Source organism: Pristiophorus japonicus, chromosome 1 (genome assembly GCF_044704955.1).
Source record: "Pristiophorus japonicus isolate sPriJap1 chromosome 1, sPriJap1.hap1, whole genome shotgun sequence".
Lineage (NCBI taxonomy): Eukaryota > Metazoa > Chordata > Chondrichthyes > Pristiophoridae > Pristiophorus > Pristiophorus japonicus.
The window spans coordinates 321,525,393-321,597,481 of record NC_091977.1 but is presented as its reverse complement, the minus strand read 5'-3'; the positions used below and the strand labels follow the sequence as shown (position 1 = coordinate 321,597,481).

The 72,089-nt window shown below is 44.4% G+C and overlaps 1 protein-coding gene across 1 annotated transcript; it reads right to left on the bottom strand.

The window, feature by feature from the left end:
• Nucleotides 1-16,313: 16,313 nt before the first annotated feature.
• Nucleotides 16,314-45,218, bottom strand: anxa13l (annexin A13, like). The gene is made up of 10 exons (XM_070880688.1): nt 45,128-45,218; nt 38,204-38,298; nt 36,965-37,135; nt 32,034-32,067; nt 27,335-27,414; nt 24,415-24,483; nt 24,221-24,322; nt 22,601-22,676; nt 19,913-20,025; nt 16,314-16,433 (listed from the first exon to the last, which is right to left on the bottom strand). Exons 1-10 carry the CDS (start codon nt 45,216-45,218, stop codon nt 16,314-16,316), a joined length of 951 nt encoding a protein of 316 aa, XP_070736789.1.
• Nucleotides 45,219-72,089: the final 26,871 nt, after the last annotated feature.

The following is a 72,089-nucleotide window of genomic DNA, read 5'->3' as shown; positions in this document are numbered from 1 at the left end:
GAGGCCAATTCACTAAATATATTCAAAAAGGAGTTAGATGTAGTCCTTACTACTAGGGGGATCAAGGGGTATGGCGAGAAAGCAGGAATGGGGTACTGAAGTTGCATGTTCAGCCATGAACTCATTGAATGGCGGTGCAGGCTAGAAGGGCCGAATGGCCTACTCCTGCACCTATTTTCTATGTTTCTATGTTTCTATGTTTCTAAGAAATTCCTCCTCATCTCAGTTTTAAATGGGCAGCCCCTTATTCTAAGATTATGCCCTCTTGTTCTAGTCTCCCCCATCAGTGGAAACATCCTCTCTGCATCCACCCTGTCGAGCCCCCTCATAATCTTATATGTTTCGATAAGATCACCTCTCATTCTTCTGAATTCCAATGAGTAGAGGCCCAACCTTCTCAACCTTTCCCCATATATCAACCCCCTCATCTCCGGAATCAACCTAGTGAACCTTCTCTGAACTGAATCCAAAGCAAGTATATCCGTTTGTAAATATGGAAACCAAAACTGTACGCAATATTCCAGGTGTGGCCTCACCAATACCCTGTATAACTGTAGCAAGACTTCTCTGCTTTTATACCCCATCCCCTTTGTAATAAAGGCCAAGATTCCATTGGACTTCCTGATCACTTGCTGTACATGCAGACTAACCTTTTGTGTTTCATGCATTGTTCCCTTTACTAATTTAATTCAAGGAATGTCGGTAACTGTGGCCTAACAATGCTAAGAAATTAAATGTAGTCTAACAAGGCCCAATATTATAAACTAATTAAATAGGTTATAAATTGGACAAAGGCATAAGAATTCTATAGTACATGTGGCTCAACTGGGGAGATAAATACCGAGGGCTAGAATTTCCTATCAGCCCACCAGCACCCGATCTACACATACAGGGACAACTAAAACCGAAAGAAAGCATCCTCACAGCCAGGCACCGGTTCTACACTTACCGACGACCTGAGGGCCAGGAAATAGCTAAGTATGCTGTACACTTAAGAAGACTAGCTGCACTGTGTGAGTTTGGTGACCACCTTAATGAAGCACTAAGGGACATATTTGTTGTCGGAATCGGCCACGAAGGCCTCCTACACAAATTGCTCTCGGCTGACATTACGGTCAACCTACAGAAAGCAGTTCAAGTGAGCCAGGCCTACATGGTTTCGGCCAGCGACTCCAGGCGAATACTGACCCAGGACTCTAAACCGGCGACCGCAGTGCACCGCATGGACACTTCTAAAGGCAGAAATGCTGCCCCGAGTCCCGCAACCCTGAGTCCGCCACATGTGGCAAACCGGATGGCCCGTGCTGGCGCTGTGGAGGAAACCACAGGGACCACCAGTGCCACTACAAAGACGATGCATGCAAAGGCTGCAAAGAAAAAGGGCACCTTCAGAGAATGTGCAGAAAAGGCTGTACTCACTGTGTCTCTGATGAGTTGGCTAATCACGGGGGCTCCAACACAGATGAAGATGTAACTGTTCTAACCCTGGGAGAGGAGTATGGAATCTTTACCTGCTCCACTGGAAGTTCTCCGTGGATGACAGAAGTGGACATCGACGGGGTCCCAGTCTCCATGGAGATTGACACAGGGGCGTGCCAGTCTGTGATGAGCCAAAAGACCTTCGAAAAAATTTGGAGGAATCCTGCCACTCGACCAAAACTGTCTCCTGTCCAGGCAAAGCTGCTCACCTACACCAGAGGTAAAATCCAAACCATTGGCAGTGTAGACGTCCAGGTCTCCCAGGGCAGCGTGTTGCACAAACTCCCCCTGTGGATTGTAGCCGGCGACGGTCCCACGCTGCTGGGCAGGAATTGGATGAACCGGGTCCACATCAGGCGAAGTGGTGCTGTGGAAGAAAAGAGCACCACAGCCTGCCTGCAGCAAGACCACAAAATGGCTGCAGCACCTCAAGAACGTGGAAGAATGGAGCATCACAAAATGGCTGCTGCTTAGTGAGCAGCAGACCTGCATTCAAAATGTGAGTCAACATGGAGGAGCATCATGTGACATCGAGCGGCCAATCGGATTTGAAAGCTCCGTTAAAGGAGATCGGTAACCAAAAAAATTTAAAGGGGAAGTTCCAACTATTTGAGTACATGGACTTTAAAGCTAAAGATGCAATTAAAGGGTGCAAGTATGAAAATGTATGCAATGTAGCCATGAATTGTGATGCTGGTTTAACTAATGTGACTAATGAGATGAATGCAGGTGTCAGTAATGTTAAGAACACGTTTATTATGCTTAACAATAATGATAGAGATTATTAAATGCCTAATGTAACCATGTCTGTTGAAATCAGGACACCCAAAAGTGATACAAGTGCTAGAATGTATAATGCAGGCTCGACTATGTGTGATCAGAGCCAAGGTGTCATGTATACCGGTAGGACACTGCCAAAGGACATTGGGTCCTACGGGGACCATGCTAATGCCAATGGAATCCGCCTGTGGGAGACCCCCAGGTCCAGCAGACTACCTGACCATGTAGCCTGGACCTTTGGAACGAATGTGATGCCCCTTGCAGGACACACACATAGGCAGTGGGAGCAGACCCACTACAGGGAGAGTGGTCAATGGGCAGCCCAGACACCACCAATGGCAATCTGCACCAGCCCAGCCCGACAGCCCCTGGCCACCAGGGCCAACACCAGAAGCATGAGGCCAATACCTTCCAGCTTCCCTGGCAAACCCTGGGATGACCTGACCCTCATCCCAATTGGTGGACAAGGAGCCCACCCAGTCTTGTGGCTCTGCCCACCACCCCACAACTACCCACATCACAGTGTATACACACCACCCACTGCTGCCGTGGCTACCTCCCCGAGGGATCCCACAACAGTGACACCTACTTGGTCTGTGTGTGAGGGAAGGGAAACATACAAGGCCAGTCTCAAGCACAGGGGTCACACCTGGCAACCACACAACCCTCACCACAACCTCCCATAGCCCACCACTGATCACCTCCCCTGGTCATGACAACTAGGATATGAAAAATGCTCAGGGGAGAATATTGTTGTGTATGCATGCCTGTTTACTGTGTGATGTCTGTAACACTGTATGTAATATTGAATGTACCCTTATACTGTACACACCTTACAGGTACACTAGAGGGTGCTGTTGCTGGAGACCCAAGGAACACACAGCTGTTGTTGGCACTCAGGAGCTTGTAATAAAGGACTGCAAGTCTGCAGAGTTTAAGCACCATACCCTGCCTCGTGGAGTCATTACTAAAGGTACCTGCATACATTACAGGCATGATGCCGGAGGACTGGAGGATTGCGAATGTGGAATGAGGATTGTGTAAGAAGGGAGAAAGGGATAGGCCGAGTAATTACAGGCCTGTCAGCCTAACCTCAGTGGTGGGAAATTAATGGAAAAAATCCTGAAAGACAGGATAAATCTACATTTGGAAAGGTAAGGATTAATTAGGGACAGTCAGCATGGATTTGTTAAGGGAAGATCATGTTTGGCTAACTTGATTGAATTTTTTAAGGAGGTAACCAAGAGGGCCGATGAGAGTAGTGCGTACGATGTAGTGTATATAGACTTTAGCAAAGCCTTTGATAAGGTCCCACATGGTAGACTGGTCGTGAAGGTTAAAGCCCATGGGATCCTGGGCAAAGTGGCAAGTTGGATCCAAAATTGGCTTCGAGGTAGGAAGCAAAGGGTAATGGTTGATGGATGTTTTTGTGACTGGAAGGATGTTTCCAGTGGGGTTGCGCAGGGCTCAGTACTAGGTCTCTTGCTTTTTGTGGTAGATATCAATGATTTAGATTTGAATATAGAAAGTATGATTAAGAAGTTTGCAGATGACACTGTGTAGTTGATAATGACGAGGAAAGTCATGGACTGCAGGAGGATATTAATCTACTGGTCAGGTGGGCAGAGCAGTGGCAAATGGAATTTAATTCGGAGAAGTCTGAGATAATGCACTTGGGGAGGGCTAATAAGGAAAGGGTATACACATTAACTCCGTTTCAACAGACCCGGGAAGGCATCGGAAAAGTCGGTTTTCAATGCATACTACGCATGCGCTGAAAACCGGCTTTTCCGATCTGTCAAGCTGGAGATCCTCCGCATGGGGTACTTGTGCATGAAACACAAAAGGATAGTTTGCAGGTACAGCAAGTGATCAGGAAGGCCAATGGTATATCGGCCTTTATTGCAAAGGGGATGGAGTATAAAAGCAGGGAAGTCTTGCCACAGCTATACAGGGTATTGGTGAAGCTACACCTGGAATACTGTGTGCAATTTTGGTTTCCATATTTACGAAAGGATATACTTGTTTTGGAGGCAGTTCAGAGAAGGTTCACTAGGTTGATTCCGGAGATGAGGGGATTGGCTTATGAGGAAAGGTTGAGCAGGTTGGGCCTCTACTCAATGGAATTCAGAAGTATGAGAGGTGGTCTTATCGGAACGTATAAGATTATGAAGGGGCTTGACAAGGTGGATGCAGAGAGGATGTTTCCACTGATGGGGGAGACAAGAACTAGAGGGCATGATCTTAGAATAAGGGGCCGCCCATTTAAAACTGAGCTGAGGAGAAATGTTGTCATAGAAGGTTGTAAATCTGTGGAATTCACTGCCTCAGAGAGCTGTGGAAGCTGGGACATTGAATAAATTGAAGACAGAAATAGACAGTTTCTTAAACGATAAGGGGATAAGGGGTTATGGGGAGCGGGCGAGGATTTGGAGCTGAGTCAATGATCAGATCAGCCATGATCTTATTGAATGGCGGAGCAGGCTCGAGGGGCTGTATGGCCTACTCCTGTTCCTATTTCTTATGTTCTTATGTTCTGATTATCTTGGGAGCGACGACATTTGCAAGGGCAAGATTGTGTATTTACCCATACCTTACCCAGCAAATGTCCTCAAAACTCTTGCGCCTGATAAAAGAAGACACAGAGCCTACTTTTACAGGTGTGAGTTTTAAAACACAAAAAAAAATTAAAATAAAATTTTTAACACATTATTGTTAAAAACCCTCTGTACTATGGTAAGTTTATTTTAAACCATAATGAAAAAAACTTTTTAAAAAATCAGAAAAATATATATTTTTAAAATACATAAATAACTTTAATTTAAATTAATAAAAATATCGTGCATTTTTTTCTAACTTTTATTATTGGTTATGTCTGTTTTGGGGGCTATTTCTCTTTCATAATAATGGCAACTCCAACTTATGGAGTTCCTATTATTATGAATGAGAATATAGTATACCTGATTGGCAACACAGAGCCATGTGACTTCAGTTCCAGGCCTGCGCACATTCCGACGTGCACATGCTGCGACGTGCAGTCAGGAGAGTCCTCCGGACCGGGATCTTGCGTGGGTGCAGCAGCTTCAGGTAGATGCGCTTCATTTTTCCAGAATCCAGTCGAACGGTTGAGGGAAGGAGGAACTGGAACTTCTGGGCCAATAGTGTAGATGAACAAAGGGACCTTGGAGTGCTTGGCCACAGATCCCTGAAAGTAGCAGGCCAGGTGGATAAGGTGGTTAGGAAGGCATACGGAATGCTTGCTTTTATTGGCTGAGGCTAATACAAGAGCAGGGAGGTTATGCTTAAATTGTAAAATACTCTGGTTAGGCCACAGCTGGAATACTGTGTGCAGTTCTGGTCGCCGTATTGTAGGAAGGATGTGATTGCACTAGAGAGGGTTCAGAGAAGATTTACTAGGATGCTGCCTGGAATGGAGAATCTTCAATAAGGTGCCATATAAAAGGTTACTGCACAAGATATGAGCTCACGACATTGGGGATAATATATGAGCATGGATAGAGAATTGGCTAACTAACAGAAAACAGAAAGTCGGGATAAATGGGCCATTTTCAGATTGGTAAGCTGTAACTAATGGGGTGCCGCAGGGATCAATGCTGAAGCCTCAACTATTTACAATCTATATTCATGATTTGGATGAAGGGACCGCGTGTAATGTAGCCAAATTTGCTGATGATACAAAGATGGATGGGAAAGCGCGTTGTGAAGAGGACACAAATAATCTGCAAAGGGATATAGACAGGTTAAGTGAGTGGGCAAAAATTTGGCAGATGGAATATAATGTGGGAAAATGTGAGGTTAACCACTTTGGTAGGAAGAATAAAAAAACAAATTATTATTTAAATGAAGAGAGACTACAAAATGCTGCAGTACAGTGGGACCTGGGGGTCTTTGTCCATAAAACACAAAAAATAAGCATGTAGGTACAGCAAGTAATTTGGACGTCAAATGGAATGTTGGCCTTTATTGTAAGAGGAATGGAGTATAAAAGTAGGGAAGTCTTGCTACAACTGTGCAGGGCATTGGTGAGACCACACCTGGAGTACTGCGTACAGTTTTGGTCTCTTTATTTAAGGTTGGATATACTTGCATTGGAGGCAGTTCAGTGAAGGTTCACCAGGTTGATTCCTGAGATTAAGGCGTTGTCTTATGAAGAAAGGTTGAGCAGGTTGGGCCTTTACTCATTGGCATTTAGAGGAATGAGAGGAGATCTTATTGAAACGTATAAGATTCTGAAGGTCCTTGACAAGGTAGATGCAGAGGATGTTTTCCCTCATGGGGGAATCTAGAACTAGGGGGCATAGTTTCATAATAAGGGGTCGCCTATTTAAAACGGAGATGAGGAGGAATTTTTTTCTCTCAGAGGGTCGTGAATCTTTGGAATTCTCTACCCCAGAGAGCTGTGGAGGCTGGGTCATTAAATATATTTAAGGTGGAGATAGATTTTTGAATGACACAGTGTCGAGGGTTATGGGGAGCGGGCAGGAAAGTGGAGTTGAGGCCAAGATCAGATCAGCCATGATCTTATTGAATAGCTGAGCAGGCTCGAGGGGCCAAATGGCCTACTCTTACTCTTATTTCTTATGTTCATATGTCTTAGAGGAGGAAAGGGAGGTAGAGAAGTTTGGGCAGGGAATTCCAGAGCTTAGGATCTTGGCAGCTGAAGGCACAGCAGCTAATGGTGCAGCGACTAAAATAGGGGATGCTCAAGAGTCCAGAATTAGAGGAGCGCAGAGATCTCGGAGGGTTGTGCCTGGAGGAGATTACAGAGATTACAGAGATAGGGAGGGGCAAGGCTGCGGAGGGTCAAGACTCAATGTTGGGTATTCCTACATCTGCAATTCTCAGAGGGACCTCCCGTAGGATCAACAAAGTTTGCCTTTAGCTGGTGGAAGTGAGGCCTGCCTGGTCAGGTTTTTAAAAAACTTGTTTTAAAGTGGTCCTTTATTCAGGGTCAGCATCAAGCACTCACAGGTCAAGTCTAGCATGGTCTAGATGAAGATCAAGGCTCCCTCGGTTCTGCTCCAGTTTTTATAAATTAATTCACGTGATGTGGGCATCGCAGAGAAGTCCAGCATTTGTTTCCCATCCGTAATTGCCCTTGAGAAGATGGTGTGAACCGTTGCAGTCCAAGTGGTGAAGGTACTCCCACAGTGCTGTTAGGGAAGGAGTTTCAAGATTTTGATCCAGTGACGATGAAGTCAGGAAGGTGTGTGACTTGGAGGGGAACTTGGACGTGGTGGTATTCCCATGCACCTGCTGCCCTTGTCCTTCTAGGCAGTAGAGGTCGTGGATTTAGGAAGTGCTATTGAAGAAGCCTCAGAGAGCACTGTACTTTAATCCTAAGCCAATTTTCCCTTGTGATTTGCGGCGTTTTTTTGGCGCGTGCCGCTTTTTTTTGGCGTAAGTTAAAAAAATGTAAGTTTCCCCAAGGAATGTGCGCCAGTGTAACTCAGTTACGATTTTTTTAGGCTAGTTTTTTTTTGCGTAACCTGATGTCTGCGCCAGTTTTTGTCAATTATGTAAGTTTGTCCAAAAACAATTTCTCCTAGGTCGGCGTTTGTGGCCACTCCGGAGAAACCTTCTGGTTAGTTAAGAAAAAGCGGCACACATTGAAAAATCGGCGCAGAAAGACACCGTTTTTTTTCAGCGAAGTTTTGTAGGGAGTCAAGAACACTTAAATATGCATAATAAAGATGAATTTCTTTTAACTTTTAACGCAGTAAATGAAAGTTTGATGGAATTCTGTAAGTTTTCATTTTTTTTCAACTGACACGCCATCACCGAACATCTACAAACAGGGCTGGAGGGTCGGAGCAGAATCGATCCCGCGCCCGGACACAGGGTCTCGGGGCTCAGCTGCAAAAGAAGCCCGGGTAGGGGATGGGGGGGAGGGCTGTAAAAGCCTGCACTACCCATCAAATCAAGTCCGGGTGGGTGGGGGGCTGTGGAAGGCATCAGGAAGGCATCAGAAGCCTGCACTATGCATCAAATGTAGCCTGGGGGTTTTGGGGGGTGGGGGGTGGGGTTCCCGATAACTGTGTCTGCTCAGGCCTGAGTGTGGTCCATACAGACCTTGTGGGGTGAGAGAACAAAGAACCTTGTCCTGCCTGCCTGCCGTTTTGAGCTTCTTGCAAAGGTAAAATTTAAGCATGGAGTCAATACTGACAATGCCATACTTTGTGCAAGTCTTTTGTATGATGGTGCTGCGGAGGAGACAATTGATTCGATGTCATCACATGAGGAACCTCAGAGCTCGTAGGGTAATGAGCAGGAGGCCTTACCCATGTGGGGTATATCAAGACAGGCATTCGTATCTGCACCTGAGTTGTCATCTATGTACTTTTGAGATCACAGGCCACTAGATGGCGGCACTGTTGGAGGCCATTGGGCTGCACGCATTTGGCGATGAGGCAACAAGAACCTTTGCATGCAAAAATGAGCACAATTGGATTGTTGGAGCGATTTGTCGAAGGAGAACATTGGGCAGACTTTGTGAGCCGTTTGAGCCAGTTCTTCATGGCCAACAAAATGGAGGAGATCGGCGACACAGAGCGGCGCCGGGCGGTGTTCCTCACGGTTTGCGGTCAAAAAATTTATGGTCTGATAAAGAATCTACTCTTACCTGTGAGTCCAACAGAGAAAACATATGAAGAATTGTGTACACTGGTACAGGACCACCTTAAGCCAGGTGAAGGCATCATCATCTTGAGATACAGATTTTACATGCACGTTTGTTCAGAGGGCCAGAATGCGTCGGAATTCGTTGCTGACCTGAGATATCTAGCGGGACCGTGTAAGTTCGAGGCTGTGTTGGCAGGCATGCTGTGGGACTTCTTTGTTATTGGCATCAACCACAAGGTGATCCTGTGTAAACTACTGGCAGTGGAGACGTTGGACTTGAACAAGGACATCACGATCGCTCAGTCGTGCATGACGACAGATAGAAGTCTAAAGCAGATATCAGTGAAAAATCGAAACTCGACAAGTACTGTAAATATGATTGATTTGGCGTTCGGCAGAGCGGCACATGGCAGGGCCTACCCGACTGCATAGGCGAAACCTGTGGCTGCCCAAAGTCCGCCAGCGGGAATGCATCCGATTTCTCCGTGTTGGCATTGTGGGGAAATCACTGGCACCAGCAGTGCCGATTTAAGCAATATAGTTGCAAAGGCTGTCTGAGAGTGGGGTATCTCCAGCGCAAGTGTCTGCCGATGAGCAAGTGTGCTGCGACACACCATGTGGAGGAGGATGGTCAGACTAGCGCGGATCCGGATACGCAATCCGAGATACCAGAGGAGGAAGTGTATGGACTGTACTCATTCCTAACTAAGAGCAAATCGATAATGATCAGCATGAAATTTAATGGCGTGCCGGTATCGATGGAACTGGACACGGGGGCGAGTCAATCGATAATGAGCCAGAGGGCATTCGACAAGCTGAGGGATACTAAGACTGTGAAGCCCAGGCTGAGTCCAGTCAATGCCAAGTTGCACACATACACCAAAGAACTCATAACAGTGATTAACACTGCTCGGCAGGAACTGGCTTGAAAAAATCAGATGCAATTGGAACGACATCAAGGTGTTGTCATCGGAGAAAGATACATTTGCCCAAGTACTGAGCAAGTTCCCCTCGCTGTTCGAACCAGGCATCGGCAACTTCACGGGAGCCAAGGTGCAGATCAACGTGGACTCAGATGCAAGACCCCTCCATCATAAAGCTCGGGCAGTTCCGTATATGATGAGGGAGAAGGTCGAAATCGAACTGGACAGACACCAGTGTGAAGGGATCATATCACAGCTTGAATTTAATGAATGGACCAGCCCCATTGTTCCTGTGCTGAAAAGTGATGGCACAGTCAGAATCTGTGGAGACTACAAGGCTATGATCAACAGGGTTTCGAAACAGGATCAGTACCCATTACCGAAGGCTGACGACTGATTTGCAATGTTAACCGGGGGGAAGTCGTTCACCAAACTGGACTTGACGGCGGCCGACATGACACAGGAGCTGGTTGAGACGCCGAAGAGACTTACGTGCATTAACTCGCATAAAGGACTGTTTATTTATCACAGGTGCCCTTTTGGAATTCGCTCGGCTGCAACAATATTTCAGAGGAACATGGAGAGTTGACGGAAGACCGTTCCCAGAACCGTCATGTTCCAAGATGACATCCTGATCACAGGTCGTGACTCCGAGGAATATCTGAACAACCTGGAAGAGGTTCTACATCGTCTGGACAAAGTAGGACTCAGACTGAAACGGTTGAAGTGCGTCTTCATGGCACCGGAGGTCGAATTCCTGGGGAGGAAAATTGCTGCTGACGGCATCAGGCCCACGGACACGAAAATCAAGGCCATCAAGAATGCACCCAAGCCGCAGAATGTGACGGAGCTGCATTCGTTCCTGGGTCTAGTCAACTACTTTGGTAACTTCCTACCTAAATTGAGCACCTTATTAGAACTACTGCACATGCTGCTAAGAAAAAGCGACAACTGGGTGTGGGGTGCATCTCAAGACAGAGCTTTTGAGAAAGCCACTAATCTGCTTTGCTCTAACAAGTTGCTGGTACATTATGACCCATGTAAACACTTAGTATTGGCCTGTGATGCTTCGTCATGTGGAATTGGTTGCGTACTCCAACAAGCTAATGAGTCGGGTAAACTTCAACCAGTAGCATATGCTTCAAAAAGTTTGTCGAAAGTGATTGGTCTGCCATACCCAAGCAAATGTGCGAGGAGACCAAACACATTTGTCACAAAGACGAACTGTCTATTCAGTCGCATTGTATACTGTGGGGCAATCACGTTGTTATGCCCAAGAAAGGGAGAGAGAAATTTGTACGTGAGCTACATAGCACACATCCTGGCATTGTAATGATGAAAGCCATCGCCAGGTCTCATGTATGGTGGCCGGGAATTGACTCTGAGCTGGAATCATGTGTGCATCAGTGCAACACTTGCATGGAGCTCAGCAAAGCACCAGCGGAATCGCCACTGAGTCTGTGGTCGTGTCCGTCCAAACCATGGTCCAAGATCCACATAGATTTTGCAGGCTCCTTCCTGGGGAAGATGTTTTTAGTTGTGGTGGATGCATATTCGAAGTGTATAGAATGTATAATCATGTCATCCAGCTACCATTGAGAATCTCAGTGTCAGGAGTTCATGAAACTCAATGGTATCAAACATGTAAGGTCAGCGCCGTTCAAACCTGCATCCAATGGGCAAACAGAACGTGCTGTCCAAATCATACAGCAGAGTATGAAGCGAGTAACCCAAGGGTCACTGCAGACCCGCCTATTATGCATACTGCTGAGTTACAGGACAAGATGACATGCTTACTTGGGTCTCGCCTGCTGAATTAATGATGAAGAGAGGTCTTAAGACCAAGCTATCACTTGTACACTCTGACTTGAATAATCATGTTGAACAAAGAAGACAAAGTCAGCAAGGGTATCACGATCGCGCAGCTGTGTCACGCAATATTTCTGTAAATGATCCTGTATATGTTCTGAATTATGGTCAGGTTCCCAAGTGTATCACTGGTACTGTCATGGCCAAGGAGGGCAACAGAGTATTTATTGTCAAGCTCAAAAATGGGCAAACATGCAGGAAACATATGGATCAGTCAAAGCTGCGGCACACAGACGAACCGGAACAGTCGGAGGAAGAGACAATGGACGACCAACCAACCTACCCCCAGTTATCAGAGCACTCAGTGGTCATCAGCGAATTGGGACTTTCAATCACTGACATGTTCAATGAAAATGGATTTTCAATCCCTGACATGGCCATTGCCACTCCCACCAGATCAGCCACCCAGCCACCAGTCACAACAGACTCTGAACACTCACCCAAGGCTGGAGTTGAACTGAGATGGTCAACCCAGGAGCGTAAAACACTGGACCATCTCAACTGTGTTAATATCTCAAGAGGCGGGTATTGTCTTTTATGTACTTTTGGGATCACTAGCCACTAGATGGCGTCATTGTTGGAGGCCATTGGGCTGCATGCACATGTGTGCAGCCCAAGTATAAAAGGCCAGCCATTTTGTATATTAGTCATTTTGGGCCTTAATAAAGCAGAGCCAAGGTCATACCTCTTGGAGTTAAACAGTAATCAGTCTAACGGTTATTGCATACACAAGACATTTCTCCTAATCTCATTCCTAAATGGCCGACCCCTAATCCTGAGACTGTGACTCCCTAGTTTTAGACTCTGCCAGAGACTCTATTCAACATCTTTGCAAGTCAGCAATTTATTGATATATCATACAGATAATGTTCTTATGTTATGTTATGTTATGTTCCTGGACTTCCCACATCAAACTGTGAAATTTACCCTTCAGCTGCCGCTGCAGTTTTGAGCTACATGCAACTATTGAGTAGACCCAGTGAACTGTCCCACCACAGGGGAAACATTCTCCCAGCATCTACCCTGTCAAGCCCTCTCAGAATCTTCGATGTTTCAGTGAGATCGCCTCTCATTCTTCTAAACTGCAGACGCGGAATTAACGCAAAGGGGGAAACCTCGTGACTCGCTCTTTTACTTCATGTGGTCGGTCCATGTGGTATTTATACGAAGGAAGTTTGAATAAATATTTAGCGTGGATTGCTCCTTGGATTAAACAAGTCCAACTTATGTTTATATCACTACATTACTGGATCAGGATAAGATTTGAGGAAGTGATTTTCACGCTGAGATGAAGAAATAGAATCAAAGGACTATTCCTGATTAATAAGCTGTGGTGGGACAGTTCACTGGGTCCACTCAATAGTTGCATGTAGCTCAAAACTGCAGCGGCAGCTGAAGGGTAAATTTCACAGTTTGATGTGGGAAGTCCAGGAACATAAAGTGCATTATATGTATGATATATCAATAAATTGCTGACTTGCAAAGATGTTGAACAGAGTCTCTGACTTAGTTTGAATAAGCATATTTTTGACACAATGTAGTTTATTAACGTGGATTTCATTTTAAGTGTCTACTAATTGTGTTGAAATGGAAACTATATTGTACATGAATAAGAGTATGATACATTACAATGGATCATAACTGCCATATTTAGGGAAACCATGAATTAAACAAATCTTTAAAAATCCCCCAGATTGTGCAGAGTTTTTTTGGTGCTGAACTTTTGATATGTATTAAGGTGAAAGAATGGAATACCTTTTATACTTTGGACATCCATGGTCAGCATTGACATAGAAACATAGAAACATAGAAAATAGGTGCAGGAATAGGCCATTTGACTCTTCGAGCCTGCACCACCATTCAATATGATCATGGCTGATCATGCAACTTCAGTACCCCATTCCTGCTTTCTCTCCATACCCCATGATCCCTTTAGCCGTAAGGGCCACATCTAAATCCCTTTTGAATATAGCTAACAAACTGGCCTCAACAACTTGCTGTGGTAGAGAATTCCACAGGTTCACAATTCTCTGAGTGAAGAAGTTTCTCCTCATCTCGGTCCTAAATGGCCTACCCTTATCCTTAAGACTGTGACCCCTGGTTCTAGACTTCCCCAACATCAGGAACATTCTTCCTGCATCTAACCTGTCCAATCCCGTTAGAGTTTTATATGTTTCTATGAAATCCCCTCTCATTCTTCTAAATTCCAGTGAATATAAGCCTAGTCGATCCAGTCTTTCTTCATATGTCAGTCCTGCCATCCCATTTGTCAGGAGTCCTGTTTGACACTCCCAGATCAGCTAAAGAACGGGCCAGACACAGAATAAAGCTCACTTTACTCTGCTCCTACAATCAACCTTAACTTTAGCTTCAAAAGAGTATCAGCCATGGCTCAATTGGTAGTGCACTTGCCTCTGAGTCGGCAGGTTGTGGGTTCAAGTCCCGCTTCTAGAAACTTGAGCATATAGGGCCCAAGTTTCGAGCCGCGCCTAGAACGGCGCAGTCCTGACCTGGACACCCGTTTATCGCGCCACAAAGTGCGCCTAAAAAAAAAACTCCGTATTCTCCACCTCCCTGCAGGTCCTCTGGCCCTCGGCGCAGCGCAGCAGGAGCTGTAGGGGGCGGAGCCAGGTCCCTGCGCTGAAAACAGTGCCGGGACCTCTGCACATGCGCGCTACAGTGGGCACGCAAGTGCAGTAGCTCCAGGCGCCTGAAACTGTGTGGGAGGGGCCCGAAGCACGCAGCCCCCAGCCCTGGTCCAATGGCCTCACTGGGGCTGCATGAATAAGGCTCCTCCCATGGCCAGCTCCTGCTTCCTCCCGACCCGACTCGACTCCCACTTCCCGCCTCCGGACTGGACCGGACCCGACACCCGCTCCCCCACCCCCCACCCGGACCGGACCCGACACCCGCGCCCACCCCCTGCCCCCGGACCGGACCCGACACCCGCTTCCCCCGTCTCACCCACCCCCCAGCTCCCGGACCCGACCCGACCCGACACCCGCTCCCCCCCCCCCACCCCCCGGACTGGATCCGACCTGACCTCCCTCTCCCTCCCTCCCCCCGACCTGAACTGAACCGACCTCCCTCCCACCATCCCCCCGACCTGACCCAACGCCGCTTACCTGTAAATCTGGTGCTGGGGACGGGCCCTGCCCAAAGTCTCGGGCCCGGCCCGTTCAGCCTCCCTCCCCCTTCTCCTTCCTCCCCACCACCCCCAATCTCCTTCTCCCCTACCCCTCAAAATCTCCTTCCCCCCCCACAATCTCCTTCTTCCCCTTCTCCCCCATCCCTCCCCCTTCCCTCCCCTCTTTCCCTCTACCCTCCCCCTTCCCTCGCTGTCAGAAACACAGACACTGACAGACAGAGAATGAGAGACACACAGACAGACAGAGAGATAGAGACACTGACAGAGACACATTGAGGGGGGCATCCCAGCACGCTGTTGGAGGGCTCCCGGTGCTGCAGTCGGTAAGTAGAAAATGTTTTATTTATTGATTTAAAAAAAAAATTATTTCTTATTAATTTTTTTTGATTGATTTATTGGTTGATTTATTGATGTATTTATCATTTATTATTGATGATGGCTCTTTATTTGTAAAACTGAAGTGTTTAATGTTTGTAAACTTCCCTTTAAACACCGCCCCCCACCATTCCCTACGCCTGATTTGTAACCCAAGCCTGATTTTCTAAAGTGTAGACAAGGTTTTTTCGAGCGTACAAAAATCTTCACTTACTCCATTCTAAGTTAGTTTGGAGTAAGTTTTCACTCACGAAACTTTGAAATCAGGCGTAAGTGGCCGGACACGCCCTCTTTTGAAAAAAAAATTGTGTTCCAAAGTGAAACTGTTCTAACTGACTAGAACTGGAGCAAACTAAATGACGAGAATTCCGATTTCTAAGATACTCCGTTCTACACCAGTTGCTCCTAAAAATCAGGAGCAAATCATGTGGAAACTTGGGGCCATTAATACAAGTTAACCCTCCAGTGCAATACAGAGGGAGTGTTACATTGTTGGAGGTGCTGTCTTTCAGATGAGACTTTAAACCGAGGCCCCATCTACTCTGGAGGTGAAATGAATTTTCTAACCAAGCATACCTCCAGATTCCAGAATTTGTAGCGAATGAAGCCAACATTGTATTGAACATTATACTTTTAATTGATTTTTAATATTGTACATTTTCCTTTGGGAAATATGCAAAATTGGATTTGAAATATTGAAAATATTACAACCAATACTAATAAGATGGAAAGCATTTTGGATCCATGTGCATTTGTCCTAATCATAGAATCGTAGAATGATACAGCACAGAAGGAGGCCTTTCGGCCCATTGTGCCCATGCTGGCTCTTTGGCAGAGCTATCCAACTAGTCCCACTCCTCCGTTCTTTCCCTATAGCCCATGCAAACTTTAGCCCTTCAACTATTTATCCAAAATGGTCCATTTTCCAAAAAAGAAATAACTTTACGATATTTTTTTAAAAAGCAATAATTTATGATGGCATCATATTGATGTACATGTCAAATCTTATAATCAACACAGGTTTGTACACTGCATGTCGCTGAACATAGGACACTGAAGCACATTAATTAAAAAAGCATCCCAGGTATAAATGTCTCTTATTTTATCAAGGCCAGCAGAACTTTTTGGAAATCACCGGACGTCTCAGATTTGACTGCCTCCGCCAGAGGCTTCTTGTACTTCTCCAGATACCTCTCCTTAATGGATGGAAGGTCAACCTGTTTGAAGAAAATATTAAGTTCAGCTTCTTTATAGCGTCTGATCCGAAGGCATCAGAATCATGAACTGTCATTTGTATAGAAGCAGGGTAGCCGCTTGTCACCGAGGAAAAAAATAGGCCAGATCTTGTTGGAGTGGGGCATCTCATGATGTATACTGTTACTTAGACTTTTCTCGCACCCCTCAGCTTGAAAATGCTTACTGGAAGTGCGAGCTGATAACGGCACGGCGAAGGCAACAGGGCACCTGGGAACTCAGTGACTGACCTCCTTAACCAATGAGATTTAAGGATTGAGAAAGAAACAGAGGAACGGTGGAGAAGAAAATAGAGTTACTTAGAGTCATATCAGGTACAGAAAGAGAAATAAAGAGAGGGAAAGAAAGATTGGATTAAGAGAGAGAGAAAAGAGAGTAAAAGGAAGAAAACATTTTTAATTTTAATTTTTAAAAAATCTCTCAGAAGAATTTACTACCTGCAGGAATGAAAGTGAACAGTTTAAATTGTTCCCTTTCTGGGCTAGAGAGTTTAATTGGCATTGCATTAACAATTATCACATTGTTAGAAAAGTAATTACCAGGTAACCTTCTGCGGTAAGTTTAGTGGGCAATTACTGTGCAAATCTAGCAAGTTCTTAAAAATAATGGGGAGACTAAGGGCGAGATATCGCTTGTGTGAAGTAATTCGACCAACAAGTTCTGGAGATTCATAATTCATGGCGTATCTCTTCATCCCTTGAAGTTGCTGGCCGAATTGCGAATTAATAATGGTGTGCGTCATTAACGCACCGTTATTTTTCCAGCAAGATCTGGCTTTGGTTTGGGAAGATTGTGTGAATATCCAGAACTTGATAATTCCGTCATCCACACATATAAAACATTACTATTTACACATCATTTTTTTAAAAGTTGTAATTACTTACCTAACATGTAGGTTTAAAGAGAATAAGTGATGGGTGCCCATGGCAGATAAACCGTATCTCAATCATGACAGTGACCATATTCCACCAGCGATCAATGATCAAATGAAATCCCATGTGGGATAAGAGTTCAATCCCACAGCACCCCTCACCTCTGCCCCGTGCACCTAACCATAAGAAAACTATCAAAACCAGTTAAATATTGCAAGAATTGGTTGTAATTTCCCAAAATTCCCTAAATTCTGGGAGGTTCCAGCGGATTGGAAAACTGCAAATGTAACGCCCCTATTTAAAAAAGGAGGCAGACAGAAAGCAGGAAACTATAGACCAGTTAGCCTAACATCTGTGGTTGGAAAAATGCTGGAGTCCATTATTAAGGAAGCAGTAGCAGGACATTTGGAAAAGCATAATTCAATCAAGCAGAATCAACATGGTTTTATGAAAGGGAAATCATGCTTGCCAAATTTGCTGGAGTTCTTTGAGGATGTAATGAGCAGGGTGGATAAAGGGGAACCAGTGGATGTGGTGTATTTGGATTTCCAGAAGGCATTCGATAAGGTGTCACATAAAAGATTACTGCACAAGATAAGAGCTCACGGGGTTGGGGGTAATATATTAGCATGGATAGAGAATGGGCTAACTAACAGAAAACAGAGAGCTGGGATAAATGGGTAATTTTCCAGTTGACAAACAGCAACTAGTGGGGTGCCATAGGGGCCTCAACTATTTACAATCTATATTAATGACTTGGATGAAGGGACCGAGTGTAATGCAGCTAAATTTGCTGATGATACAAAGATGGGTGGGAGAGCAAATTGTGAGGAGGACACAAGAAATCTGCAAAGGGATATAGACAGGCTAAGTGAGTGGGCAAAAATTTGGCTGATGGAGTATAATGTGAGAAAATGTGAGATTATCCACTTTGGCAGAAAAAATAGAAAAGCAAATTATAATTTAAATGGAGAAAAATTGCAAAGTGCTGCAGTACAGAGGGACCTGGGGGTCATTGTGCATGAAACACAAAAAGTTAGTATGCAGGTGTAGCAAATAATCAGGAAGGCAAATGGAATGTTGGCCTTTATGCAAGGGAGATGGAGTATAAAAGCAGAGAAGTCCTGCTACAACTGTACAGGGTATTGGTCAGGCCACACCTGGAGTACTGCGTGCAGTTTTGGTCTCCGTATTTAAGGAAGGACATATTTGCAATGGAGGTTGTTTAGAGAAGGTACACTATGTTGATTCCGAAAATGAAGGGGTTGACTCATAAAGATAGGTTGGGCCTCTACTCATTGGAGTTCAGAAGAATGAGAGGTGATCTTATCGAAGCATATAAGATAATGAGGGGGCTCGACATGGTGGATGCAGAGAGGATATTTCCACTCATAGGGGAAACTAAAACTAGGGGACATAGTCTCAGAATAAGGGGCCGCCCATTTAAAACTGAGATGAGGAGGAATTTCTTCTCTCAGCGGATTGTAAATCTGTGGAATTCTCTGCCCCAGAGAGCTGTGGAGACTGGGTCATAGAATATATTTAAGGCGGAGATAAACAGATTTTTGAGTGATAAGGGAATAAAGGGTTATGGGGAGTGGGCAGGGAAGTGGAGTTGAGTACTTGATCAGATCAGCCATGATCTTATTAAATGGTGGAGCAGGCTCGAGGGGCCAAATGCCTAATCCTGCTCCTATTTCTTATGAATTATAGAGTAGAGAATTATAGCTTGCTACTGTATCTCATATATCTATCTATCTATCTATCTGTCTGTCTGTCATAGATTAATTAAAAATTCAGCCAGCACAGAAAATTCTGGAAACACTCAGCAGATTAGGTAGCATCTGTCGAGAGAGAAATGGAGTTAACATTTCAGGTTGGTGAACTTTTGTCAGAACTGGAAAATGTTAGAGCTGGAACAGGTTTTAAGCAAGTGCATAGGGAGGGAAAGCGGGTGGAGAATAGAAAAGAACAAAAGGGACGGTCTGTGATAGGGTGGAAGGCAGGAGAGATTAAATGACAAAAGGGATGATGGTGTAGGCAGAAAGGGATGGTAATGGGACAAGTCAAGAAACAAAAGATGGGTCCGGAGGAGCTGTAAATGGCAACAGCAGAATCATTATCAGCACCTGCAGTCCAAAAAAATGGGAGCAGTGGTTATGCTCTGAAATTGTTGAACTTGATGTTGAGTCCAGAAGGCTGTAAAGTGCCTAATCAAAAGATGAGGTGCTGTTCCTCGAGCTTCCGTTGAACTTCATTAGAACAGTGTAGGAGGCCGAGCACAGAGTGGTCAGAGTGGAAGAGGGACGGAGAATTAAAATGGCAAGAGACCGAAAGTTTAGGGTCAAAACGTTAATATTCAAGAATTGGAGGTTAATTAATTTTTTTTTAGCATTTGCACACAAGTTGCTGACAGTCTTTTTCCCACTGACTCTGAGTTAATCGGATAATAATTCACATTTCAATGCAGTGATTGGATTGTTGCAAACAGATCAATGCCAACATTTCTCATACATATTTCACATTTCTGCTGGGAAATCAGGGAAAAAATGAGTTTTTTTCCATGTTACCTCTGAGCGGGATACTATCACACGAATCAGTGTGTCCTCTTTGGTTCCTGCGCCTTTCATCGCCTCATGTATCACCTCTGCAAAATATGCTTGGCAATCCTTGGTACATTGAACTGGTGGGTGAAAATAGGACACTACTGAGTTATGGATCTATCTGCTCATATTTAAAATAGCTTCTCTGAAGACATTGTCTGTATTATATCTCTTTTCCTTCCTAACCCTCCCACTGATATTTGTGAGGATCTAAAATTGGAGAAGGAAAAGAAAAGAAAGACGTGCATTTCTATAACGCCTTTCATGACTGCAGGATGTCCCAAAGTGCTTTACAGCCAATGAAGTATTTTTGAAGTGCAGTCACTGATGTAATGTAGGAAACACGACAGGCAGTTTGCACACAGCAAGCTCCCACAAACAGCAATGTGATGTTGGTTGAGAGATAAATATTGGCCACGACACTGGGGAGAACTCTCCTGCTCTTCTTTGAAATAATCCCATGGGACATGTTATGTCCATCTGACATGCAGACAGGGCCTTGGTTTATCATCCCACCTGAAAGATGGCACATACGACAGACAGTGCAGCTCTCTGGAGTGGGACCTATACGCATAGCTTTCTGACTCAGAGGCGAAAGTGCTACCCACTGAGCCACAGAGTCCAACAATCTCCCAAAATCTTCACCTAATCATTGTTCCAGTAGCCAATGGTCCAGTAAACGCACAGGTGGGAAACTCAAGGGATCGGAGTGCTGATTTTACAACCCCCCCGATATTCTACATAGAATCACATTGAACGTACAACACAGCAACAGTCCATTGGGCCCAACTGGTCCATACCAGTGTTTATGCTCTGCACGAGCCTCCTCCCACCCCTACTTCATCTCACTCTATCAACGCAACCTTCTATTCCTTTCTCCCTCATGTGTTTATCTAGCTTCCCCTTAAATGCATCTATTCTATTCGCCTCAACCACTCCATGTGGTCGTGAGTTCCACATTCTCACCAGACTCTGGGTAAAGAAGTTTCTCGTGAATTCCTTATTGAATTTATTAGTGACTGTCTTATATTTATGGCCCCTAGTTCTGGTCTCCCTCACAAATGGAAATATCTTCGCTACATTTACTCTATTTGAACCCCATCATAATTTTAAGGGCTCTATCAGTTCATCCTTCAGTCTTTTTGTTTCTAGAGAAAAGAGCCCCAGCCTGTTTAGTCTTTCCTGGTAGTTATAGCTTCTCAGTTCTAGTATCATGCTTGTAAATCTTTTTTGCACCTTCTCCAGCACCTCTATATCTTTTTTATAGCATCCTTTTGTCCAAATTTGTATTGGAAAGCACCTCGTAAACTTGTCACGCAATTGCCAATAAGTGTGGAGTAGCTATCTCAGCTTCCTGTGTCAGCTCACCCTCCAGTGTTGGCACGGAAGTGCCTCAGTATTACAGCTGCCAGCTCACCAGCCTGAACTGCAGAGAAACCTTTATGCTCTGGTTTTGCTATTTAAACTAAAAATAATAATATAAAATGAATGTTTATAATAAAGATAAGGACAGGATGCATCGGGGGAAATTTTAACTTAATCCGCCCGTCGGAAAACTGACAAGATCGGGTGCAATGCTCGTTTTACACCCCGCCCCATTTTTACTCTCCATTGAATCCTTTTGCCCCACTATTGGCACCTGTGCCTTCAGCTGGCTAGGCCCCAACCTCTGGAATTCCCTCCCAGGAGAAACCTCTTTATCCAGAGAGTGGTGAGAATGTGGAATTCGTACCACAAGGAGTGGTTGAGGCGAATAGTATACATGCATTTAAGGAGAAGCTAGATAAGCACATGAGGTAGAAAGGAATAGAAGGTTATGTTGATAGGCCGAGATGGAGAGGGGTGGGAGGAGGCTTGTGTGGAGCATAAACACCGGCATGGACCAGTTGGGTCGAAGGGACTGTTTCTGTGATGTACATTCAATGTGATTCTATGTAAAATAGCCAGGGTGGGGCAAGGGGGCGGGTGCGGGGGTTGTAAAACCAGCACTACACCCAATCCCTTGAGTTACCCGCCCTGCGATTTAGTTTAAAATCACCCACTATGACTTCAAAATTGTGCCCAAGTTACATCTGAAGATCACACTTGGTCTTAACTTCCCAAGTGCAGCGCCATGAAGGATTGATTAGTTAGATCTAAATAATTCTGGTACTTCAGACTACATCCTCTAATCATTTGCCTGCTGTTAAAACAGTAATAAAATTAGTTATTCTAAAATCACGAGAAAAGTATCAGATGACCTTTGAACTTACCTGGTGTTGCCTTCATTTGGCCTTTTTTTAGGTGTTCAAATGATTATGATCAGCATCACAGAACCAAGCAATCATAATGAGATAGATTTTTGTTAGGGAAGTGTATTGAGGGTAATGGAACCAAGGCGGGTAGATGGAGTTAAGATACAGATCAATCATGATCTAATTGACAGGCGGAACAGGCTTGAGGGGCTGAATGGCCTCCCTGCAGTGCTATTGTGCATTAGGTGTTGATGCCTTGTATTACTGGGCACTGGTATCTGAGGCAGTGACATCCAATGTGGACTATGCATCCATTAATTTTGAAACTTTTTAAAGGATAAAATAAAATAAAACTAATTTCACATATCGCGTTTGAATTGAAAAAGTCCAAATTATTACCAATGATTACTCAATACTTTACCAATTGTCAGATAGGCCTTTTTCACATCACCCGAGGCTTCATTTTTGACCACTTCCTCGATATCTGTACCCTGGAGCTGTGTAAATAAATGAAAGTACAGTTAGTCCCTGTTATTCCAAATAATCCGTGAGTCGCTATTACTAGGGTTTTAGCCGTGGCTCAGTGAGTAGCACGCTTGCCTCTGAGTCAGAAGTTGTGGGTTCGAGCCTCACTCCAGAGTGTTGAGCACAAAATCCCGGTTGGCAATCAAATGCAGTACAGAGGGAGCGCTACACTGTCAGAGGAGCCTTCATCCGGATGAGACATTTAACTGAGGTATAGTCTGCCCTCTCAGGTAGACATAAAAGATCCCACGGCACTAAAAGACCCGACCCCGGAAAGTTATCGCCCCCAACTGGGGAGCAGGGCAATTTCGCCCCCAAGAACTTCTATCTCAGAATTAAGAGTACTACCAACTGAGCCATAGCTGACATGTTATCCAAATAGCCCCACTCCCCCACTCTTTCCCCATAGCCCTGCAAACTTTTCCTGTTCAAGTACCTATCCACAAGTATAGACAACCTGTACCACTGCTGGTTAAAGTGCACTGGTTATTCTATTTTTGGATCCATGTCCAAATGGTAGTGCTGAAAAACAAAACCTTTATTTGGACAAATCAATGACTAGGAACCATGCAAGAGTTCTTTGCTGCCTGTCCTGTAGGTCTGGACTGATGCTGGGGTACAGTTCCAGGTTCTAGCCTTCTGTAATTTGGCCAAAGGACTACTCTCCACTTGTGAGCCCAGGCAGTGAGCTGGCTACTTCACCATAGGGGGATAGTCACATTTTAGCCCGATCCCAGTTCTCAGCCATGGGCCACAAACAAATATTCCAGCAAGGCTCAGTGAATAATGATATTGTAGAGGGAACAGAACGAGATTTATCCCCTTTCATAACCTAGAGGCCAACTGAAGTGCTCCCAATGCTGAGATCAATTAGCTCCACACAGATTGGTGATCAGAGCTGGGACCTCGCTGGTGTGTGTATGGCTCAATAAGTAGCAAATTTTGCAACAGTCATTGGAGTCAAACGACGGATAATATTAGACTCCGGCAGCAATTTCTTGGTCAATATTCTTTTCTGGGTTTTAATTTTTTTGGTCTGCAGCAGTTCAAAGTCAAGATAGCAATGGAACTTTCCAACTGAACTGTTAGTACAAAATGACTGTGAGAGAAGCACATCTCAGTTACAAGAAAGTAAAGACAATTTTAGGAACATAGGAACAGGAGGAGGCCATTCAGCCCCTCGAGTCTGTTCCGCCATTCAATGAGATCATGGCTGATCTGTATCTTAACTCCATCCACCTGCCTTGGCTCCTTATCCTTTTACACCCATGTCGAGCAAAAATCTATCGATTGCAGATTTAAAAATTATTAATTGAACTAGCATCTACTTCTTTTTGTGGGAGAGAGTTCCACACTTCTACCACCCTTTGTGTGAAGAAGTGTTTCCTAACTTCTCTGCTGAATGGCCTGGCTCTGATTTTAAGGTTGTGACCCCTTGTTCTAGACCTTACCACAATTTTAATAATAAGCGAAGGGAAAATGGCACTAAAGGACACAAGTCATAAGTAGTACTTACTATTGCATAGGCTTTGAAAGTAGCCCTTAACTGCATACAGTTTCTTTTGGTTAAAACCGTATTAAATACCAGTTCATCTGTACCCCAGCGATTTTCTCCAGCCTGTGAATATGAATACGTTTTTGATTAAAAAGTGATTGCTAATAACATCTCATCATTTATAGATTGTTTGGACCGCACTCTGTTTTAATTACCTCATACAGTTCTCTAGCATCTTGTTCAGCCAGGTTTTCATTGCTTTCGAGCCCCTCATCTCGGTCAGCCTGTATTTACACAATTACAATGTTAGGCAGGTTTTTGCTACATTTAGGTTATGTTCTAAATGGACAACATGACTTTTCACGGTGGTTGGGTTGAAGAAGAAGAACTTACATTTATAGAGTGCCTTTCACCACCTCAGGATGTCCAAAAGTGCTTTGCATCTGTAATATATGCACCAATGAGTATGCTCACAGGTTTGTAGAGCTGTTGCGCACGCCATGGCGCACTATCATGCCGTCCGGAGGAGGCGGAGGTCCTCAGTGGAGTGCTCTCTACGCGGGAGTCCTCCCTCTATTTATTGGGGACTTGGCCTGGAGGGTGGTGCATGGAGCAGTCCCGTGCAATAAATTTTAAATTCGGTTCACGGGCTCTCAGGCCGCCAGCAATTTCTGCAGTCTGGAAGAGTCCGTGTTCCATATTTTTGTTGAATGTGCGAGGTTGCAGCCCCTATTCCATTATTTGAAGGGGCTGCTCCTCAAATTCTGGTTGCACTTCAGTCCCACACTCCTGATCTTTGGGCACCCTGTGCGGAGGGGAACGGGCAGGTCCGAGGGCCTCCTCGTAGGACTGCTCCTGGGCACGGCCAAGAGGGCCATCACCCGGTCCAGGCAGCGGGCAGTCGAGGGGGTCGTTCAGCCCGACTGCCTGCCTCTCTTCCGCGGTTACATCCGAGCCAGGGTGTCCCTGGAGATGGAGCATGCGGTGTCCACCGGTACACTTGCGGCCTTCCGTAGGCACCGAAGGGACTAGAGTGCATTATCACCCCCGGGAACAGAATTTTAATTTAATTTGGTAAAGTTCCCATGTTAATTTGGACTTTTGTGGGTTCTAGTGCCCTCACAAAAAAGGGGTACTTGATTTAAATGTTCGTACAAAATAGTTGTAGAGCTGTTGCATTGTGAGTGGCTTAGCCAGTCATGTGATGTTCACAATACTCAATAAAACCCCAGTCAGTTGGGTTTAAGTTATCCACGATGAGTTGTGAGCCTAGTGGATGAACTGGTAATGTGTAGTGCGATTGTTAAACCTTTGTTAATAAACCAACTAGATCTTAATAGCAATGTGTAGCCATGAATTCGTAAGCAAAGAACCCATGAAGCAAATACATTACAACATCTAATGAAGTACTTTTGAAGTGTAGTCATGCAGGAAACATGGGCTTCTAATTTGCACACAGCAAGCTCTCACAAACAACAGTGAGATAATGACCAGATAACCTATTTCAGTGATGTTAGTTGAGGGATAAATATTGGCCAGGACACGAGGAGGGATTAAAATTCAATTCATCTCTTTCGGGAAGTGGATTAAAACTTTTTTTTGTGATGAGTTGTTTGTGCTTGTAACAGAGTAATAGAATTTAAGCTTGCACTTGTGTTTTTCCAAATGGTGTGTTGCTGATATCATAGGATGGCACGTTGTCAACCAAACTCAACCAAAGCTTCGGGAGCAGTACCTCATTTTCTTCCTGTGTCGTCACAAGCCCCCTAGTCTGAACATTGACTTCAACAACTTCAAACTTTAACCATATCCCTTATTTTTCCTGCTGGATTCTCCAAATATTATTCACATTCCACATTTTGGACTCATGTCTGTTTCCCTCCTCTTTCTTTCTAATCTTAAAAATGTCTGCATTTCCAAACCCCCACCACACCCCTCACTCCAACCCTTCCCAACCATCCTCTCCCCGTTCCACCCCCCACTCCCATGTCCTGTCTGATGGTCAAAACCAGTAACTGACTTCTGGTGAAATAACAAATGCTTGCATCTATATAGCACCTTTAATGTAGTAAAACACTCCAAGGCATTTCAGAGGAACGTTATCAAACAAAATTTGACACCGAGCCGCATAAGGAGATATTAGGGCAAATAACCAAAAGTTTGGTCAAATTGGTAGGTTTTAAGGAGCGTCTTAAAAGAAGAAAGAAAGAGGCAGAGAGGTTTAGGGAGGGAATTCCAGAGCTTAGGGCCTCGATAGCTGAAGGCATGGCCGCCAATGGTGGAACGATAGAAATCGGGGATGCACGAGTGTCCAGAATTGGAGGAGTGCAGAGATCTTGGGCGGTTGTGGGGCTGGGGGAAGTTACAGAGATAGGGAGGGGGGAGGCCATGGTGGGATTTGTAAACAAGGCTTTGAAACTATTTAGTAAATTTGAACTCTTGATCCCTATGTGCCGTTTACATCCCTCAGCACCCTATTCTTGGAAATGTCCTGACGAGTCCTGCCCAGCCCTATAAAAGGGGCCTCTCCACACTAACTGTGCTCAGTTTTATTGATAATCTTACACCGGAAACCTTAACCTATCCTTCCCTTTCAGATGTTGATCAACCTGTTCTGCATTTCCAACACTTTATTCTAGGTCTGTAGTTTTCTTTTTTTATACTATTGGCAAATAAACCAGATATGAAGAAATGTATTTATTTATTCTGCAATGCACAGCCTGAAAGAGTGGTGGGAGTAGATTCAATAGCAACTTTCAAAAGGAAGTTGGATCAATACTTGAAGGGAAAACATTTCCAGGGCTATGGGGAAAGAGCAGTTGAGTGGGGCTGATTGGATAGCTCTTTCAAAGAGCTGGCGCAGGCTCGATGGGTCGAATGGCCTCCTTCTGTGCTGTATCATTCTACGATTCTATACATTTTTGCAATGAGGTTTTAGATGATCATTAAAATGGAGTATTATTTTAATAAAGGCATAATTGTTTGATTTTATAAACTAAAATGTTAGTTGGGGATTAATTTATCAAGTGTTTTTCCAACGTGTACATTGAAAGGAACAAGTAGTGTTCACAGCTGGAAGCTTTTAAAATTTTTTTTGGCAAGCCAGTAATCGTTGAAAGTGTTATTATTACTTACCTCAAGCAATGAGACCAGCAATTTCCTGAGCGTGCCATTGGTGTCACTTTGAACATCATTTGCCAGATCACATGAAAACACTGCACCAGAACAAAAGGGAAAGGTTTACCATGAGCATTGGTGCTAAATGTAATACAACAACGCAGATTGGATGATCGCTTTGCGGAACACCTCCGTTCAGTCCGCAAACATGACCCTGAGCTTCCGCTCGCCTGCCATTTTAATTTTCTGCCACACTCCTACTCTGACCTCTCAGCTCTCGGCCTCCTACACTGTTCTAAGGAAGCTCAATCGAAGCTCGAGGAACAGCACCTCATCTTTAGATTAGCCACTTTACAGCCTTCTGAACTCAACATTAAGTTAAACAACTTAACCACTGCATAACCACTGCTCCCATTTTTTCGGACAGCAGCTGTTATTCTGCTATTGCCATTTTGACCTTCTCTGGACCGATCTTTTATTTCTTTACTTGTCCCATTTCCATCCCCTTTTGCTTTGTACCATCATCCCTTCTGTCATTTAATCTCTCCTGCTTTCAATTTTCTCACAGACCTTTCTTTGTGTTTTTCCTCCCCTCCCCCTTTCCCTGCTTCTGCACTTGCTTAAAACCTGTTACCTTTCTAACTTTTTCCAGTTCTGATGAAAGGTCACTGGCCTGAAATGTTAACTTAGGCCCTGTCTGCTCTCTCAGATGGATGTAAAAGATCCCATGGCACTATATAAAAAAAGAACAGGGGAGTTCGCCCCAGTATCCTGTCCAATATTTATCCCTCATCCAGCACACTCCATCTTGAGGCCTCTAGAAGAATTGCAAGCACTTGCTGCCAGTGCCGAGAATGTTTGGACACATTTATACATCAACTTTAACATCTCAGCAAAGTGGTTTCTGCTTCGCTGCAACAATAACAGCGGGGTGTGAACAGTTGCACGATTCTGTAGTGTACTGAAGATGGTACAGTGAAACCCCAGGCAACTGAGGCTTTCACAGGAAGAAGTGGAAATCTCTTGGTGCAGTGCATCTCTAGGTTCTCAGAGGTTAGAAGCGCAGCAGAACATTGGTGCAAGAGCTCAAGGTCATGACCATCATCATCAAAACGGTTAATGGAATGCTGGCCTTTATATCTAGAGGACTAGAATACAAAGGGGTAGAAGTTATGCTGCACCTATACAAAATCCTGGTTAGACAATATCTGGAGAACGGTGAGCAGTTCTAGGCACTGCACCTTAGGAAAGATATATTGGCTTTGGAGGGAGGGCAGCGTAGATTTACCAGAATAATACCCGGACTCCAGGAGTTAAATTACAAGGAGCGATTACACAAGCTAGGATTGTATTCCCTGGAATTTAAAAGATTAAGGGGTGATTTGATCAAAGTTTTCAAGATATTAAGGGAAACTGATAGGGTGGAGAGAGAGAAACTATTTCCACTATTTGGGGAGTCTAGGACTAGGAGCATAGTCCAAAAATTAGAGCCAGACCTTTCAGAAATGAAATTAGGAAACACTTCTACACACAAAGAGTTGTAGAAGTTTGGAATTCTCTTCCATAAACGGCAATTGATGCTGGGTCAATTGTTCATTTAAAATCTGAGATTGATAGATTTTTGTTTACAAAAGGGATTAGAAATATGGGCCAAGGATGGCTATATGGCATTAGGTCACATGTCAGCCATTATCTCATTGAATGGTATAACAGGCCTGAGGGGCTGAATGGCCTCCTCCTGTTCCTATGTTCCTATCATCATCTGACGACCTCAAAATCAGGGACAACGGCAGAAATTTTAGGGAGTGGAATTGCTTTTCTTGAAGATCAATGGAAAAGAAAATTGGGCTGCGGTGCAAAACGTCAATTTTGTGCTTTTGCCCAAGACTGGTTTCATCCCCTTTAAATCTGGGGCACAGTGGGAAATAATAAATGATCTCCTAGTAAAAGATCCTCTCGGAATGAGTGATCACAGTATGGATGAATTTGTAATACAGATTGAGGGTGAGGAAGTAGTGTCTCAAATGAACGTACTATGCTTAAACAAAGGGGACTACACTGGGATGAGGGCAGCGTTGGCTAAAGTAGACTGGAAACACAGACTAAACGGTGGCACAATTGAGGAACAGTGGAGGACTTTTAAGGAGCTCTTTCATAGTATTCAACAAAAATATATTCCAGTGAAAAAGAAGGGCGGTAAGAGAAGGGATAACCAGCCGTGGATAACCAAGGAAATAAAGGAGAGTATCATAAAAACCAATGCGTATAAGGTGGCCAAGGATAGTGGGAAACTAGAAGATTGGGAAAATTTTAAACGACAGCAAAGAATGACTAAGAAAGCAATAAAGAAAGGAAAGATAGATTACGAAAGTAAACTTGCGCAAAACATAAAAACAGATAGTAAAAGCTTTTACCGATATATAAAACGGAAAAGAGTGACTAAAGTAAATGTTGGTCCCTTAGAAGATGAGAAAGGGGGATTTATTAATGGGAAATGTGGAAATGGCTGAGACCTTAAACAATTATTTTGCTTCGGTCTTCACAGTGGAAGACACAAAAACCATGCCAAAAATTGCTGGTCACGGGAATGTGGGAAGAAAGGACCTTGAGACAATCACTATCACTAGGGGGATAGTGCTGGACAGGCTAATGGGACTCAAGGTAGACAAGTCCACTGGTCCTGATGAAATGCATCCCAGGGTATTAAAAGAGATGGCGGAAGTTATAGCAGATGCATTCGTTATAATCTACCAAAATTCTCTGGACTCTGGTGAGGTATCAGCGGATTGGAAAGCAGCTAATGTAACACCTCTATTTAAAAAGGGGGGCAGACAAAAGGCAGGTAACTATAGGCCGGTTAGTTTAACATCTGTAGTGGGAAAAATGCTTGAAGCTATCATTAAGGAAGAAATAGCGGGTCATCTAGATAGGAATAGTGCAATCAAGCAGACGCAACATGGATTCATGAAGGGGAAATCATGTTTAACTAATTTACTGGAATTGTTTGAGGATATAACGAGCATGGTGGATAGAGGTGTATCGATGGATGTGGTGTATTTAGATTTCCAAAAGTCATTCGATAAGATGTCACACAAAAGGTGACTGCAGAAGATAAAGATGCACGGAGTCAGAGGAAATGTATTAGCATGGATCGAGAATTGGCTGGCTAACAGAAAGCAGAGAGTCGGGATAAATGGGTCCTTTTTGGGTTGGAAATCGGTGGCTAGTGGTGTGCCACAGGGATCGGTGCTGGGACCACAACTGTTTACAATATACATAGATGACCTGGAAGAGGGGACAGAGTGTAGTGTAACAAAATTTGCAGATGACACAAAGATTAGTGGGAAAGCGGGTTGTGTAGAGGACACAGAGAGGCTGCAAAGAGATTTAGATAGGTTAAGCGACTGGGCTAAGGTTTGGCAGATGGAATACAATGTTGGAAAATGTGAGGTCATCCACCTTGGAAAAAAAAAACAGTAAAAGGGAATATTATTTGAATGGGGAGAAATTACAACATGCTGCGGTGCAGAAGGACCTGGGGGTCCTTGTGCATGAATCCCAAAAAGTTAGTTTGCAGGTGCAGCAGGTAATCAGGAAGGCGAATGGAATGTTGGCCTTCATTGCGAGAGGGTTGGAGTACAAAAGCAGGGAGGTCTTGCTGCAACTGTATAGGGTATTGGTGAGGCCACACTTGGAGTACTGCATGCAGTCTTACTTAAGGAAGGATATACTAGCTTTGGAGGGGGTACAGAGACGATTCACTATGCTGATTCTGGAGATGAGGGGGTTACCTTATGATGATAGATTGAGTAGACTGGGTCTTTACTCGTTGGAGTTTAGAAGAATGAGGGGTGATCTTATAGAAACATTTAAAATAATGAAAGGGATAGACAAGATAGAGGCAGAGAGGTTGTTTCCACTGGTCGGGGAGACTGGAACTAGGGGGAACAGCCTCAAAATACGGAGGAGCCAATTTAAAACCGAGTTGAGAAGGAATTTCTTCTCCCAGAGGGTTGTGAATCTGTGGAATTCTCTGTCCAAGGAAGCAGTTGAGGCTAGCTCATTGAATGTATTCAAGTCACAGATAGATAGATTTTTAACCAATAAGGGAATTAAGGGTTATGGGGAGCGGGCGGGTAAGTGGAGCTGAGTCCACGGCCAGATCAGCCATGATCTTGTTGAATGGCGGAGCAGGCTCGAGGGGCTAGATGACCTACTCCTGTTCCTAATTCTTATGTTCTTATGAATTCCGAAATTTAGGTCATGGCAGAAATGTTGGGGTTGGGGACACTGTGGGAGCACCAGAATAAATCGGCTCTATCATATAATGATGAGAATTGTAGAGCCATTTAAACTCGCTTCCCATTGTGCAGTATAACTGCAATCTAACATGCACAAACAGCCTTGGCACTAGAAGCTGTAAGAATCTAGAAATAATTTACCGATCACCTCTGATACAGCTACATATGTGTGCAGGGCATGGGGAGGCGGGGGGGAAGGGGGGTTGGGGAGAGGGGAGAGATAGAATAATAGACGCCATTAAATACAGCCACGTAATAAAAAAATCATCGGTTCCTTTCCCGGTAAACTGTAAGAGGAAAAGTGAACAAAATGTTAATTTTTTTCCTTCATAAAATTGTAACAGAATGACAAATAATTCATTCGAATTTCAGAAATATAAGTTGATTTCTTTTTTTTAAAGTACAGTAACACTTACTTTGCTTGTATGCTTCTTTTATGGCCTTAACTTGCTGAAAAACAAATTATATTGAGTAAATTTTTATATATGCTGAGACTTTGCTTAGTCAAATGCAGAGCACATGATTGATGAAATAAAGACAGAAAATACTGCAAGCACTCAGCAGGTCAGGCAGGTCTAGATTCCATTGGCGTTCCTGATCACTTGCTGTACCTGCATACTAAGCTTTTGTGGTCATGCACAAGTAGCCCCAGGTCCCGCTGTACTGCAGCACTTTGTAATCTTTTTCCATTTAAATAATAACTTGCTCTTTGATTTTTTTTCTGCCAAAGTGCATAACCTCACACTTTCCAACATTATACTCCATCTGCCAAATTTTTGCCCACTCACTTAGCCTAACTATGTCCTTTTGCAGATTTTTTGTGTCCTCCTCACACATTGCTTTTCCTCTCATCTTTGTATCATCAGCAAACTTGGCTACATTATGCTCGGTCCCTTCTTCCAAGTCATTAATATAGATTGTAAATAGTTGGGGTCCCAGCACTGATCCCTGTGGCACTCCACTAGTTACTGATTGTTAACCTGAGAACGAACCATTTATCCTGACTCTCTGCTTTCTGTTAGGTAGCCAATCCTCTATCCATGCTAATATATTACCCCCAACCCCGTGAACTTTTATCTTGTGCAGAAACCTTTTATGTGGCACCTTGTCAAATGCCTTCTGGAAGTCCAAATACACACATCCATTGGTTCCCCTTTATCCACCCTGTTCATTACATCCTCAAAGAATTCCAGCAAATTTGTCAAACATGACTTCCCTTTCATAAATCCATGCTAACTCTGCCTGACTGAATTATGTTTTTCCAAATGTCCTGCTACTGCTTCTTTAATAATAGACTCCAATATTTCTCCAATATTTTCCCAACCACAGATGTTAGGCTAACTGGTCTATAGTTTTCTGCTTTTTGTCTGCCTCCTTTTTTAACTAGGGGCGTTACATTTGCAGTTTTCCAATCTGCTGGGAACTCCTCAGAATCTAGGGAATTTTGGTAGATTACAACCAATGCATCCACAATCCCCGCCGCTACTTCTCTTAAGACCCTAGGATGCAAGCCATCAGATCCAGGGGATTTATCCGCCTTTAGTCCCATTATCTCACTGAGTACCACCTCCTTAGTGATTGTGTTAAGTACCTCCCCCCCTATAGCCCCTTGACTATCCACTGTTGGTATATTGTTAGTGTCCTCTACCGTAAAGACTGATACAAAATATTTGTTCAGAGTTTCTGCCATCTCCATGTTCCCCATTACTAATTCCCCGGTCTCGTCCTCTAAGCGACCAACATTTACTTTCGCCACTCTTTTCCTTTTTCTATACCTATAGAAACTCTTGCTATCTGTTTTTATATTTAGTGCTAGTTTACTTTCATAGTCTATCTTCCCTTTCTTAATAATTTTTTTAGTCATTCTTTGCTGGCTTTTAAAAGCTTCCCAATCTTATCCCTTAAGCACCATCATTAAAACAGATGATCTGGCCATTACCACATTGCTGTTTGTGGGACTTTGCTTTGCGCAAATTGGCTGCTGCTTTTCCTACATTACAACAATGTCTACACTTCAAAAGTACTTCATTGGCTGTAAAGCACTTTGGGACATCCTGAGGTTGTGAAAGGTGTGATAGAAGTACAAGTTTTTCTTTCTTTTCTGTAGGAACAGCAGCCATTTGAGTGAGGTACTGGAGGACAGCCATCTATGGAGTTGACTTAATACCAATAGAAATTCTACTTTGCAGCCCTGTCTACAGCCTGCTCACTCTAAGGATTCTGTGAGTTTAGGTAGGCTCTGAAGTTGGGATGTATCTTATTGGGGCAGTATAGAGGGAGCGCACCACTGTACCTGATTGTGCTGTGTTGTGTGCTGTGCTGTACCTAATCTGGAAATGCTGAAGCATTCCATCCCTTAGCACCAGCATCCTCCACCTTGATAAGCACAAAAGGATGGAAAGGAGATAGGAATTCAAAAAAGAATTTGCTTGCAACTCTTATTCAAAGCAAATCATTTCTGAAGTAAAGTTCTATGGGGCCGAACTTGGTGGACTCGCTTTCTGTTACCGTCCGCTGCCGTCGAGTTTGGTGGAGGCCTCCCGCCGGCGGGGAGGGAAGACCGCTGGGAACCGTCCACTGGTGTGCAACGTGCGTAAGTATCCTCCCGCCCGCCAAGCTGCCAGTTTGGTCTGGGTGGGAGTCCACTGCAGCAGGGGAAAGGACTTCCACGTGGAGGCAGGTCTAACCTCAATGGTAAATAAGAAAACCTGCAAAAAAAAGGTTAGCAAACTTCTTTTCTTTATTTTTTTTTGAGCGATTCAGGTGGATGGGGTCCCCCGAAGGTTTTCCAGTGTTTTTTAAAACATTTTTTTGAAATGTTTATTTTTATCTGTTTCCCCCTGGGCCTGACTCAATCCTCGGTGGTACTTTGCCGAAGATTGCATTTGCCGCCGAGATTGGGAGCTCCCGCCCGATGCCGTCCATAGTCAGAGCGTAAGTCGCTTTTTTGCCGCCGGGCGGTCTTTCCAGGACTTTTTCAAAAAACTTCCACCCTAAAGTACCGTCAGGATCTCAGATGTTCTTTGGGCGGCACTTGGGCGGAATTAGCTTCCACCATGTGTGGTGAGATCGTGGGACTCTCTACCACAAGGAGTGGTTGAAGCAAATAGCATACATGTCTTTGAAGGGAAGCTCGATTAAAACAGGAGGGAGGAAGGCATAGAGGATATGTCAATTGGATTATATTTTAGCCTGCGTTGGGAGAAATTTTGAGTTCTCATCTCATGAAAATGTATTGACAATTTTTTTTGAATTCAAAGAGGATGGTGAAATGCGGAGTGTGGATGCTTTGTGTCAATTCCATGATCTCTGTTATTGCAATTACATGCCGCTAATAGTGAAATGGTTTGGCAATGTGGGTACAACTCTTTCCCCTCATTCCCATTGGTTTAGCAACCCGGCTCTATTGAGAATAAATGCAACCACATGCATTTATATAGCACTCTTAATGTACAAAATATCCAAGGGCACTTTAGTTCAGCTGTGGCTCAGTGGGTATTCTCGTCTCTGAGTCAGAATGTTGTGGGTTCAAACCCTGCTCCACAGACTTGAGCACAAAAACCTAGGCTGACTCCCAGTGCATTGCTGAGGGATTGCTGCATTGTTGGAGGTGCTGTCTTTTAGATGAGACGTTAAACTGAGGCCCTATCTGTCCTCTCAGGTGGACATAAAAGATCCCATGGCACTATTTTGAAGAAGAGAGGGGAGTTATCCCTGATGTCCTGGCCAATATTTATCCCTCAATCAACATCACTAAAACAGATTATCTGGTCATTATCACATTGCTGTTTATGGGAGTTTGCTGTGCGCAAATTGGCTACCGGATTTCCTACATTACTGTTTCAACTAATCTTCCCTGTTACTGCTTCCCTGCTTTCCACCTTCTCTATTTAAGCGCTTTCTTAAGATTCTCTCTTGGACTGAGCTTTTGATCATTTCCACCCCCCCCCCATCCCCACCCCACCAAAATCTTCCCTTGTTTGGCTTTGGCATTTTTCCATTTGGCTTTGTAAAGTACCTTGGGACTAGTCAATAACTAGTGATAAAAATGATATGTTGAAGCAGGGAAGTTATGTTAAACCTTTATAAAGCACAAGTTAGGCATTCTGGGCACCACACTTCAGGAAGGATGTCAAGGCCTTGGAGAGATTGTAGAGGAGATTTACAAGAATTTTACCAGGAATGAGCGACTTCAGTTATGTGGAAAGACTGGAGAAACTGGGATTGTTCTCCATACAGCAGAAAAGGTTAACAGGAAATTACATTGAGCTATTCAAAATTATGAAGGATTTTGATCGAGTAATTGAAGAGAAACCGTTTCCACTGATGGGAGGGTTATTAACCAGAGGGCACAGATTTAAAGTAATTGGCAAAAAATCCAGGAGAGAAATGAGGACTTTTTTCTTTATGCAACAAGTTATTATGATCTGGAATGCACTGCCTGAAAGGGTGGTGGAAGCAGATTCAATAGTAACTTTCAAAAGAGAATGGATAAAAACTTGAAACGGAAAAATTGCATGGCAATGGGAAAAGAGCAGGGGCGTGGACTAATTGGACAACTCTTTCAAAGAGCTGGCGCAGACATAATGGGCCAAATGGCCTCCTTCTGTGCTGTATGATTCGATGTTCTAGCTCTTCATCCTTCCTAAACACATTTTTTAATGAAGGCAGTGTTCTTTTAAGGGAGTTGCAATATATTCATTTATAAATAATATAGGGCCTGAGTTTGGTGAAACTAAGTTCTGCCCAAGTACCATCCAAAGGACCGCTAAGATCCTGACGGTACTTTGAGCGGAAGTTTCATGAAAAAATGTGGGAAAGACCACCCGGCAGCAAAAATGGGCTTGCACGCCAATTATGGACGATGCGGGCAGTAGCTCCCATTCTGGGCGGCAAATGTAATCCTCGGCAAAATGCCGCCGAGGATAGAGTCGGGGGGTGGGGGCGGGGGGGGGGGGGCGGGAACTGATAAAATGTTAAAATTTTAAAACAAAAAAAAAATAACCACCAGAAATCCTTCAGGGAACCCCATCCACCTAAATCCCTGCAAAAGAAATAAAGAAAAGAAGTGGACTAACCTTTTTTTGCAGGTCTTCATACTTACCGCTGAGGTAAGACCTGCCTCCATGCAGTGGTCTTTTCCCCTGCTGCAGGTGGGAGGACTCTTGTGGGCAGTGCACGCCAGTGGACGGTACCCATCGGTCTTCTCTCCCCTCTGGGAGGAGGACTCCACCAAACTCGCTTAGCGGGGAGAGCACCCAGAAAGCAGGTTGACCGCCGAGAAAATTCGGCGGCAACAGACGATAAATCCACCAAATTCAGGCTCATAGTTTAAAATCAAACATACTGAATTAGCTCGTGTGCAGAGAATCTCAATAAGGACATCTTCATGAGTTCCGGCTCCTTTCATTGCCTCCTTGAGCAACTTGGCATCAAATTCGCAGGGGCGGTCTAGCATGGCCAATATTGTCTTTTCGAAGCACCCACTGAGGTCACCTTTAAGCACTTTTTCCAGATCCTACAGAAAAGGGAAGAAAAAAGAAAAACTGAGATATTACATCATGTTTTTTCCTACTTTCCTTTTTTCTTTGAGACTATTAACTCACTTTATTTACTTCACAGTATCCCTGGATACCCATCATCTATGGGTAGGTGGCCGGCTAGAAGACCTGCACTTGGACCTCCTCCATGGGAAAATGGAGAGGTTGATGAAGCAAGTGGCCGGATATGTCCTCCAGTTGGCAGATTAGCGGCTGGGTGCGACTTTGAAATAATGCCATGGGTTCTTTTACGTCCACCTGAGAGGGCAGACCTGAGAGGGTATTGATTTAACACATCATCCAAAAGACAGCACCTCTGACAATGCAGCATTGGAAGTGTCAGTTTGGGTTTTGTACTCAAATCTCTGGAGTGGGGACTTGAACCTATGACCTTCTGACTCAAACCAAGAATGCTACCAACTGAACCACGACTGATGTCTTCTTTATCAAGAATCTAGCATCCTCACAGCATGTATTTGAAAATGGAAAAAATGGAAAGTATATAGATAGAGGGAAACTGTTCCCATTCGCAGAAGGATCAAGAACTAGAGGACACAAATTTAAGGTAATTGGCAAAAGAACGCCTGATATAGAGCTCCACTTCCTTCTCGGAGCGTTAAAGCTGAATTTCCCGGGAGCAGAAAATCATTATCGCCTGCCGTTACTTTTCTGAGATTTCAAAAGCTATCGCTCCAAATGGGGCGCTGCGGAATTTCTAGCCCCAAGATTCTATATGAAGAGGATCTGAAGAGAGCTGAACAGTGAATATCTGCTCGAACAAATCTGAAGGAGACAAATTAAAACATTTTAAACATTTATTTAAAGTTTGTAAAGTCATCCCATTTAGATCTGTTTTGGATTTTAATGGCACATGTGATTCGGGTGCAAAATATTCAAAACATGCGTGCACGATATAACGTGAAATTGCACTGTAGGGAATTTTATCTCATGGAGGAAATGGAAACACTTGCCCTGGTTTCAGTATTTGTATTCCGTCTACCCAATGTGTTAAATTTCATCTTAGCCTTGTTGCGAATTGTACTTACTTTGCTGTAAAGAGCCCTGTATTTCTCTTTTATCTTCTGCCTCTGTTCTGCTGAACGACTTGCTAGGATTTTAATAATAGCAACTTCATTTGTTCCTGTAAAATGCAATAGAAAATCATGTAGATAAGATAAATAGTAACATCGATCGTAAATGGCCTCACAGAACTTAGATTAAGGGGTGACCTAATTGAGGTGTTTAAGATGATTAAAGGATTTGTTAGGGTAGATGGAGAGAAACTATTTCCTCTGGTGGGGGAATCCAGAACAAGAGGGCGCAATCTTAAAATTGGAGCTAGGTCGTTCAGGGGTAATGTGAGGATACATTTCTTCACAGAAAGGGTAGTGGAAATCTGGAACTCTCTCCCCCCCCAAAAAAAGCTGCTGAGGCTGGGGGTCTATTGAAAATTTAACAACTGAGATTGATAAATTTTTGTTAAGCAAGAGCTTTAAGGGTTACGGAACCAAGGTGGGTAGATAGAGGTAACATACAGATCAGCATGATCTAATTGAATGGTGGAACATGCTCGAGTGGCTGAATGGCCTCCTCCTGTTACTATGTTGCTGATCACAATGTCTTATGGCTTTACAAATAAAGCAATCAAATTCTAACCTGTCTGAGGCCCTGCACTGATCACTGCACAAAAAATATTAAAAAAATAAAAATAAGCATATGTTTAAAAATTGGCTGAAGATATTCTCCCCACACTGTGCCAAACTTAACACTGAGATCTGGCAGGAGGCAGCAGCATTGCCAGAAGGGAACCCAGAAGTATTCTTTTTTAACTTTAATAAAAAGAGTTCTCAGGTATCCAGGTATTGTAGGAATTGACTGAAGAAGGGGAAAAAAGTGTATTTCTATTTCACACTTGGCCCAACAAAAATGCCCAGGAACAGTGATACTGCCACAATGGTTGAAAGATTAGCTTGATAGCCTCATGATTTTCATAAACTACAGCGAGGTAATCTAGGTAAATGAGATTACATATTGGTAGTCATGGATTATGTACATTATAAAATATATTTTTGCATGGCTTAGAAAGATATGAAAATATATTTGTAATAACCTGTGTTATCTACATGCACCATTGCTGACCTTTGTAGTTCATTAAACTAAACACAACTGCACTTTCTTTGTCAAGTCTATCCTAGGGTTATGTAGCAATTAATACTATTGTGCTTTTATATTGTGCATGTGTTAACTCTCTGCTAGAGAGGTTTTGCACTTGTTTCCTTTAAAGAAAAGAAAGATTTGCATTTATACAGCACTTTTCAAGATACCCCAAAGTGCTTTACAGCCAATAAAGTACTTTTGAAGTGTTGCCACTGTTGTAATATAGGAAACATTAGAACCAGTGGGAACCTGTTCAACCTTCGTTGCCTCCAGGCCAGATCCAAGACCGTCCCATCTTCTGTCGTTGAACTACAGTATGCGGACAACGCTTGCATCTGCGCACATTCAGAGGCTGAACTCCAAGTCATCATCAACATTTTCACTGAGACATACAAAAGCATAGGCCTTACACTAATCATCTGTAAGACAAAGGTCCTCCACCAACCTGACCCCGCCACACAGCACTGCCCCCAGTCATCAAAATCCATGGCACGGTCCTGGACAACGTGGACCACTTTCCATACCTCGGGAGCCTATTATCAGCAAGGGCAGACATCGACGATGAGGTTCAACACCGCCTCCAGTGCGCCAGCGCAGCCATCAGCTGCCTGAGGAAGAGAGTGTTCGAAGATCAGGTCCTCAAATCTGGCACCAAGCTAATGGTCTACAAAGCTGTAGTGATACCCGCCCTCCTGTATGGCTCAGAGACCTGGACCATATACAGTAGACAACTCAAATCGCTAGAGAAATACCACCAGCGATGCCTCCGCAAGATCCTGCCAATCCCCTGGGAGGACAGATGCACCAATGTCAGTGTTCTCGATCAAGCCAACATCCCCAGCATCGAAGCACTGACCACACTTGACCAGCTCCGTTGGGCGGGCCACATTGTTCGTATGCCTGACACAAGACTCCAAAAGCAAGCGCTCTACTTGGAACTCCTACAAGGCAAGCGAGCCCCAGTTGGGCAGAGGAAATGTTTCAAGGACGCCCTCAAAGCCTCCCTGATAAAGTGCAACATCCCGACCGGCACCTGGGAGTCCCCGGCCAAAGACTGCCCTAAGTGGAGGAAGAGCATCCGGGAGGGCGCTGAGCACCTCGAGTCTCGCCGCCGAGAGCATGCAGAAAACAAGCGCAGGCAGCGTGCGGCAAACCAGACTCCCCACCCACCCCTTCCTTCAATGACTGACTGTCCCACCTGTGACAGAGACTGTAATTCCCATATTGGACTGCACAGTCACCTAAGAACTCACTTTTGGAGTGGAACCAAGTCGTCCTTGATTTCGAGAGATTGCCTATGATGATGATGTAGGAAACGTTGTAGTCAGTTTGCACACAGCAAGCTCCCACAGGCAGCCACTGAAATAAGGGCGCGTCTATTTGCAATATCAGATTTCTTGGAGGACAAGTTTGATAAAGTGGCGCCTGAAAAAAAACACGCTATTCACGAGCGCTTTGCAGCTCGATGTCAGCTTTGTGCGGCGCCCAGGGGGCGGAGCCTACCACTCACCGATTTTGTAAGTAGGAGGGGGCGGGTACCATTTAAATGAGTTTTTTTCATGCCGGCAACCCTGCGCGTGCGCGTTGGAGCGTTCGCGCACGCGCAGCGTGAAGGAAACATTGGCACTCGGCCATTTTTGTAGTTCTTTGTAGCTGTTCAATTTTTAAAATTTTTTAATAAAACCACATTGCCGTTCCATGATCAGCACTGGGGCTTCTTGCAGCAGTGAGAAGGCTGCAGGAAGCCTCAGAAGTTGAGGCAGCCGTTTCCCGACGGGCCCGACTGACGGCAGGGGGGCCTCCCCCTCCTGCCGTCGGGAATGGCTGCCTCAACTTCTGAGGCTTCCTGCAGCCTTCTCACTGCCTCCCCCCCGCTGCCGTCGGGAACGGCTGCCTCAACTTGTGAGGCTTCCTGCAGCCGTCTCCCTGCCTGAAGCACTTTCACACAGGTAGGAACATGGTTTATTTAATCTTTTCTTTGCTCATAAATTTTTATTCAGGTTGGAATTATTTGTATAAGTATAACTAAGGATTTATTGTAGAATGTAATGACTTCCCTTCCCCCCACCACCCCCCCCCCCCCCCCATCACCTCGTTCCGGACGCCTAATTTGCGATTTCTAAGATACTCCGTTCTCCACCAGTTGCTCCTAAAAATCAGGAGCAAATCATGTGGAAACTTGGGGCCATAATGTGGAGAAATATGAAGTTATCCACTTTGGTAAGAAATATAGAAAAGCAGAGTAATTTTTAAATGGAGAGAGGTTGGGAAATGTTGGTGTTCAGAGGGATCTGGATGTCCTTGTACACGAATCACTGAAAGTTAACATGCAGGTACAGCAAGCAATTAAGAAAGCAAATGGTTTGTTGGCCTTTATTACAAGAGGAGGTGAGTAAAGAGTAAAGATGTCTTACTGCAATTATACAGGACCCTGGTGAGACTGCACCTGGAGTATTATATAAGAACTGTTGCGTAGGCAATAACTCAATAGGCTTAGTACCATGAACTCAATCAGGTGCGACCTGACTACTTTATTAGCTCTCAAAGTGAGGACTAAACATGGAGGCATTCTTTATATACAAGGGCTGCACGTGTGTGCCTGTGGCCCAATGAACTCCGACCATCGCTCCCTCTGGTGGCAGGTAAACCAGGCATTCATACATTACAAGAACATAAGAACATAAGAAATAGGAGCAGGAGTAGGTCATTTGGCCCCTCGAGCCTACTCCGCCATTCAATAAGATCATGGCTGATCTGAAAATGGACTCAGCTCCACTTCCCTGCCTGCTCCCCATAACCCTTTACTCCCATATTGCTCAAAAATCTGTCTATCTCTACCTTAAATATATTCAATGACCCAGCCTCCACAGCTCTCTGGGACAGAGAATTCCATAGATTTACAATACAGTGAGAGAAGAAATTTCTCCTCATCTCAGTTTTAAATGGGTGGCCGTTATTCTAAGACTATGTCCTAACCCTAACCCTAACCCGAGTTTTAGTTTCCACTTTGAATGGAAATATCCTTTCTGCATCACCCTCTCATTCTTCTGAACTCCAATATGTATAGGCCCAACCTACTCAACCTAAGTCAACTTCTTCATCTCCAGAATCAACCTAGTGAACCTTCTCTCAACAGCCTCCAATGCAAGTGTATCCTTCCTTAAATACGGAGACTAAAACTGAATGCAGTATTCCAGGTGTGGCCTCACCAATACCATGTTACAGTTGTAGCAGGACTTCTCCGCTTTTATATTCTATCCCCGTTGCAATAAAGGCCAACATTCCATTTGCCACCCTGATTATTTGCTGTACCTGCAAACTAATATTTTGTGTTTCATGCACAAAGACCCCCAGGTCCCTCTGTACTGCAGCACCTTGCAATTTTTCTCCATTTAAATTATAATTTGCTTTTCTATTATTTCTGCCAAAATGGATAACCTCAGATTTTCCCACATTATACACCATCTGCCAAATTTTTGCCCACTTACTTAGCCTGTCTATATCGCTTTGCAGAGTTTTGTGACCTCCTCACAATTTGCTTTCCCACCCATCTTTGTATCATCAGAAAACTTGGCTACATTACACTTGGTCCCCTCATCCAAGTCATTAATATAGATTGTAAATAGTTGAGGACCCAGCACTGATCCCTGCAGCACGACACTAGTCATTGTTTGCCAACCGGAAAATGACCCATTTATCCCGACTCTCTGTTTTCTGTTAGTTAACCAATACTCTATCCATGCTAATATATTACCCCTAACCCCATGAGCTTTTATCTTGTGCAGTAACCTCTTCTGTGGCACTTTATCAAGTGCCTTCTGGAAATCCAAATACTCCACATCCATTGGTTCCCCCTTATCCACCCTGCTTATTACATCCTCAAAGAACTCCAGCAAATTTTTCAAACATGATTTCCCTTTCATAAAACCATGTTGACTCTGCTTGATTGAATCATGCTTTTCCAAATGTCTTGCTACTGCTTCCTTAATAATGGACTCCAGCATTTTCCCAACGACAGATGTTAGGCTAACTGGTTTATAGTTTCCTGCTTTTTGTCTGCCTCCTTTTTTACATTATGTACAGTTTTGGTCTTCTTACCTAAGGAAGAATATACTTGCCATAGAGCGAGTGCAACAAAGGTTCACTAGACTGATTCCTGGGATGTGGGCATTGTCCTGTGAGGAAAGATTGAGTAGACTAGGCCTATAGTTTAGAAGAATGAGATCTCATTGAAACATCCAAAATTCTTATAGGGATTGACAGGGTAGATGCAGGGAGAATGTTTCCCCTGGCTGGGAAGTCAGGGATCACAGTCTCAGAAAAAGGGGTCAGCCATTTAGGACTGAGATAAGGAGAAATTTCTTCACTCAGAGGGTTGTAAATGTTGGAATTGTCTACCCCAGAGGGCTGTGGCAGCTCAGTTGTTGAGTATATTCAAGACAGAGATCGATAGATTTTTGGATATTAAGGGAATCAAGGGATATTGAAATAGTGCCATAGGATCATTTACCTCCACCTGAGAGGGCCTCAATTTAACGTCTTATCCAAAAGACGGCACCTCTGATAGTGCCACTCTCCCTCAGTGCCTTACTGGAGTATCAGTTTGGATTATTTGCTCAGGTTTCCGGAGTGGGACTTGAACCCATGACCTTCTGACTCATAGGTTAACCACTGAGCCATGGTTGACACCTTGGTTAGTTAGCAAAGATGAAAATATATTTATGAGCCAATTCACTTCCTACAAATTTTCATTGGTCCTTTCATTGTCCTATTGCATGGTAGAGGTTTGCCGTTGAAAATGTTTTAATGTACAGTGAGCATTGCTCACCCTGAACAATTGGGTGAAATGGCAGTGCAGTCATTTGTTTTCAATGGCCGTTGACATTGCAGGATCAATATTATAGATTTTTGTTTTGAGTGCCCAATGTGTGGTGTACAGGGGAGGCCAGAAATATAACACTGCAGCTTGAATACGATCAAATATATTGAGGTCTGTGGGTATTTGTCGGCCGGTATATTCTTGGTGGGGTTTCTCTAGAAAATAGAAGGTTGAGGGGTGACCTGATAGAGGTCTTCAAGGCTGTGAAGGGGTTGGATAGATTAGATATAAAGAAGATGTTTCCACTTGCGGGCGAGACCAGAATTAGAGGTCACTAATAAATCCAATAGGGAATTCAGGAGAAAATTCTTTACCCAGAGAGTGGTTAGAATGTGGAACTTGTTACCACAGTTGAGGCAAATAGTATAGATTAATTCAATGGGAAGTTAGATAAACATACGAGGGAGAAAGGAATAGAAGGATTTGTTGATGGCATGAGATGAAGAGGGGTGGCAGGAGGCTCGTGTGGAGCATAAACACCAGCAGGAACAGGTTGGGCCGAATGGCCTGTTTCTCTGCTGTACAGAGACTAAGCTTGTTTCTTTGCTTTTTTATAGGGGCCGAAAGTGACCAACTTACCGCCCACTGCCACCCACTCCCGCCGCCATTCTTCTGCAAGATCCGCCCAGTGCCACTTTCGATGTGGCCTGGAGCGGACGGGTGAGGAGAGCCGCCGGGAACCGCCCGCTGATGTCAGCGGGCGGCCAAGTGGCGCAACTGACTACCTGCCCGCCGAGCTCCCATATTCATGCGGGCAGGAGTCGGCGCCAGAATGCTGGCTGGAGGCTGGTCTGTCCCCGATGGTAAGTCTGAAGATCCTGAAAAAAAGGTTAGTGAACATTTTATATTTTTTTTCCACAGCAACTTACCTGTAGGACTTCCAATAGTTTTTTTTAGTTTTTTTCCTGATGATTTTTATTTTGAGCTGTTTGACCCTCCGTGGGCCCGATTCCATCCTTGGGCGGCAAGCCGAGAATGAGATCTCCCGCCTGCTGCTGGCCAGATTGGCGATGTACGTCGTTCATTTGGCACCCGCCGACCTTCAAGGGACCTCGGCCATGAAAACCCCGCAGAAAGTACCGTCCGGTCCCTCGGCGGCACTTTGGGCGGCATTTGGGCGGGCGGAGGTCTTGACCAAATTCAGCCCCAGAGAATCATAGAAGCTTTCAGCATAGAAGGAGGCCATTTGTCCCATCATGCTTGTGATCGCTCTTTGAAAGAGCTGTTCAATTTAGTCCCACACCCCAGCTTTTTTCCCATAACCCTGCAAATTTGGCCTTTTGAAATTTCCTACGCAATCTGATACCAGCATCCTTTCTGTTAGCGCATTCCAGATCTAAACAACCCTCTGTGTGAAAAAAATTCTAATTTCCTGTCTAGTTCTTTTGCCAATTATGATCTCTGATTACCCACTTGGCAGAGGAAACAGCTTCTCCCTACTTGCTCTATCAAAACCTCTTGGGTCTGATAACAACAACAACTTGCATTTATATAGCGCCTTTAATGTGGTAAAACATCCTAAGGCACTTGACAGGAGCGATGATCAAACAAAATTTGATACCAAGCCACATTTAAGGAGATTTTAGGGCAAATGATCAAAAGCTTGGTAAAAAAGATAGGTTTTAAGGAGCATCTTAAAGAAGGAAAGGGAGATAGAGAGGCGGAGAGGTTTAGGAAGGGAATTCCAGAGCTTATACTGACATTAAAATGTTAACATGAGTCCTCATTTCTCCCCTGAATGGCTTCTACTGAACTATTATTAACCAAAAATCGTGGTCTGTGCCTCTAAAAATGTTCATCCCGCTTTTAAAAAATAAAATATGAAACAAGTGCTACCTGTTAGATGTGTTGCAATAGGTTTTATGATGACTTTTTGTCTGGTACATTAATATCGGATGAGTAGTTTATCTGCCAGGAGGAAGCAGGAACTGTATTGATCATTTCCTTCATGGTTTCATATATTGGGGTCAAGATTCGGTACCACCATTTTTGAGGCAATGTCACTGCATAAGATACATTTTTAATGCCTCACTTCAGGCATGGTCCCTAAACGCCTAAAGAATTGATAGCAGCGTAAAATCATGGCATTGCACACTTACCTGGAGGCACTACGCTGCGCTAAGTGGGCCGTCAAGTGTGGGCTCAACATCTGGGAGTTAGGCAGCATTTGGAGCTGTACCACAGACATAGTGGCACCACCTGGATTCCATTGAGGCGTTGATTGGGCGCTGTAGGGCTTGAAAACCTCACATTTGAAAATCAGTAATAACTTTCAAAAGAAACCTTCTGTATCAAACGCCCAGTGTAAGGCCCAGGAAATCGAACTCTGTGATTAACTTTTTTAAACATTCTGTACAAAACGTTTAATGTAAAACATGAAAACTGTAAATACTGACTTCCTGTAATATGTAAGAACTCCTGGAGATTCCTGTTTAAAATGCTTAATTTTAATCTGTGCTAATGAGGAGAAACCCCTGTAAGAAACCTTGGAAATGTAAAACCACACAAACTGTAATCAGAAGAGAAACCCCAACACAACAGAAACAATTACTGTAAGAAACCTTTTCATAGAATCATAGAAATTTACAGTACAGAAGGAGGCCATTTCGGCCCATCGTGTCCGCGCCGGCCGACCAAGAGCTATCCAGCCTAATCCCACTTTCCAGCTCTTGGTCCGTAGCCCTCTAGGTTACAGCACTTTAAATGCACATCCAAGTATTTTTAAAATATGGTGAGAGTTTCTGCTTCTACCACCCTTTCAGGCAGTGAGTTCCAGACTCCACCATCCTCTGGGTAAAGAAATTTCCCCTCATATCTCCTCTAAACCTCCCCCCAATTGCATTAAATCTATGTCCCCTGGTTGTTGACCTCTCTGCCAAGGAAAACAGGTCCTTCCTATGCCAGCCCCTCATAATTTTATACACCTCAATCAGGTCTCCCCTCAGCCTCCTCTGTTTCAAAGAAAACAGACCCAGCATCACCAATCTTTCCTCATTACCAAAATTTTCCAGTCCAGGCACCATTCTTGTAAATCTCCTCTGCACCCTTTCCAGTGCAATCACATCGTTCCTGTAATGTGGTGACCAGAACTGCACACAGTACTCCAGCTGTGGCCTAACTAATGTTTTATACAGTTCAAGCATAACCTCCTTGCTCTTGTATTCCATGCTTCGACTAATAAAGGCAAGTATTCCATATGCCTTCTTATCCACCTTATCTACCTGGCCTGCTACCTTCAGGGATCTGTGAATCTGCTGTCCAAGGTCCCTTTGTTCCTCTACACTTTTCAGTGCCATACCATTTAATGTATATTCCCTTGTTAGATCTCTCCAAATGCATTACCTCACACTTCTCCGGATTGAATTCCATTTGCCACTGTTCTGCCCACCTGACCAGTACATTGATATCTTCCTGCTGTTCGCAGCTTTCTTCTTCATCATCAACCACACAGCCTATTTTAATATCATCTGCAAATTTCTTAATCATACCCCCAACATTCAAGTCCAGGTCATTTGGTTTAATTCTACTCCAAAACAGTAACACCATTCTATTTTTTGAAATTGGCGCTGCCTAGCTTGTCCTGTAACTTTGGTGGGGTGGAAGCTAATGTCTGCACCGAAAAACGATGCCTCTCCTTCTGCGCATGCGCAAAATAAAAAAGGACATGACTGCTTGCCCAGTACAGCTCCTGGTCTGTATTTGGCCATTTTTAAAGAGCCAGTTGTGTGTGAGAACTTTAATTCTCATTGGAAAAATCGGACTGCAGTACAATATGCAACACGGCTCAAGGAACAAGAATTTCTTACAGGATGAAGTGGAGGCACTAGTTACTGTAATTGAAGCCAGATGGCATGAGCTGGACACCAGTAGAGGTCACATAAAAGTTTCATCAAAAGAAATGAAGAAACACTGGAACCAACTGGCAGATGAATGAAGCCCCCACTGTTGTACTCATTCTGGAGGAGGTGCAGGTGCCGCGAATTGAGGTGCCAGGCCCTTTCCTAAGTGGTACGAGTGTAAGGACATTCCATGGTTTCTCACGGTTTGAGGCTGGGGATTCCAGTGGGGTGCAGCAAGGCACACCCAGGGCTCCACCATCTGAGGCTGCTGGTCTCAGTGGGATGCAGCAAGCCACACCCAGGGTTAGGAGGGGAAGGAGAGCTCGACAGCGCTCTCCTGAGATGCAGGATCTAACAGACGTGGTTCAGATGATGGCAATGAGTGGGGAGAGAATTGATCTTACCCGATCACTCCTGGACACCATCAGTGGGGTGGGTGGTGAGGTATGGGGAGAAGTAACAATACTCTCACAAGAAATGGGAACACTGTCCGGCACATGAGGGAGGGAATGTCGCAGGCAGTTGATACACTGTCGGTGAACATGAGGGAGGGAATGTCGGAGTTAGCTGCTGCAATAAGGGAACACGCCCAGACCCCGTGTCCATTGACAGAATCAACTGCCATTCCCACTCCAATTCCCAGACCAGCCTCTGAAAAGGCCGAAGCTGGGCCTTCCACATTACAGCTTGCCCCCCGCCCCCGGCCCCGCCATCAAGAAGTAGCTTCTAAGTAAGTAGCAGTTTAATTTAAAGGGGAAAAGTTAAATAGTTGGGCATCTTTCAGGTTTAGGTAGAGAAAAAGAAAGGTAACTCTCCAGTAGGAGGCAATTAGCAGCTAGTTAAAACCAGTTCTGTAAACAACTGACCAGTAGTGAGTCATCTGACCTAGATACAGTTTAAAAAGAGGCAGCTCGTGCAGAGCACGGAGTGCAGCAGCAAAGAGTGCCATTCGTGAGTTTGGTAAATGGGTGAGTTTTAAGGGCAAGTGGGGGTGGCAGGTGCTGTTTTGTCTTGTTTTTCCTACCAGTGCTGAGCAGCTGATAAGGAGTGTGAGAGTAGGAGATGGAGGCCCAGAGACCAGCCCAACCAGCTGCAGACAAAGATAGAGGGCTGTGAAATCGAGAGGTGACGTCACAGCCAAGCTGGTAAGTGGTTGGCTGTTTGACTGATAAGCATAACTCTCTTTTAGACTGACTTTTAGATTGGTTTAATTGGCAGTGAACTACTAAGTAGCTGTTTGGTGTTGAAGTAAATTTTAGTAAGTAAATTAATTTAAGGGTTAAGTCATGGCAGGAGAGCTCGGACCCATGTCATGCTCCTTCAGTGTCCCTGACTACTATGTGTGCGGGAAGTGTGTCCAGCTGCAGCTCCTGACAGACCGCATGACGGCACTGGAGCTGCGGATGGACTCACTCTGGAGCATGCGCGATGCTGAGAATGTTGTGGATAGCACATTTAGTGAGTTGGTCACAGCGCAGGTAAGAGTTAGGACAGATAGTGAATGGGTGACCAAGAGACAAGGCAAGAGCAGGAAGGTAGTGCAGGAGTCCCCTGCGGTCATCTCCCTCCAAAACAGATATACCATTTTGGATACTGTTGGGGGCGATGGCTTACCAGGGGAAGGCACCAGCAGCCAGGTTCATAGCACCATGGGTGGCTCTGCTGCACAGAAGGGCGGGAAAAAGAGTGGGAGAGCTATAGTGATAGGGGAATCTATTGTAAGGGGAATAGATAGGAGTTTATGTGGCCGCAACTGAGACTCCAGGATGGTATGTTGCCTCCCTGGTGCAAGGGTCAAGGATGTCTCGGAGTAGCTACAGAGCATTTTGGAGAGGGAGGGTGAACAGCCAGTTGTCATGGTACATGTAGGTACCAACGATATAGGTAAGAAGCGGGAAGAGGTCCTACAAGCTGAATTTAGGGAGCTCGGAGTTAAATTAAAAAGTAGGACCTCAAAGGTAGTAATCTCTGGATTGCTACCAGTGCCATGTGCTAATCAGAGTAGAGGGAGCAGGATAGTTAGAATAAATATGTGGCTTGAGCAGTGGTGCAAGAGGGAGGGATTCAAATTCCTGGGACATTGGAACCAGTTCTGGGGGAAGTGGGACCTGTACAAAAGGGACGGTCTGCACTTGGGCAGGACTGGAACTGATGTCCTGGGGGTAACATTTGCTAATGCAGTTCGAGAGTGTTTAAATTAATATGGCAGGAGGATGGGAACCTATGCAGCGAAACAGGGCGAAGTAATATGGAGTCAGAAACAGATGGTAGAAAGGTAAAAAGCAATAGTGGAAGGCCGAGTAAACAAAGGCAAGAAACAAAAAGGGCCACACTACATCATAATTCTAAAAGGACAAAGGGTGTTAAAAAAAACAAGCCTGAAGGCTTTGTGTCTTTATGGAAGAAGTATCCATAATAAGGTGGATGAATTAACTGCGCAAATAGATGTTAACAGATATGATGTGATTGGGATTACAGAGACGTGGCTCCAGGATGATCAGGGCTGGGAACTCAATATCCAAGAGTATTCAACATTCAGGAAGGATAGAATAAAAGGAAAAGGTGGTGGGGTAGCATTGCTGGTTAAAGAGGAGATTAATGCAATAGTTAGGAAGGACATTAGCTTGGATGATGTGGAATCTATATGGGTAGAGCTGCAGAACACCAAAGGGCAAAAAAGGTGAGTGGGAGTTGTGTACAGACCTCCAAACAGTAGTAGTGATGTTGGGGAGGGCATCAAACAGGAAATTATGGGTGAATGCAATAAAGGTGCAGCAGTTATCATGGGTGACTTTAATATGCACATAGATTGGGCTAACTAAACTGGAAGCAATATGGTGGAGGAGGATTTCCTGGAGTGCATAAGGGATGGTTTTCGAGAACAATATGTCGAGGAACCAACTAGGGGGGAGGCCATCTTAGACCGGGTGTTGTGTAATGAGAGAGGATTAATTAGCAATCTCGTTGTGCGAGGCCCCTTGGGGAAGAGTGGCCATAATATGGTGGAATTCTACATTAGGATGGAGAATGAAACAGTTAATTCAGAAACCATGGCCCAGAACTTAAAGAAGAGTAACTTTGAAGGTATGAGGCGTGAATTGGCTAGGATAGATTGGCGAATGACACTTAAGGGGTTGACAGTGGATGGGTAATGGCAGACATTTAGAGACCGCATGGATGAACTACAACAATTGTACATCCCTGTCTGGCGTAAAAATAAAAAAGGGAAGGTGGCTCAACCGTGGCTATCAAGGGAAATCAGGGATAGTATTAAAGCCAAGGAAGTGGCATACAAATTGGCCAGAAATAGCAGCGAACCCGGGGACTGGGAGAAATTTAGAACTCAACAGAGGAGGACAAAGGGTTTGATTAGGGCAGGGAAAATAGAGTACGAGAGGAAGCTTGCAGGGAACATTAAGACGGACTGCAAAAGTTTCTTTAGATATGTAAAGAGAAAAAGGTTAGTAAAGACAAACGTAGGTCCCCTGCAGTCAGAATCAGGGGAAGTCATAACGGGGAACAAAGAAATGGCGGACCAATTGAACAAGAACTTTGGTTCGGTATTCACTAAGGAGGACACAAATAACCTTCCGGATATAAAAGGAATCAGAGGGTCTAGTAAGAAGGAGGAACTGAGGGAAATCCTTATTAGTCGGAAAATTGTGTTGGGGAAATTGATGGGAGTGAAGGCCGATAAATCCCCAGGGCCTGATGGTCTGCATTCCAGAGTACTTAAGGAGGTGGCCTTGGAAATAGTGGATGCATTGACAGTCATTTTCCAACATTCCATCGACTCTGGATCAGTTCCTATCGAGTGGAGGGTAGCCAATGTAACCCCACTTTTTAAAAAAGGAGGGAGAGAGAAAACAGGGAATTATAGACCGGTCAGCCTGACATCGGTGGTGGGTAAAATGATGGAATCAATTATTAAGGATGTCATAGCAGCGCATTTGGAAAGAGGTGACATGTTAGGTCCAAGTCAGCATGGATTTGTGAAAGGGAAATCATGATTGACAAATCTTCTGGAATTTTTTGAGGATATTTCCAGTAAAGTGGACAAGGGAGAACCAGTTGATGTGGTGTATCTGGACTTTCAGTAGGCTTTCGACAAGGTCCCACACAAGAGATTAATGTGCAAAGTTAAAGCACATGGGATTGGGGGTAGTGTGCTGACGTGGATTGAGAACTGGTTGTCAGACAGGAAGCAAAGAGTAGGAGTAAATGGGTACTTTTCAGAATGGCAGGCAGTGACTAGTGGGGTACCGCAAGGTTCTGTGCTGGGGCCCCAGCTGTTTACATTGTACATTAATGATTTAGACGAGGGGATTAAATGTAGTATCTCCAAATTTGCGGATCACACTAAGTTGGGTGGCAGTGTGAGCTGCGAGGAGGATGCTATGAGGCTGCAGAGTGACTTGGATAGGTTAGGTGAGTGGGCAAATGCATGACAGATGAAGTATAATGTGGATAAATGTGAGGTTATCCACTTTGGTGGTAAAAACAGAGAGACAGACTATTATCTGAATGGTGACAGGTTAGGAAAAGGGGAGGTGCACTGAGACCTGGGTGTCATGGTACATCAGTCATTGAAGGTTGGCATGCAGGTACAGCAGGCGGTTAAGAAAGCAAATGGCATGTTGGCCTTCATAGCGAGGGGATTTGAGTACAGGGGCAGGGAGGTGTTATTACAGTTGTACAGGGCCTTGGTGAGGCCACACCTGGAATATTGTATACAGTTTTGGTCTCCTAACTTGAGGAAGGACATTCTTGCTATTGAGGGAGTGCAGCGAAGTTTCACCAGACTGATTCCCGGGATTTGGGACTGACATATCAAGAAAGACTGGATCAACTGGGCTTGTATTCACTGGAGTTCAGAAGAATGAGAGGGGACCTCATAGAAACGTTTAAAATTCTGACGGGTTTAGACAGGTTAGATGCAGGAAGAATGTTGGGGAAGTCCAGAACCAGGGGTCACAGTCGAAGGATAAGGGGTAAACCATTTAGGACCGAGATGAGGAGAAACTTCTTCACCCAGAGAGTGGTGAACCTGTGGAATTCTCTACCACAGAAAGTTGTTGAGGCCAATTCACTAAATATATTCAAAAAGAGTTAGATGTCGTCCTTACTACTAGGGGGATCAAGGGGTATGGCGAGAAAGCAGGAATGGGGTACTGAAGTTGCATGTTCAGCCATGAACTCATTGAATGGCGGTGCAGGCTCGAAGGGCCGAATGGCCTACTCCTGCACCTATTTTCTATGTTTCTATGTTTCTATAAGTGCGCATTACCCGGATGTTCAAAAGAATATGATTGGTACCAACCCGAGAAACGTTGTGCCACCACCTGCGGGCAGGGGTGAGTCAACAAGACCAAGCGCAGCGGGCGGTCTTAGAATAAGGTGGAGGAGAGATGAGTGCAGCCTTTCTTTGCTGCTGTTGTTATTGTTGTTGTGTTGTTATTATTATTGTTTCTATTGTAACTGTTCTCAAAATAAAAGTTTTTTGTAAGTTATGTAAATTTACAAGTTTAAAAGTTTGTATGTGATCTTAAAGTTTTTAACTGATCTTAGAGTTTGTAAGTGATCTTAACTGAAAACCTTAACGTTTGATACAAGCATATTATTATTAAAGTTAAGTTAAATACAAACAAGTGTTAAACTTCTGAATAAAATATATTTTAAATTATAACTGAATCATTTCCATTATTTGCTCCAGTAACACAACACAACATTACGGAACAGGTCCAAACAGTAAACATGGTCCATGTGGAATAGTTGCCGCTGAGCCTTCAGGCAGCAAAGTGTTCATGGATGAGCTGCTGGCGCAAGGCTCGAGCAATCGTTAAAGGGGGCATGACGGCCCACCCGTCGTGCTCAGGGTTCATGTAGTTGTATGGCTTCCTCGTCCTCCTCCTCCTCCTCGTCATCTGCATCTTCCTCCTCATCATCAGCCACTCTCACCTCAGGTGTGTCTTCTACCACCAGCTGCTGCTGCCTCATGATGGCTAAGTTATGCAGCATACAGCACACAACAGTGAACTGACCGACAATCTCAGGGAAGTATTGCAAATAGCCTCCAGAATGGTCCTGGCATCAGAAACGCTGTTTCAAGGTGCCAATGGTCCTCTCTATTATGCTGCACGTCGCATTGTGTGACATGTTGTATTCCGGGTCAGCTTCCGTCCGGCTTATGCATAGGGGTGTCATGAGCCAGGTGGCGAGGCCGTACCCTTTGTCTCCCAGTAGCCAACTCTGCCCTTCTAGCTGCTACTGAAACATGCCAGATATAACGCTCTCGCATAGGATGAATGCATCATGGGTGCTCCCAGGGTATCTAGCATCAACTGACATGATATGATGCATGTCGTCACATACAAGCTGCACATTCACGGTGTTATGTATGTAAACCTGTAATTACCATGTCTAACCACCAGAGGGCTTATCCCCTGGAGTCCCAAAGGATCCCACAATCCCTTGGGAGCACCTGTATATAAGGAGGCCTCACAGGCTGGAGAGTCACTCTGAGATCTATAATAAAGGACTACGGTCACACTTACTTTGAGCTTGCAGTATCTAGTCTGACTCCTTATCTAAGACCTAACACACGGAGTGGAAGCCTTTTCTGTTCCTGTACATCTCGGAATCCTCCAAAGGTGCTTGCAAGGTGATGTAGGTAAGCTCAATGCAGCCCTGTACCTTTGAGAAGCCAACAATCCTGGAGAAGCCCACAGCCCTTTCACATAAGAAGTATTGGTGATGTGAAACTGCACTGCTCCCGAGCAAAATTAAGCGTGCGAGCTAGAGAGTTGTCTATCTGCAATGTTCCCATACAATACAATATTTTGCATTGACTACATTTCAAAAAGTACTTAATTGGCTGTAAAGCGCTTTGGGATGTCCTGAGATTGTGGAAGCTCGATCGTGCAAGTTCGTTCATTCTTTTCATTGAATCAGAAAAACCATATCTCCCTATCAGGTGCCTCCCAACTGTAAATGCTTCATTCATTCCCAGTCGAAACACAAGGAAGACATTCCACAGTTAAACTCTTGTTCCTTTTACTCTATTATAACTGTAGGTGATCACATAAGTTGTCAGTTCAATTCAAACTAAAACTTAATGTCCAGTTAGAAATACTTGATTACCTGCTCCTTTGCAAGCCTTTTTTATCCTTTTGGCATCTTCCTCCTCACTGAAATGCACATTATATTGAATACTTGACTGAAAAATGAAACATAAATGATTAATATTCACACACAAAGCATGGTATAATAATGGCACAGAGGAAGACCACTTTAAATCATCCCAAACGCTACCTCTCGTATCCTAACTCGCACCAGTCTTTTTCACGCATCACTCTCTGACATGCATTGGCTCCCGGTCCTGCAACGCCTCGATTTTAAAATTCTCATCCTTGTTTTCACATCCCTCCATGGCCTCAACCTCTCCCTATCTCTGTAACCTCCTCCAGCCCTGCAACCCTTTGAGATATCTGTGCTCCTCCAATTCTGGCCTCTTGCACTTCTCCGATTTTCAAAGTTCCACCATTGGTGGTTGTCCCTTCAGCCTAGTCCCAAAGCTCTGGAATTCCCTCCCTAAACCTCTCTGCCTCTCCGCCTCTTTTGACTCTCCTTAAAATCTACTTTGGCCAAGCTTTTGGTCACCTTTTGGTAATATTGCTTTATGTGCCTTGGTGTCAAATTTTGTTTGATAACACTCATGTGAAGCACCTTGGGACATTTCAATTGTGTTAAAGGTGCTAAATAACTGCAAGTTATTGTTGTTGTTGTTGTCCCATATAGTTGTGTTGCCTAGTACATCACAACGCCTGGACCTATATAATCTCCCGGGGGAGACAAAAAAAAATAAAACCCTCGGCCAATAAAGGAAAAAACTCGGGAAAATTCCTCTCCATCTCCTTTCGGCAAACCAAAGAGCTGAAAATTGCCGGAATGTTCGCCTCATGCATTGGGACAGACCGAGTACCTAAAAAATGGTAGGTACGCCCCATTTTGGGGGAGGGCCATTTTGGCCCCATGGATATCAGCTGTTCAATTCTTTTACATAGAAGTTACAGCACAGAGACAAGTCTTTTGGCCGAACTGATCCATGCTCCACATGAGCCTCCTCCCACCCCTACTACACCTAACCCTATCGGCATATCCTTCTATTCATTGTTATCTCGTGTGCTTATCTGGTTTTCCCTTAAATGTATCTATGCTATTCGCCTCAAGCGCACCTTGTTGTTCCACATTCTAACCATTCTGGATAAAGAAGTTTCTCCTGAATTCCTTATTGGATTTATTAGTGATTATCTTATATTTACAGCCTCTAGTTTTAGACTCCACCACAAGAGGAAACATTTTCTCTACACCTACCCTATCGAACCTTTTCATAATCCTAAAGACTGCAATCAGGTCATCTCTCAGCCTTCTCTTTTCTTGAGAAAAGAGCCCCATTCTTTCCCAATAGGTATAGGAACATAATAACAGGAAGAGGCCATTTAGCCCCTCGAGCCTGTTCCGCCATTCAATGAGATCATGGCTGATCTGTGACCAAACTCGATATTCCTGGTTTGCCCCATATCCCTTAATACCTCTCAGTTTAGTATCACCCTTGTAAATCTTATTTGCACCTTCTCCAATGCCTCCATATCCTTTTTATATAATGGAGATTGAAATATTGAACAGTACAGAAAGAGTTATGAATAATTGGACATCCACTTTAAATCTGACTGTACAGATGATGTCATAAGGTGAAATAGCATTCTAAAAAAGGAACTTGCATACACAACCTTTCACCACTGAACAACTCGGACAACTCCTTATTTTTATTATTTTACAACAGTTCCCAATTGATTGATAAATATTTATGTGGGAGCCTTCTGTAATTAGGTTGTAAAACTGTTTTTTATGCTATGGTACCATTCAGTGTCAAACACAATGAAGAAACCCACTGACCTGGCTGACTCAGATGCTGTAACTTCCAATATCGACTGATAAGAACATAAGAACATAAGAAATAGGAGCAGGAGTAGGCCATTTGGCCTCTCGAGCCTGCTCCGCTCTTTAATAAGATCATGGCTGATCAGATCATGGGCTCAGTTCCACTTCCCTGCTCGTTTCCCATAATCTTTTATTCCCTTATCGCTCAAAAACCTGTCTATCTCCGCCTTAAATATATTCAATGACCCAGCTTCCACAGTTCTCTGGGGCAGAGAATTCCACAGATTTACAATCCTCTGAGAAGAAATTCCTCCTCATCTCGGTTGTAAATGGGCAGCCCCTTATTCTGAAACTATGCCCCCTCGTTTTAGTTTCCCCTATGAGTGGAAATATCCTCTCTGCATCCACCATGTCGAGCCCCTTCATTATCTTATATGTTTCGATAAGATCACCTCTCATTCTTCTGACTCCAATGAGTATAGACCCAACCTATTCAACCTATCTTCTCCAGAATCAAGTTAGTGAACCTTCTGTGAACAGCCTCCAATGCAAGTATATCCTTCCTTAAATACGGAGACTAAAATTGCATGCAGTTTTCCAGGTGTGGCCTGACCAATACCCTGTACAGTTGTAGCAGGACTTCTCTGCTTTTATACTCCATCTCCCTTGCAATAAAGATCAACATTCCATTTGCCTTCCTGATTACTTGCTGTACCTGCATACTAACTTTTTGTGTTTCATGCACAAGGACCCCCAGGTCCCTCTGTACTGCAGCACTTTGCAATTTTTCTCCATTTAAATTATAATTTGCTTTTCTATTTTTTCTGCCAAAGTGGATAACCTCACATTTTCCCACATTATACTCCATCTGCCAACTTTTTGTCCACTTGCTTAGCCTGTCTATATCTCTTTGCAAATTTTTTGTGCCCTCCTCAAAAATTGCTTTCCCACCCATCTTTGTATCATCAGCAAACTTGGCTACACTGCACTTGGTCCCTTCATCCAAGTCGTTAATATAGATTGTAAATAGTTGAGGACTCAGCACTGATCCCTGCGGCACCCCACTAGTTACTGTTTCCCAACCGGAAAATGACCCATTTATCCCGAATCTCTATTTTCTATTAGTTAAGCAATCCTCTATCCATGCTAATATATTATCCCAACCCCCGTGAACTTTTATCTTGTGCAGTAACCTTTTATGTGGCACCTTATCGAATGCCTTCTGGAAATCCAAATACACCACATGCACTGGTTCCCCTTATCCACCCTGCTCACTACATCCTCAAAGAATTCCAGCAAATTTATCAAACATGATTTCCCTTTCATAAAACCATGCTGACTCTGCTTGATTTAATTATGCTTTTCCATATAATGGACTCCAGCATTTTCCCAACGTCAGATGTTAGGCGAACTGGTCTATAGTTTCCTGTTTTCTGTCTGCCTCTTTTTTTAAATAGGGGCGTTACATTTGCGGTTGTCCAATCCACTGGGAACTCCTCAGAATCTAGGGAATTTTGGTAGATTACAACCAATGCATCCACTATCTCTGCAGCCACTTCTTTTAAGACCCTAGGATGTAAGCCACCAGGTCCAAGGGACTTGTCCGCCTTTAGTCCCATTATTTTACTGAGTACTACTTCTTTAGAGATAATGATTGTATTAAGTTCCTCCCTCCCTATAGCCCCTTGATTATCCACTATTGGGGTGTTTTTAGTGTCTTCTACCATGAAGACCAATACAAAATATTTGTTCAATGTCTCTGCCATTTCTCTGTTCCCCATTATTAGTTCCCCAGTCTCATCCTCTGGGGGACCAACATTTACTTTAGCCACTCTTTTCCTTTTTATGTACCTGTAGAAATTCTTACTATCTGTTTTTATATTTCGGGCTAGTTTACTTTCATAATCTATCTTCCCTCTCTATTATTTTTTTAGTCGTTCTTTGCTGGCTTTTAAAAGTATCCCAATCCTCTGGCCTCCCACTTGTCTTGGCCACATTGTATGCCCAGGTTTTCAATTTAATACCATCCCTTATTGCCTTAGTTAGCCACGGATGGTTATCCCTTCTCTGACAGTTTTTCCTTCTCATTGGGATATATTTTTGTTGCGAGTTATGAAATATCTCCTTAAATGTCTGCCACTGTTCATCAACCGTCCCATACTTTAATCTATTTTCCCAGTCCACTTTAGCCAACTCTGTCTTCATACCTTTATAGTCTCCTTTATTTAAGCTTAGGATACTGGTTTGAGATCCAACTTTCTCACTCTCCAACTGAATTTGAAATTCAACCATGTTATGGAGGATCCTTTACTTGGAGATCATTTATTAATCCTGTCTCATTACACAGTACCAGATCTTTGATAGCCTGCTCCCTGGTTGGTTCCGCAACGTACTGATCGAGGAAACTATCCCGGATACACTCTATGAACTCTTCCTCAAGGCTACCCTGGCCAATTTGTTTTGTCCAATCAATGTGAAGGTTAAAATCGCCCATGATTATTGCTGTTCCTTTTTTACAAGCCTCCATTATTTCTTAATTTATACTCCATCCAACAGTGTAGCTACGTTAGGGGGCCTATAAGACTATGCCCACCAGCGACTTTTTCCCCTTATTATTCCTTATCTCCACCCAAACTGATTCAACATCTTGATCTTCTGAGCCAATATCATTTCTCACTAATGTACAAATCTCATCCTTTATTAACAGTGCTACCCCACCTTCTTTTACTTTCTGTCTGTCCTTCCGAATTGTCAAATACCCCTGAATATTTAGTTCCCAGCCTTGGTCACCTTGCAACCATGTCTCTGTAAAGGCTATCAGATCGTCCCCATTTGTATCCATTTGTGCCGTTAACTCATCTATTTTGTTACGAATACTGCATGCATTGAGATAAAGAACTTTTAAATTTGTTTTTTACTGCAATAATATTGTACAGAAACAATATCTTTCAACATATGGACTGTTGGAGTTCAGACTGGGATTGTATCTGTACCAAATAGCTGAAAACCATTTCTTCGATAATTGGTCTTATGGTAGCTCATACTAAACTTAGTCTATCACTGTCTCATTATCTGATGGACTGCTTGTTTGAGTAGACCACTTCTTTCTGCGGTCTGAGATAGATCACACGGCTGTCGCAAAACGTGGGTCCAGCAACTTGGATGGGAATGGAACTGAAATCAATGCGATCTCAGTCGTTGACTATATTCAAGACGGAGATCGATAGATTTTCAGGACACTAAGGGAATGAAGAGATATGGGGATTCTAGCAGAAAAGTGGAGTTGATGTTAGGATCAGCCATAATCTTATTGAATGGCGGAGTCGGCTTGGGGGCTGAATGGTCCACTTTATTATGTTCTTATGTTCTTGGATTGATAGACTTTTGTTGGATAAGGGACTTGAGGTGCACATCAGCCATGATCGAAGCAGGCTTGAGGGGCTGAATGGCCTGCTCCTGTTCCTAAGTTCCCAACTTACCCAGTGGACTAAGGTAAGTTTAAGCATCACAAAAGACTGAAACCTCAAAATGAGGACCTCTGATTGGAACTTCACCACTGGAAGTGCTACACTAGCCCAGAGTCATCACGTATTCTGCAACGTGGGTCAAAGTGTCGATCAATGGCCGAGCTTGAAGTCACGTGTGCGGATGTGAATTCAATCTGTTACCCATTATACGTTAGAAGCCCACTCTCACTGTACACGCAGACATTCAATTGTGACTTCAAAAGGGAATTAGGTCTCTATTTAAAAGAGGAAAACATTGCATTGTTGTGGGGAAAGAGCAGGGGATGTGGGACTAATTGGACAGCTCTTTCAAAGAGCCGTCACAGACATGATTCTATGATTCTATAAGTTTAGAATCAGATTGTTTGCTGAATGTGAACTTCTCATCTTGTTTTTAACTCAAATATCTACATGAAAGTACTTATGAGACAGTTTGTTATTTTGCTTTAATTGCTTTCTGCACCTCACAAAAGAATAGTTGATTTTTTTCATCTATGTTTGACTAAAGTTACAACACAAAAACAACAACTTGTAGTTATAAAGCACCTTTAGCATCGTAAAACCTTCCACAGGAGCGTTATCAAACAAAAGTTGACACCGAGCCACATAAGGAAATAGTAGGACAAGTGACCAAAGAGGTAGGTTTTAGAGAACGTCTTAAAGGAGGAGAGAGAGGCGGAGAGGTTTAGGGAGGGAATTCCAGAGCTTAGGGCCCATGCAGTTGAATGCATGGTTGCCAATGATCTGGCGATGGAAATCGGGGATGTGCAAAAGGCCAGAATTGGAGGAGCACAGAGATCTCAGAGAGTCGTAGGGCTGGAGGAGATTACAGAGATAGGGAGGGGCGAAGCCATGGAGGGATTTGAAAACATGGCTGAAAGACTAATCGTGCTGAGAAGGTTTACAGTATAGGACAGCATTACACTCGGCGTATCAATCTTTATATTGACCCACTCTTCTTTCAAGTAGTTCCAAACACATCACTCGTTTAAATTATAAACATAAAAGGTCAAGAGACAGGACCAACAAAATATTTTAAATCAACGCAAGGAATTTCTTTTCACCAATGAAACGTTAAAAAAATGATTCACAAGTTCTCTTGAACTGCTTTCTGCTGTTTGGCAAACAATCAACTGAGTAAATTTACGAGTCAAGTAGTTCAGATGTGGCATACAGTTTGAATGACTATTGTAGAGGACCAATTGGCATAATTACTTACATGAGCGTTGCCCATTTTGCTTCAGCTGTGTATCCTTTCCTGAAGCTCAGGCGACTGTAAGATATTAGTGGTGCAACATTTATATGGGGAGCAATAAAATCCATACATGTGCAGATTGGGCGTGACTTCACTGCAAATGTACAGGATCCAGTGATAAAAGGTTTAATAAGTAATACGTGATGCATTACCTTGACTTCGAGGTGCATAGGCACATAGAGACAAAGCTCCAATTATTCAGTCAGGCTTTCAAAAGTAAATAAAGAGCAAGGACAACACAATCATTACCTGGGTTTTATTTTTAACAGGGTACAATGGCATTGTGCAACAAATTACGTTCAACCATCACCCCTGGGCTTGTTGACCTACATTGGCTTCCAGCCCAGCAATGCCTCAATTTTAAAATTCACATCTTTGTTTTCAAATCTCTCCATGGCCTCACCTATTGCTATGTCTGTAACCTCCACCAGCCCTACAACCCTCTGAGATCACTGCGCTCCTGCAAGACAAAAATAGAATCCATATGGATAGAAATAAAAGATAATAAAGGATCAATCACACTAATAGTGTAGTCTAAAGACCACTTCATAGTGGAAGGGAGGTGGAGGAAGAAATATGCTGACAAATTAAGGAAATGAGTAAAAAACATAGGATAATAATCATGTCATTATCAATATAGGCAGTCCCTCGGAATCGAGGAAGATTTTCTTCCACTCTTAGCATGAGTTCTTAGGTGGCTGTACAGTCCAATACGAGAACCACAGTCTCTGTCACAGGTGGGACAGACAGTGGTTGAAGGAAAGGGTGGGAGGGGAGTCTGGTTTACCGCACACTCCTTCCGCTGCCTGCGCTTGATTTCTGCATGCTCTCAGCGACGAGACTCGAGGAGCTCAGCGCCCTCCCAGATGCACTTCCTCCACTTAGGGCGGTCTTTGGCCAGGGATTCCCAGGTGTCAGTGGGGATGTCGCACTTTATCAGGGAGGCTTTGTGGGTGTCCTTGTAACGTTTCCGTTGCCCACCTTTGGCTTGTTTGCCGTGGTTCCGAGTCGAGCATTTACTTTGGGAGTCTTGTGTCTGGCATGTGGACTATGTGGCCTGCCCAGCGGAGCTGATCAAGTGTGGTCAGTGCTTCAGTGCTGGGGATGTTGGCCTGTACGTGGACGCTAACGTTGGTGGGTCTGTCCTCCAGGAGATTTGTAGGATCTTGCAGAGACATCGTTGATGGTATTTCTCCAGCGACTTGAGGTGACTACTGTACATGGACTACGTCTCTGAGCCATGCGGGGGGGGGGGGGGGTATTACTACGGCCCTGTAGATCATGAGCTTAGTGACAGTTTTGAGGGCCTGGTCTTCAAACACTCTTTTTCTCAGGTGGCCGAAGGCTGCACTGGCGCACTGGAGGCGGTGTTGAATCTCGTCGTCAATGCCTGCTCTTGTTGATAGGGGGCTCCCGAGTTATGGGAAGTAGTCCACAGTGTCCAGGGCCGCGCCGTGGATCTTGATAACTGGGGGGCAGTGCTGTGTGGCGAGGACAGGCTGGTGGAAGACCTTTGTCTTACTGATGTTTAAAGTAAGGCCCATGCTTTCGTACACCTCAGTAAATACATCAACTATGTCCTGGAGTTCAGCCTCTGTGTGTGCACAGACGCAGGCATCATCCGTCTACTATTGCTCGACGACAGAGGTTGGGGTGGTCTTGGACCTGGCCTGGAGACAGTGCAGGTTGAACAGGTTCCCATTGGTTTTGTAGTTTAGTTCCACTCCAGCGGGGAGCTTGTCAACTGTGAGGTGGAGCATGGCAGCGAGGAAGATTGAGAAGAGGTTTGGGGCGATGATGCAGCCCTGCTTGACCCCGGTTCGGACATGGATTGGGTCTGTGATGGATCCGTTGGTTAGGATCACGGCCTGCATGTTGTCGTGGAGCAGGCGGAGGACGGTGACCTACTTTTGGGGGCATCCAAAATGGAGGAGGGCTCCCAGTGGTTCCAGAGTGCAGCACTGCACCCCAAGGTGTCACACCTCCATTGCCAACCACACATGAGAGCCAGGAGCAACATCTTGCTTCTGCCTCGGAGCATGTTCCCACCTTGGGACTGTCCTCTCCCGTATCCGTCCAAGCAGCGGTTCAGTCATCATTCTCCCCACAATGAAGTATCGCCTGAGGAGCTCCTCAGTCAGGCGGCTTGGAGTCAGGAGGGGAAGGGGAAGGGGTAGAGGTGGGGAGGAGAAGTGGGGGGGTCGGGGGGGAAGGATTTGTTTTTACAGAAATACTGATTTCAGACAACTGTTCAGTTTAAATGTTTTTCTTTTAACAAACCTTGTTGTGCATTGACTCAGATAGCTGCACCGTTACATGCTGGTGATTCCTTAACATCAAAGGGTATAATTACACTTAACTTCAATCAATTTAAACTTTAACTGTCACCAAGGTGATGCCCACCATTGATGTATGACCTGCATACCCAGCAGTATGTCAGCCTTGTAAATAACATCAACGTTCTTTCAGGCAAAGCGCTCATTGATGAGCTCCTGACTTAAGGCTCTTGCAGCTATCATGCCACCACGGGCCCTTTCATGCGGTCTACAGGGGGCGGGGGCATGGCTTCAGCGTCAGCCTGATTGTCTGGGCCGATGTCAATGTCCACCTCCTCATCCTCCTCTTCCTCTCTCTAGTGAGGTGGACTGTCAGACTCATCAGGCAATTCTTGTTCCCTCCTGATAGTCAAGTTGTGCAGCATGGAGCACACCATCATGAATTGAGCTACCTGCTCAGGGTGTTATTGGAGCTTGCCTCCTGAGTGGCCCAAGCATTTAAAGCGCTGCTTAAGCACTCCAATGGTTTTCTCCACGATATTGCGAGTGGCTCTGTGGCTCTCATTGTATCACCTCTCAGCTTCGGTGTGGGTGTCACGCAGGGGGGGTCATCAGCCAGGTGGCGAGGCCATATCCTTTATCACCAAGCATCCAGCATTGACCTTGTGACTGATTGTTAAACAAGTCAGATACAGTGCTCTCACGCAAGATGTGAGGCATCATGGATACCGCCCGGAAATTTAGCATTTACTGCCATTATAATTTGCTGGTGGTCGACAACGAGTTGGACATTCAGGGAGTGGAATCCCTTGTGGTTCCTGAAAACCTCTACACCTGAAAAGGTGCACGCATCGTGATGAGCGCACAGTCTATTGCTCCCTGCACCTTGGGGAAGTTTGCAATTCTGGAGAATCCGAGAGCCCTCTCACTCTGTGCATCCCTGGTCATAGGGAAGCTGATCAAGTCCCTCCTGCATGTGTACAGAGCTTCAGTGACCTGTCTATTGTAGCAATGTGTGGCATGCTGAGACAGACTGCAAATGTCGCCAGCTGAGGCCTGAAAAGAACCCGACGCGTAGAACGACAGTGCCGCGGTGATTTTGACCTCGACAAACAGTGCAGTACTGATAGTGCTGGCAGGCTGCAGATCTCCCTTTATGAGCTGGCATACCTCAGTGATAACCTCTTTGTGGAAGCGCAGTCTCCGAAGGCAGGTGTCGGGCAAGTCGAAGTAAGACGGCTTCTCCCTGTACTTGCAGGGGGTGTAACGTCTGGTCCTCCTCATCAGTCTGGCACATCTTACATTGGGCACATAATGCTGTGGAGCGTACCTTCGGCCATCTCGAATCTGCCGCATGCAATTGGTCATCAAGAGAGGGTGAGGAGGGACAGGCCCCATTGCAATAGCTCTCTGTTTCCACCGATTGGTCACAAACAATGAATGTCCCGACGAAGACACCTATTAAATTCCAATCGGTCACAGTATGGTCAAGACGTTTGTATGGATGTTCACATCAACTCCAATGGCCTCCAGAGTACATCCGAACTCCCCCGAGGTTGAAGCACAGCAACCTTTTGAATGAAGCGACCTGCGATTTTAAAAATGGCAGCCGCACCGTTGGCTTTAGTTCCACTTTTTCTGGGCGGTCTTTTGGGCGAGCGCTATTGTGGGCGATATGTGTGCGAGGTGGTGAAAGTGACGCTGGGCGATCTTATGGCCGCTAGTTTCGGCAAATGTGCTCTTTACGACAAAAAAAAATGGGCGGGTGGTATTAATGAATCTTGGCGATAATTCCGTGCGGAAAGTAACGCCGGGCTATATTATGGGCGTTGATTTTGCCCATTCTGATGATTCCGCCCAAAAAAAGTGGGCGGGCGGTATTATTTTTTCCAGGCATTACACACATGGGGAAAGTAACGCTCAGCGATAAGTTTCCGAAAAATGCCCGTCAGTTTCCATTTTGTGGCTAAATGAGCGCTATATGGGCGTTATACATCATTTCAGCGGTAAAATGGACGTAAGTGGGCGTTAAACATGTAAAAAAACGATGAAACTCTAGCCCCTTGTCCGGATGGATTGCATCCGCACATTTTAAAAGAATTTAGGGAATTATTACACATATTTAATAATTCATTAGAAAAAGGTATAGTGCCAGAGGACTGGCGGATAGTTAACATAATACCTATATTTAAGAAGGGAGATAGAACATGTCCAGGGAACTATTGACCAGTCAGCTTAACATCGGTGGTAGGAAAAGTAAGGGAATCCCTACTGAAGGAGAAAATAGAAGAACATCTAGAAACCAAAAATATAATAATGAATAGTCAGCGTGGATTTCCAAAGAGACAGTCTTGCGTGACCAATCTCATTGAATTTTTTAAAGAGGTAACAGAGAGAGTAGACAATGCTAATGCAGTAGATATCACTTATCTAGATTTTCAAAAGGCCTTCGATAAGGTACCACATAATAGACTGATGAACAAGGTCAGAGATTGCGGACGTCAGGAGCATGTTGCAGTATGGATAGCTAGCTGGCTTCAAGACAGAAAGCAGAGAGAATGGGTAAAAGATGGTAGAAGGTGGTAGCAGTGTTCCACAAGGAACAGTGCCGAGACCAGTGTTGTTCACACTTTATATTAACGATTTAGACTTTGGAACCAAAAACACAATTTCTAAATCTGTGGATGACACCAAATTGGGGGGCATAGTTAATACTGAGGAACACTGCAACAAATTACAAGAGGACATTAATAAACTTGCAGAATGGGCTTATAATTGGCAAATGCAGTTCAACACAGATAAATCTGAGGCATTACATTTTGGTGGGAAGAATAGGGAGGTCACTTATTACTTGGAGGATGCGAGTCTAGGTGGCATAGAGGAGCAAAGGATCTCGGAATACAAATACACAAATCACTAAAAGTTGCGACACAGGTTAGCAAGGCCATAAAAAATGCAAACCAAATATTAGGATTTATTTCTCGAGGTATAGGGCTCAATTTTCCTCTTTGACGATTTTTGGTCCGCAGGAGGATGAACGGAAGATCTTTTTGTGCCCGATTGCGCCGAAAAAAGAAGATCGAACTTTCGCCAAAGTAAAATTTAATTTTGGCACTGCAGTAACATAGAAACATAGAAACATAGAAAATAGGTGCAGGAGCAGGCCATTCAGCCCTTCTAGCCTGCACCGCCATTCAATGAGTTCATGGCTGAACATGAAACTTCAGTACCCCCTTCCTGCTTTCTCGCCATACCCCTTGATCCCCCGAGTAGTAACGACTTCATCTAACTCCCTTTTGAATATATTTAGTGAATTGGCCTCAACTACTTTCTGTGGTAGAGAATTCCACAGGTTCACCACTCTCTGGTTGAAGAAGTTTCTCCTCATCTCGGTCCTAAATGGCTTACCCCTTATCCTTAGACTGTGACCCCTGGTTCTGGACTTCCCCAACATTGGAAACATTCTTCTTGCATCTAACCTGTCTAAAGCCGTCAGAATTTTAAACGTTTCTATGAGGTCCCCTCTCATTCTTCTGAACTCCAGTGAATACAAGCCCAGTTGATCCAGTCTTTCTTGATAGGTCAGTCTGGTGAATCTTCGCTGCACTCCCTCAATAGCAAGAATGTCCTTCCTCAAGTTAGGAGACCAAAACTGTACACAATATTCCAGGTGTGGCCTCACCAAGGCCCTGTACAACTGTAGCAACACTTCCCTGCCCCTGTACTCAAATCCCCTCGCTATGAAGGCCAACATGCCATTTGCTTTCTTAACCGCCTGCTGTACCTGCATGCCAACCTTCAATGACTGATGTACCATGACACCCAGGTCTCGTTGCACCTTCCCTTTTCCTAATCTGTCACCATTCAGATAATAGTCTGTCTCTCTCTTTTTACCACCAAAGTGGATAACCTCACATTTATCCACATTATACTTCATCTGCCATGCATTTGCCCACTCACCTAACCTATCCAAATCACTCTGCAGCCTCATAGCATCCTCCTCGCAGCTCACACTGCCACCCAACTTAGTGTCATCCGCAAATTTGGAGATACTACATTTAATCCCCTCGTCTAAATCATTAATGTACAATGTAAACAGCTGGGGCCCCAGCACAGAACCTTGCGGTACCCCACTAGTCACTGCCTGCCATTCTGAAAAGTACCCATTTACTCCTACTCTTTGCTTCCTGTCTGACAACCAGTTCTCAATCCACGTCAGCACACTACCCCCAATCCCATGCGCTTTAACTTTGCACATTAATCTCTTGTGTGGGACCTTGTCGAAAGCCTTCTGAAAGTCCAAATATACCACATCAACTGGTTCTCCTTTGTCCACTTTACTGGAAACATCCTCAAAAAATTCCAGAAGATTTGTCAAGCATGATTTCCCTTTCACAAATCCATGCTGACTTGGACCTATCATGTCACCATTTTCCAAATGCGCTGCTATGACATCCTTAATAATTGATTCCATCATTTTACCCACTACTGAGGTCAGGCTGACCGGTCTATAATTCCCTGTTTTCTCTCTCCCTTCTTTTTTAAAAAGTGGGGTTACATTGGCTACCCTCCACTCGATAGGAACTGATCCAGAGTCAATGGAATGTTGGAAAATGACTGTCAATGCATCCGCTATTTCCAAGGCCACCTCCTTAAGTACTCTGGGATGCAGTCCATCAGGCCCTGGGGATTTATCAGCCTTCAATCCCATCAATTTCCCCAACACAATTTCCCGACTAATAAAGATTTCCCTCAGTTCCTCCTCCTTCCTAGACCCTCTGACCCCTTTTATATCTGGAAGGTTGTTTGTGTCCTCCTTAGTGAATACCGAACCAAAGTACTTGTTCAATTGGTCTGCCATTTCTTTGTTCCTCGTTATGACTTCCCCTGATTCTGACTGCAGGGGACCTACGTTTGTCTTTACTAACCTTTTTCTCTTCACATACCTATAGAAACTTTTGCAATCCGCCTTAATGTTCCCTGCAAGCTTCTTCTCGTACTCCATTTTCCCTGCCCTAATCAAACCAATTGTCCTCCTCTGCTGAGTTCTAAATTTCTCCCAGTCTCCAGATTCGCTGCTATTTCTGGCCAATTTGTATGCCACTTCCTTGGCTTTAATACTATCCCTGATTTCCCTAGATAGCCACGGTTGAGCCACCTTCCCTTTTTTATTTTTATGCCAGACCGGAATGTACAATTGTTGTAATTCATCGATGCGGTCTCTAAATGTCTGCCATTGCCCATCCACAGTCAACCCCTTAAGTATCATTCGCCAATCAATCCTAGCCAATTCACGCCTCATACCTTCAAAGTTACCCTTCTTAAGTTCTGGACCATGGTCTCTGAATTAACTGTTTCATTCTCCATCCTAATGCAGAATTCCACCATATTATGGTCACTCTTCCCCAAGGGGCCTCGCACAATGAGATTGCTAATTAATCCTCTCTCATTACACAACACCCAGTCTAAGATGGCCTCCCCCTAGTTGGTTCCTCGACATATTGGTCTAGAAAACCATCCCTTATGCACTCCAGGAAATCCTCCTCCACCGTATTGCTTCCAGTTTGGCTTGCCCAATCTATGTGCATATTAAAGTCACCCATTATAACTGCTGCACCTTTATTGCATGCACCCCTAATTTCCTGTTTGATGCCCTCCCCAACATCACTACTACTGTTTGGAGGTCTGTACACAACTCCCACTAACGTTTTTTGCCCTTTGGTGTTCTGCAGCTCTACCCATATAGATTCCACATCATCCAAGCTAATGTCTTTCCGAACTATTGCATTAATCTCCTCTTTAACCAGCAATGCTAGCCCACCTCCTTTTCCTTTTATTCTATCCTTCCTGAATGTTGAATACCCCTGGATGTTGAGTTCCCAGCCCTGATCATCCTGGAGCCACGTCTCCGTAATCCCAATCACATCATATTTGTTAACATCTATTTGCACAGTTAATTCATCCACCTTATTGCGGATACTCCTTGCATTAAGACACAAAGCCTTCAGGCTTGTTTTTTTAACACCCTTTGTCCTTTTAGAATTTTGCTGTACAGTGGCCCTTTTTGTTCTTTGCCTTGGGTTTCTCTGCCCTCCACTTTTCCTCATCTCCTTTCTGTCTTTTGCTTTTGCCTCATTTTTGTCTCCCTCTGTCTCCCTGCATTGGTTCCCATCCCCCTGCCATATTAGTTTAACTCCTCCCCAACAGCACCAGCAAACACTCCCCCTAGGACATTGGTTCCGGTCCTGCCCAGGTGCAGACCGTCCGGTTTGTACTGGTCCCACCTCCCCCAGAACCGGTTCCAATGCCCCAGGAATTTGAATCCCTCCCTGCTGCACCACTGCTCAAGCCACATATTCATATACGCTATCCTGCGATTCCTACTCTGACTAGCACGTGGCACTGGTAGCAATCCCGAGATTACTACTTTTGAGGTCCTACTTTTTAATTTAGCTCCTAGCTCCTTAAATTCGTTTTGTAGGACCTCATCCCTTTTTTTACCTATGTCGTTGGTACCAATGTGCACCACGACAACTGGCTGTTCTCCCTCCCATTTCAGAATGTCCTGCACCCGCTCCGAGATATCCTTGACCCTTGCACCAGGGAGGCAACATACCATCCTGGAGTCTCGGTTGTGGCCGCAGAAATGCCTATCTATTCCCCTCACCATTGAATCTCCTATCACTATCGCGCTCCCACTCTTTTTCCTGCCCTCCTGTGCAGCAGGGCCAGCCACGGTGCCATGAACTTGGTTGCTGCTGCCCTCCCCTGATGAGTCATCCCCCCCAACAGTACTCAAAGCGGTGTATCTGTTTTGCAGGGGGATGACCACAGGGGACCCCTGCACTACCTTCCTTGCACTACTCTTCCTGCTGGTCTTCCATTCGCTATCTGGCTGAGGACCCTTCTCCTGCGGTAAGACCAACTCACTACACGTGATACTCATGTCATTCTCAGCATCGTGGATGCTCTAGAGTGAATCCACCCTCAGCTCCAATTCTGCAACGCGGACCGTCAGGAGCTCGAGGCGGATACACTTCCTGCACACGTAATTGTCAGGGACACCGGAAGTGTCCCTGAGTTCCCACATGGCACAGGAGGAGCATAACACCCGACCGAGCTCTCCTGCCATGACTTAACCCTTAGATACACTTAAAGTTACATCTGGGGGTGGAGCTTCAATGGGTATGATTTGGTGGCCATTACAGAGACATGGTTGCAAGGTGGCCAGGACTGGGAATTAAACGTACAGGGGTATCTGACGATTCAGAAAGATAGGCAGGAAGGGAAGGGAGGTGGGGTAGCTCTGTTAATAAGGGATGATATCAGGGCAGTTGTGAGGGATGATATTGGCTCCAATTAACAAAATGTTGAATCATTGTGGGTGGAGATTAGAGATAGTAAGGGAAAAAAGTCACTGGTCGGCGTAGTTTATAGGCCCCCAAATAATAACTTCATGGTGGGGCGGACAATAATCAAGGGAATAATGGAGGCATGTGAAAAAGGAACGGCAGTAGTTATGGGGGATTTTAACCTACATATCGATTGGTCAAATCAAATCGCAGGGGGTAGCCTGGAGGAAGAATTCATAGAATGCATACGGGATTGTTTCTTAGAACAGTATGAAACAGAGCCTACAAGGGAGCAAGCCATTTTGGATCTGGTCCTGTGTAACGAGACAGGAAAAATAAACGATCTCCTCGTAAAAGATCCTCTCGGAATGAGTGATCACAATATGGTTGAATTTGTAATACAGATTGAGGATGAGGAAGTTGTGTCAGAAACGAGAGTACTATGCTTAAACAAAGGGGACTACAGTGGGATGAGGGCAGAGTTGGCTAAAGTAGACTGGAAACAAGGACTAAACGGTGGCACAATTGAGGAACAGTGGAGGACTTTTAAGGAGCTCTTTCATAGTGCGCAACAAAAATATATTCCAGTGAAAAAGAAGGGCGGCAAGAGAAGAGATAACCAGCCGTGGATAACCAAGGAAATAAAGGAAAGTATCAAATCAAAGACCAATGCGTATAAGGTGGCCAAGGTTAGTGGGAAACTAGAGGATTGGGAAGATTTTAAGCAA

Excerpts from the sequence above, each read along its gene's own strand:
- anxa13l (XM_070880688.1), bottom strand. The coding sequence starts at position 45,218 with ATGAACGACGTACATCGCCAATCTGGCCAGCAGCAGGCGGGAGATCTC. Across the intron at positions 20,026-22,600 it reads AAAGGCCTATCTGACAATTG|TTCAATGTACCAAGGATTGC; the intron begins GTAAAGTATTGA and ends TTCACCCACCAG. Across the intron at positions 16,434-19,912 it reads TGATAGTATCCCGCTCAGAG|GTTGACCTTCCATCCATTAA; the intron begins GTAACATGGAAA and ends TTCTTCAAACAG.